We start from the raw sequence: 72089 nt of genomic DNA on the forward strand, positions 1-72089 counted from the left end.
GGATTAAGAGAGCTGTATGAGGGGATCAGCTCCCATATATACTGTTTGAATATTATTGGGTGTGTGAGTACTCCAAATTACCTTTTACTGTTATGATGTGATTTGTATAAAAATTATGATAGTGATGCATTCCACTCTTTAGGATGCATTAACTTTAGATAGCTATAGAAAGTGTAATTAAAATCAGTATTTAACTCTCTGAGTAAAACGTTCACTCCTGTTCACTTTATTTTTTCCACGATATAAAAGATTTTTTGTTGAGTTCTAACCTGCTTCTCTCCTTCGCAGGCAATCTATTAATACTTGTTATGTTTTGTATAATTTTACTAACTTCTACAATTCCGCATGTGTTAAAAATATTTTATTTGAATCGGATCTGTAATATAATATCGTGTTGGATCTGTAAAATTATTAGATGCATGTATGATTGGATTGGATGAGGGAGCTGAGCTCCCATTTGATTTTATGATATTATGAGTATGTGGAGAGTGAACTGAACTCTCCAAATTATTATATATTATGCTTACAGGTCGGACGAGTCAAAAACTCTCCATTGTATGGTTCATGTTATGGCGAGACTCTGTCTGGTTGTTTTCTTGAAATTGGAATTAAAATAAGCATTAGGATTGGGTTAAGGAATAGTTAAGTTTATTATGAGCCTCGGAGGCTTTAGCTGACCTATGTCCTAGTATCGGTTCGGCCCATAGATTGGATCGTGATAAATATAAATAATTTTTAAATATTATATTTAATCATAAAAACTTTTAATTTTTAAAAATTAAATTTTAAAAAAATAATAATTTAAATCATAAATTTTAAAGTAGTTGCTTTTGAACTCCAGACCGTAGTATCTTCCAACTAGTTCATGCTTTCTTCCGCCGGTCTATACTTCTTTTGCTTTTTTTCCCCTTTGTCTGGATGTTTTGTTATTATTTACCTCATATTATTTGAGTTTTTATGTAATTAACGTTTATTATGCAAAAAGATATAAAATTTTGCCCATTTTATCAACTTCTGACTTGCTATTTTAATCTTTTTTATCGTAAAAAACTAAAAATTATATAAATTTTTTTTGTTCATTGTTTTATTAATATATAAAATTTAATTTTTATTGATATAAATAAATGTATTATTTTTAATATTAGTGGGAAGATTTATGAAAGGGAAAAGATTTGTTGCGAGTAGAAAGGAAAAATGGTAACGAAGAAAATCAAACAAATTCTCATATATAAGTTTGAACTGTAAACTGTAAATCAGGACAAATAATAAAATACAGCACACACCACATGAACTCGTGCACTCGTGGGGTAATAACGCGTTTGGCAATTGCGTCGGTGGCTGACACTTTCTGAGTCCGTGGTACTGGAGGGCTATAGGGAAACAATGACCCACGCGCTTACTCTATCCTAGTGTCTGTCTGGGTCCACTTCTTGCAATCTGAACCGCTGGATGACATGTGTAAGCACATGATAAGCATGGGCCCAGACTTCAAGAATCAAAACAAACAAACTACTCTAGGTAACGGCTGAGATGGAAACCCACACCTGCATTTAATGGTCTATCGCTGCTATTTATAGTACGGTCCGCGTTTTTATACAAGGGTTTGCAGAAAACGTTTGAGACTCAGTGACATCGTTATTAGTAGATTGATGTTTAATTTAATTTATAAAAAATTATTTTAAATAAATTAAAATTATAATAAAGTATTTATTATTTATTATTTTTTAAATTACTCTTTAATTAAATAAAATATTATAATATTATAATATTTTTAAAAAAATTAATATTATTCTTATTTTAATAACTACAACACTTAATTTTATATATATATATATATATATATTTCATATTTTATTAAATTACAATTACACAAAACATAAAAATCAAAGCTACGCAAACATCATCTCTATTTGGATTCTTTGTTTGACATCTTTATTTTTATAGTAATTTGAAATTAAAAAAAAATTACAAATTTAAATTCTTAATCTCTTAGACTGTATTTAATATCATATAATAAAAATTATAATGTAATCACAATTATAATAAAAATTATAATGTAATCACAATTATATTATATATTTGATTATATTATTTAATAACATAAAAAAAATATAATAGAATGATAATCATGTTGTATTTAAAATAATATAATAATCATTACTTAAAAAATAAATATAATTATAATTATTTATTTTAATTTTGTTATTTATTGTTAATATTATTATCACTATCACTACTCAGTCATCACTGTTATCACTGCCAGTACTTCTAATATGTATATTAAATTAAATTGTAATAATAGGCAAACAACTTAATTTTAATTATTTAGTTTGATAGGACACTAAAAATACATTGTCATTACTGTTTGATTTCAATATAAATTAATTATAATTCAATTTGAAAAATCGCCATTAAATTATTCTGATCGATATAGAATTATAGAAAATTTTTATATATTATATGAAAATTATATATTAAATAAATTAATAATTACATCATATATAATTTAGTAAAATAAATTCAAATTCCAATATTTTTTAATATGACTTTCCAACACGATGAAGACACTTGAGGATCAGCAAATCATATAAATATTAGCCCCTTTTAGTAATAAAATGATATAAAACTATTTTTAAAATTCTCATTTACAAGCTTAAACTTATAAATTGAGTGAGTCCTTAAAATTATATCAAAATCTCTCATACAAAAAATATTTAAAATTCTAACTCTTAATCAGATAATAAAGTAATCCAATTGAACTAATGTGATCAGTGGCAGAGACAAGAGCTAGGGTGGCCTTGACCCCTAAACATTTTTTAAATTATTTTTATGTATAATAAAAATTATTTTTTCATTAATTAATCTCTAAAAACTTGCATTGACTTTAATAGTTATTTTGAGAAAATATTAAATAAATGCAATAAATTTTAATTCTTCATCAATGGGCCCCTCAAATTTTCTATTCGTATCTCATAATTTAATAAAGGTTGCAATTTTTATTTTAAATTATTAAAATTTAATTAATTAAATTTATTTATATTAATATATATTATATTTAATTAATTTTGATTAATCCACTAATTAAATCATTGATTCGTCGATCGAACCACTTATTCATCGGCTCAATCTCTTTACCGGGTGAACATCCAAACTAGATTTAATAAACGTAGTAGGTTGAGACCACGTGGTAAATTCAGTTTTTTTAATAATTTTTTAACTAAAAACTATAGAATTCATATAATTTGAGAGTTTTTATAATAATTTATTTTTTAACAATTATTTTATGAAATAAATTATTAAAATTTAATTTAATTATAAAATAGATAAAATAATGATAAAATAACTTATTTCAAAGTGTTTTTTAATATTTCCAATGAATCCGCAAACTCAGAAGCAGATATTAAGAGAATATATTCTTTGTAATATGGCCAAAAGAAATTATAACGTGTTTCATTGAACAGAACTGCAAACCGACTCTGAAACACCAAAGCAGAAAGCAAAGTGGGAATAAATTATTAATTAGTTTTTTTATATACCAAAAAAGGAATTTTTATATTTTATTTGAAATTATTAAAAAATTAATAATTTTTAATTAATATATTTAAAAAATATATATATTTTTTCTTATGGTTAGATATTTTGACTCTTATGAGTCCAAGTGGAGACTTGCCTTTCAATTTTGGGTCTATATAAAGCTCCTAACACTGCTCATATTTCTCACCGCTCAGTCTCCTCTCTCTCTTTCTCTCTCTCTCTCTCTGTCTGTCCGTCTGCAAAACCATTGAACAGAAATGAATTCTATTGAATAATCCTCTTGACATTATTAGTAGTGACAAGTACCAAGAAACCCAAATCTCCAACTCCAAAATATTCACAAAGGCAAATTCTTCACGGCCCTTAAGTTGCATTCCTCAATTCTCTTCTTCAAGATCTGCATTTCCCAATTTAAAGGTACTATTTTTTTATTTTTTATTTTTTTTCAGCATTTCTTTTCTTTTTATTTTGAAACTCTGTTGTTCTGTATCATCATCTGTTTATCTCATGATGATCTGTTCTGTTACTCAAAAGGACGTTTTGTTATTTTGATCCAATGCAATGTAAAACAAGTTTGTATTTGTTATTCCTTTTCTCTTCTTTCAAGAATTATTATGGGTTTGATCTTTAGAATTCTGTTCAGTCTGATGTATATGTTGCATTTGACTCTTTGATTATTTATAACATGAGCTGTTAGATTTCTCATTGATTAATGAACCCTTGCAAATGCCAAAATTTCATGACTGGGCATTGATCAATTCGTTTCTTTTTGTGTTTTTTTAGCATTATTTTTATACAAAGATCATTATACTTCGAAGAGTGTTTTTTTTTCCTTTTCTTTTCTTTTTGGGAGAGAGAAGGTGGTTAAAACACCAAATCGTTTTGCATATCCAATGCCAAACTAAAATGAAAAATAACATAAATTACTTTACTTTGGATGTATTTAATCTAAGCAGTTAACACAACAAATCTGAGATGCTGATACGTATAATATCGATGGCTGCAATGCAGCTTCTATTTTATGTATATTTAACCTAGTGTAATCAAGTATTTTGTAGCTAATCCTATGAATGTTTTTTTTTCTTTTTCTTAAGAAAACTGCTTAAACACCAATCCTGTGATCCTGATTCGTGATTAGCAATTAACGCAATGACCATAACCAATGGTGAGATTCACAAAGTGAACACAAAAGGAGGCATAACAAGTGACAAACCCTTCAAGATCCTTGTGGGTTATGATCCTCGTGAAGATATTGCATATGAGGTATGTCGCCATTCCATCATGAAGCGATCTTCAATTCCTGTTGACATCAACCCCATCATTCAATCAGAACTTAGAAAGAAAAATCTGTATTGGCGTGAGAGGGGCCAATTTGAAAGCACAGAGTTCTCTTTTAGCCGTTTCTTGACCCCATACTTGGCCAACTATGAAGGTTGGGCAATGTTTGTTGATTGTGACTTTCTCTACTTGGCTGACATTAGGGAACTGAGTAATTTGATTGATGATAAATATGCTATTATGTGTGTGCAACATGACTACACCCCTAAAGAGACCACAAAAATGGATGGGGCAGTGCAAACTGTGTATCCAAGGAAGAATTGGTCTTCTATGGTGTTGTACAATTGTGCCCATCCAAAGAACAAGGTGCTGACACCCGAGGTTGTAAATAGGCAAACAGGTGCTTTTCTTCATAGGTTTCAGTGGCTTGAGGATGAAGAAATTGGGTCAATCCCATTTGTGTGGAATTTTCTTGAGGGCCATAACAGGGTTTTGGAGGGTGACACCACAACATTTCCTAAAGCAATACATTATACTCGTGGAGGGCCATGGTTTGATGCATGGAAGAATTGTGAGTTTGCAGACTTGTGGTTAAAGGAGATGGAAGAATACATTAATGAGAATAAGAAGGTTGCTGAAAATTAGATTGAATCAGGCATCAACTCTGGTAGAATGTTGTTCTTAAATTCATAGTTTTATTAGTAAAGCTTATTTGCTTATGTTTTATTCATGTATTCTATTATGATGAATTTGTCATGTGTATCCTAGTATGAAGCTTCTCTGGAGAGCTAGCTATGTATTTGGTTGCTAGAGTTACCACATTGGCATTTCTAGCATATGAAAGTCTTGAATATGTTTATTTATTTATCACCTCACTGGGGGTGTAAACCACTGGTTTACTACGCAATAGTATTAGACAGTGCCTGAAAGCTATGTATTTGCCTTGTCCTTGCCCCATCCCTCCTTTCACCTTGTTAAAGGCATGATTTCTTTATAAAGCTGAATGCAAGAATTGGTCTGGAATGGTTTATGCTGCAGTTGTGCTAAAAGCCTTTGACCTATTGAACATGAGATGCCTGGATGTGAAAAGAAAGATAACTTGTCTATGGGCATATCATATCCACATAAAGAGCTGGTTGATGTATCTCTGGAAGCTGATGGTAAGTAGCCAGAGTTTCGGATATTGGGTCTAAGATAGTGAGAATTGGTGGACAGTTTTTACTCTTACCATGAGCAGAGTGACAGGTTGGAGAAGTTAAATCTTCACTGCATTGCTTCAATTGCAAGTTCATGTGATGCTACTGCCAGCGTTGCAGTTATGTTTGAAATGAAAATTTGAATTATTTTTAATTTAAAAATATTTATTTTTTAAAAAAATAGAAATAAAAATAATTATGTAATAATTCGATTAAATTTTTTTCTGACGACGTTAAAAGGTAGAGAAGGGAATAAAAACTTAAGAGAGCAACAATTGCATGAGAGAAAGGGGCTTATGTTTGGTGTTTTTCTGTTTTAATTTTTTGTTTTGGGCCAAAGTATCCACAATCTTGTGAATAATTTCATTGCATGACTTTAATAAATGGGCTTAAAAGGTAAGTACATGTTTTAGTGTTTTTATTAGGGTAAATTACAATGAAATCTCTTAGGTTTAACGAAATTTATATAATTAATCTCTAGTATAGGTTTGATATTAATTTGGTCCTTGAATTTTATTTCTGTGAATAATTTTGGTCTTTACATTTCACTTTTATTAATGTAACACCCTTAATTTTTAAATTAATTATTTTATGGATAGATATTGATATTTTATTTTGTTTAAATTTTAGGAAATTATTTGAAATTTTTCGAATTTTAGAAATCGGGTTCGATTTTTCGAAAATATAAAACTTTGATGATTTTTAAAAATTAATTTAAAGACTACGTGGCAAAATTAAAAATATATTTGCACTCTACGAATTTTTCTGAGTTTTCTAAAATTTTTTCAGAATTTTTAGGCTTCGTTTTCGATCCCAAGACAAAGTAAAAATTTAAAATTTTATATTCTGAATCGGATCGGTCGAATCAAACCAGACTGGATAAGACCGGTCGAATCGGATCGACCTATTTCCTTTTCTTCTTCCCTTCGCACGTGCCCAACACTCTCTCTCTCTCTCTCTCTCTCTCTCTCTCTCTCTCGTTTTCTCTCTCCTCTCTCCTCCTCTCGCTGTAGGGGTGGCCACGGTTCGGATTTGAACCGGAACCGAACCGGAACCGGTTCGATCAAAACCAAATCGAAAACTGGTCAAAACCAGAACCGGCTTCAAACCGGACTGAAACCGTCATTCTACGGTTTGGTTCAAGTTCATAATTTTTAGAAACCGTGAACCGGTGGTTCCGAATCGGATTGAACCGGCGGTTCTAAACCGGACTAAACCGGTGATTTAAATATAAAAAAATTTAATAAATACTTCACTTTACTCCTAATTCATTTATATATATATATATATATATATCATTAAGTGGCTAACATGCTCTTCTTCTTCGTAGGTCCATTTATAGTATTTAATAAATTTTGTACAATTGAGTTGAATTTTAGACTCCACATGTGTTAGAAATACTTATTTTTATTTTGGGCCATGGGATTGGATGAGTAAGCTGAGCTCCCATTTGAGTTATGACATTTTGATTATGTAGAGGGTGAGCTGAGCTTCCCAATTTATTATATATTGTATTTATAGGTCAGGCGAGTTAAAAAATCCCCGTTAAATGGTCTATTTTATAGCCGAACTCTGTCTGGTTGAATTCTTGAAATTGGGCCCAAATAGGCTTTAGAGTTGGGTTGAAAAATAATTAGGTTTACTATGAGCCTCGAAGGCTTTAGGCTGGCTCAGGTCCTAGTGCCAGTCCAGCTCACAGGTTGGATCGTGACAATTAATAAATTGATTATTGTGATCAGTAAATTTTGAGGATTAATTTGTTAATATAAGTAAAATGTAATGATCAATTATTAATAAAAATAAAATTTAAAGACTAATCGTTATCAAACTTACACCATAAATTAACATATGAATTTTGTTAAATATCAAGAATTTCATTGTAATTTACACTTTTTATCATTGACTTGACTAAGGTCTTTGTGTGATATAATATCAAACCAAATAGAAGTGAGGTCTCAAGCTGCCTTGACCAAACTCATTGAATAAATTTCATTAATTCTATGGCTTCATTTGTGGAAAGTTTAATTTTTGAAAAGTATACTTTTATTTCTCAGAAAATATAATTTGAATGTGCTTTATTAGTATATTAAATTCACAAAAAATAAAAAGTATATTAATAACAATGAAAATGACATAAATATTCATATTTTAAAATATAATATATTATTTAAAATATCACGAGCCCAACTACTCAATCATCATATTCGGAGGTTGAAAAGTACTGCTAGGGCCTTGCTGTTGGACCATATTAAATTTCTTCAAAGGAGTAAAGAGAGGATCTTGTTAGAATCTCTTAAACTCGTTAAAAACGCACGCGCCCAACTATTCGCGTGTTTTTTTCCTCTTGAAATTTTAGTTTTTTTATAGCACAATAAATTAGTAAATAATTAAAATGATTAATAAAAAAATTAATAAAATATTTTTTTAACGCATTCTTCTTTAGAGTAATATAAATTCAAAAATTAAGTTTAATTAGAAAAAATAAATTATAAACAAATAAATTAAAAAAAAAGATAATGGATTTTCGCTAAAATTCAGTCAAAAACTTATCGTGAGTTTGGAATTAAAATATATATATTTTTAATATTATAAATCATGAAGTGAATATTTATTGTTTTATATTTTAATAATTTTAAATTTTAATAATACATAAACTACTTAAATAGACTTTTATGAGTTTGATTTGATGGAATATTAAAAATAAATAACTAATTTTGAATTAATTTCAATATAATATGGCTTTTGATTAAAAAAAATTTCAAGATAGATTTAAAAAATTACTCAAATTGTTCAAGCTTGAATACGAAGGCTAATTATTTGATATACGGATAACACTAAAAAATAATTTTTTCTTATATATAATTAATATATAAAAATATTTGTATTAAAAATATATTTAATTTTATTTTATTATACAATATCATATTTACATTTTATAAATATAATTATTATTTTAATAATTATTAAAATTATTTAGTCAATTCAAATGATAAAAAAAATAATTCTTTAAATATTGCATATTAGTTGTGTATATAGTTTAATTTAAGATCAATTAATATTAACAATATAATATTTAGTATTCACTTATTAGAATACACTAAATGAAATAAAATTTGGTAATAAAATTTTGTATTATTAGTTTTTATCATATAATTTTTCATTTTATATAGCATCAATAATAAGCTATTTTTGTGCTATTAGATAAATTCTATCTTTATTTATTGCAAAATAATAATTAAGATTTACTTATATTTAATTAAAGATATGCAATTTTATATTTCTAATTTTCAAATATAGAGTGAAAATGGTGGTTTTTTTATTAGTTTAAAAAAATTAAAAATAATGTAAGATGGTTGAGGGTTGACATCAGCAAAATATAAAGGTGTTAATAATATAAGTTCAAATAGAACATACTCTTATTTTAAAATATATGTAATTAAATGTAAACTAATTAATAGAGTACACTTTATTAAATTTTTTTAAGAAGGTGAGCGAATATTAGAGTTAAGCGTTTGGTTTAAATCGAATCAAATTATTATGTCACGACCCAACCTGTGGGCTGAACCGGCACTAGGACCTGGGCCAGCCTAAAGCACCTGAGGCCCGTAGTAAGCCTAACTATTCCTTAACCCAACTCTAAGGCCCACTTGGGCTCCATTTCAAGAAATCAACCGGACAGAGTCCGGCCATAAAATGAACCTTTCAACGGGGAGTTTTTGACTCACCCGACCTGTAAACACAATAAATACTCAATTGGGAAGCTCAGCTCACCCTCCACATACTCATATCATTATAAAAATAAATGGGAGCTCAGCTCCCTCATCCAGTCCATCCAACATGCATGTGACAATAATTTTACAGGTCCAAAATAAGAATTCATATTACAGACCCAATTTAAATAAATATTTCTAACACATGCAAAAATTCTAGGAGTTAATAAAATTACATAAACATGAATAGATGACCTGCGAAGGAGAAAAGCAGGTTAACCTCAAAAATATCCTCCTGTGGCCTGGAAAAATATTGAACAGGAGTGAGCGTTCGACTCAGAGAGTAAAATATCAATTTTAACCATAATCTCTATAACTATCTAAAACTAATGCACCCTGTAGAGTGAAATGCAACAACAGCAATAATTTCAAGTCATAATAACAAAAAGGTAAATTTGGAGTACTCACACACCAAGTAATATCAATCATAATATATGGGAGCTGATCCCCTATACAGCTCTCTTAAATCCAACCTGTGCCAGCGAAGAACTCAGCTCGGACTTCTACTTAATAACCAAATCGGGGTCCCAGCAAAGAACTCAAGCCGTGTCTACCCCGAAGGACCGGGTCCTAGCGAAGATCTCAAGCCGTGTCTACCCGTCCTATCCATAGTCCACACCACATCACACGCATGCCAACGCACACACAGTGCTCCAAATTACCACAACAACATCCATGGCACTTTAACAGTTATAAATGCAACATAAAACGTACCTAGAGTTTAACTACATAGATACATACATATAAGTGATGCATGGGCATGTTAAACATATAATAATATTGAAATTATAATTAAAATTAATATTTTACTCACAGACTTGATTGGTCATCTGCGGTGGTGGCGGAGGAGGAAGAAGGTCTCACAGCTCACTGACAATTTTATTACAATCATTTAATAAATTTGACTCAATATAAGTTAAGAAAAAACCAAATACGTCCTAAGTCGTGCAGAAAATCCGGCAGAGTCTCCACTATACCTAGGACCTATCCAACCTGCAAAAGGGCTCAAAACACACTTCTAAATTCAACTCATATCTCATCATCATTAAATGGCCCCTCCTGGGCCCTCCAAACCAAGCAATACTCAAAACCTTAAAAATTACGTTTTAGTCCCTATAATTGATATTTTTTAAAAATCCACTCAAATAAGCTCTAAAAATTCTAAAATTTTGTCCCGTGGTCCTTAATAATATTATAAGGCTATTGTAAAATGAATTGAAATTTTCTAATCACCCATGAATATTTTATTCAAGAATATTACTCAATTCCATAAGTTTCCAATAGCTAACATATTCTTAATTCAACCCAATTCAATATTCACATATTTAAACCTCCATCCTCAAGCTTCAACCAATTATATAAAATTGAAATATCTTAATTTCAAATAATTTTATATGCCCATATGCTAAAAATCTAACTAAAATCCATCTATATTTTTCAAAAATATTCTACAATCACTCAAAAATTCAACAAACACCATAGAACATCTCCAAATAATTTTACTTTCATCACATATTTTTCTCAGAATGTTTTCTCCAATTTTTCTTGTTTAAGAAACACTGTATTTATGCTCCATAGATAGAGAAATAATAAAAATTGTCTTACCCGAAGTTTATCTGTGTCTCAAAAATTCCAAAAATTTATGAGGAAGCCTCTGGAAGTTGAATCATCTCCATAGCCCACCGGAGCCACCGCCGGAACCACAGTGCACGGTGGCCGCCCGCCGGTCACTGGTGACATTTGCCGGATCTGATCATACCATCATGTTCCTCTCCTCTTCCTCAGTCCATAGGTGGTCTCGGATCGTCGATCCAACGGTCGGATTGTCCTAGATCTGACGAAAAAGCTTGAAAAATCCGAAACTTCTCTCCTCCATATCTTACTCATCTGACCTCCATTTGCTGCAAAATTGGTATCAAAAGAAAGCTCTCGGAACAAGCTTTCCAACGCCACCTGAATTGCCTCGATCGGACGTCGGATGAAGCCGGAATCGCGCCGGAAAGCCGCTGCCCACTGTGTGCGCATTTTCTCTCTCTTCTCCCTCTCTTGTCGCCATTTCTGGTGGTCTGGCCATCGCCGGAGGGTCGCCGGCCGGGTGGGGAGCCGCTTGGGAGGTCGCCGGCCAGTCACCGGAGAAGGAAAGAAGAAGAAGAGAGGGGAGGAGAGGAGAGGAGAGAAGAGAAAATAGGGGGGGTCCTCCTCTCGATTTTTTTTAAACTCTTTTTTTTTTCTTTTTTTTTTATAAAGTTGGCAGTGACAGTGGAAACCCACTGTCACACGCCAAAGTCCCTTTTTTTTTTTTGTTATATTCTTCCCCCCTTAAGAAAAATTCGTCCTCGAATTTTCAAATAAACAAAGAAATAAGGAAAAGAAGATTATTAGAACAAGTGCAATCATTACTCCTCCAACTATGCAGAGATTGGTAAAACATTTATTCTTCAAACTCCGCATATATTATATATGACATTCTACCGCTCTCTGATTCTACTATAGTGTCCTATTTGTCATCATTTCTTTCTAGAGGGCTTTTATCTTGTAACTATTCATTGACCATTTTTTCTGACATTTCAAGTATTCGTTATACCTCACTGTTCTTGACTTAATGTCTCATAACTTCAATCAACTTTGGTGCTTACCTCACTTTTATTACGCCCCAACATGTCTTTTGGTGACTTCAGTCCTCATTCCTTTGTTTCAATAATCTCTGTTTCCCCAATGACATAACTTATGTTCCTTATTCCATGGTATCCTATGAGTAGCTTTCTTGTAGCACCTAACTAGGCATCTTGTTCGAGATCTTCACTCTTCTTATGACCTCAGTGGTTAATACTTATAAATCTTCTCACTCCCATGATACTTCAAATTTTTAATCTCTTTTGTGTCATTACTAAGGTACTTAGACCAACCTCTATCCATCTTATGTAACTAGTCAGGTAGAGTCTCCTCTAAAGGCCAAGTGTATCATTTATCAATATTGGAAAGTAAACTGGGTCTCTCCTTCTAGGTAACAAAAGTGTTTATATTCCCTGACAATTCAATCCATGCGACTTTATCAATTCTCACTCCTTCTCTGGAATGGAAATATCTAGACTTCTTCCTTTAGCTTCTTAGTATGTGGCCTACTTCTGACACATTAGCACTCAGATCGAGGCTCTACTACTCCTTTAATCTATCATTTCATAATAACTTGTTTTAAGCATCTCTTAGTGTGTTCCTAGCATACCTATTCCTCCTTATCCTCATCATTATGACTAGCTTCACCAAGCTTTCTTCCTGTCCTTTGAATCTTAACCACTTCCTTTTCCTATTTCTACTATTGTTGATATCTTTTCAACCTGCTGCACTTATTCCTTAATCTTAATCCTATTTCACCCTTACACCTTTTCCTTCAAGGATGTCCATCCCATCATCAACTTTAACTTTCTTTTTATTTCTTAGTCCTATCTTGATTACTAGTTCCATTATTTCGAGAATTTTAATCTTACGATTTACTCCTACCAATACATTCTTCACCTTATGTAACATTTATAATTACCCATAGAAATTTCTTTTTGTATCTCCTTTTCCCAACTTACCTATCAAAACATTATCATTCCCTACCAGCCTTAGTAGGAAATTGCTCATCTTGGATGGATAGGAGCCCCTGAAACTAAGTTTCATCTGAACTAACACGGCTGTGGGAAATATGTGTCATGCCTTAATTCCAAACAAGATACTTCACGTGTTCATTCTCCTTAATATAATCACATATACTGCCCATAGCTTTCTAAACTTCAACCTCAAATTACCCATTAGCAACAATTTCATCTATTGAAACTCATCCATAAAAGTACTTCATCTAGCTCATAGTTTAAAATAGTCGCAAGCCTTAGTAGCTAACTCAATTTAACTCCTGTCATTACTCTGATCGTCCTTTCATACTTACCACTAGGTATGCACCTACTGTCATTCTCATATCAAGAAATTGTGTATAAATTAGTGCCTACCAAACTCTCAAATAACTAGGTCTCCTTGACTCAGTCTCTGTTCCTTATATAACCTTCTAGAACCAGAAGCACAAGCTAAACTTGAGAAGAAAGAAAAATATCCTCTTATATTCAACTACGCCCGATCGTCATATTATAACGTTTCACCTATATTTCTTAGTCTTTCTCTCCAAATTTCATCATCTTCTAGCACAATTGTGCTCTACCTATAAGGTATCATTTGCAAGAACTATTTACCGTACCATTGTCCTTCCTGACATAATATTTTATAATTTATTAACTCTACTTATACTCGACCTATGATGCATATCTATCATCGTTTATATTATGCCCTTAACTTTTGTTGAATCCTGAAAATTTCTCTTACTAATAGATTCTTCCAGCACTAATTCCACCCTTATCTATTGTCATCAATTTGATTCTTGAACTTTCTAGTGATTTATAACCACCCAGACTTGTCACTTTTCGTTCTAACCCTACTGTTGTTCTGTCGTTATTGCTTCACTGCAAAGAGATTCTGTTGATCACACTAAAAATGTTTGCCTGACATTCATAACGAACCTCTAACTACCTTCTCACTATCTCAAAGGTCTAACCTAAAGCCTATGTGTCATTGTTTATCATTCTTTTCCTCCCATCATACCTATTTGGTCCCTTAGATTGACTTTTATTCAACTTACTACTTACTAACTTCTTTTGTCTCTGCCTAATTAGATAGTTCGCAATACCACTGCATGAAGGAACGGAAGTGTGAAAAATACAAGTTTATACCATTGAATTCAAAAATTTTCACCTAGGGTCACATGCATCATACAAGATTTATTTTTATCTATTTGATTTCAATGATAAACAACATATTAAAACTCTTTTAATATGTTTTTGGATCTGTATTTTCCATTTAAGATTTTAAAATTAATCAGATTAATTTTAGAACCCTAGATTAAATCAAGAACGATTACACTAACCTCTTGATGCAATCGCAGCGTGTCCGCTCCTTTGAGATTCGTCTTGGGACACCGGATGTTGTCCCTCTAGCTAGTCCACACCAAGAACACCTATGGCAGCCCTTGAAGAGCTTCTAAAGCGTTTTCTATTAATTAGAAAATCAAGTTACGCCTTTTAAGAGATTAAAGATAAAGCAGGACACTAGAAACAATTTCTAGTGTTCTTGATTCAAGAGATTGATGGCTAATCTCTTTGAATTGATGAGAGATGAAGAAGAATAGATGAAAACCCTCAAAGTGGCGTGACAAAGGAGAGGAGTGGCTGCTGGTTGCTTTTTCTTTTCATAACAACACTTAAATAGCTAGGTTAACACATTAAACCCTTGCCACATGTCACCCTTTGATTAGCTCTAGGTTTAAGTGACCCAATCACATTGTGCCAAGTGTCAAACCTATATTTAATCTTGATTTTAATCATCTTACATGATTAAAAAACATTTGGCAAGCTTATGTGTTATGCCATGTGTCACCATCTCATGGTGCCACGTGTCACACTGCAAAATGACCAAAATGCCTCGTGTCTTAATTTTGAGTTCTTAACCCAAAATAATTATTTTCTTCTTCTAATTAATTTATATCAAATATAAATTAATTAATTAATCTCTATTAATTAATTTCTCATTAATTAAATTCATATTTAAACACTTTAAATATAAATTTAACTTATATTATACATCCAATAATCTAGATTTGGTTTCAAGTCATGCTAGGGACTTTGCAATCTAATTGCAAACCAAACCTATTTAATTAATCAATTAAACTCTTTAATTAATTAATTAAATCATATTTAAATAGGTGATAACTTGTGTATGTGTGTGACTTACTAGGCTCATCACTAATTGGCAATGAGACATGATATCGCCTCTTAATATCATCGTAACTCTTTCTTACCATAAATAATTTCTCTAAATCATTTTATGAACCTCATAGACCATGGTTAACACCTAGCATAGCATGCCATGGCCACCCAATTAGTAATAAGGTTTACCTTAAATGAACCTATAATCATATGTTACCATGCACTAAAATCTCTCTGTTACAAAATCCCAACTCAAGCCGAGTCATGGTTTATGTCAAACTCCATTTGCTATGAATATTATGTTCTCTTTTAATTCCAGTTCTTGATTAAAAGATTTTCTCATCGAAACTCTTTTCTCAATAAATCTATCTGTCTGGCCAGAACTTGAAACATCAAGAACAATTAAATGAACATAGGATTTTATCTCTATTTACTTAGAGGCAGATTCCATCTTGATCAACACCTACCTCCATATATAACTACTAGGAGCCAACACATGCCCATATACCCATACATAGTACAAGTATGAAAGCAGTATCAAACTCAAACTACCTATATACAAGATAATTGTGCTACCTCAGGTCTAAAGATTATATGCACTGATATGATTTATGACAAAACATTGACAAGAGTAAACTCCATGTGCTTGTCATAAGTGTCACTGGTTCGGCCTACTTATCATTTATAAGTGCCTATCATGTTTGTTATATGGCATGAGACTCACCATTCCATCTTATTTATATCTCATATAAATAACTTGGGAACAAACATGAATACAATCTTTCTGGATAAGTCATGTCCTTATTATGAAGTATCCTCGATTGTGAACCTATTTATGATACTTCGTGTTAGAAATATTGTCACTCATATTCTTAACAACTTAAGAATAATATTTCTAACAAAATATCAATGGACCTTTTCTATTACACATAAATATATTATGTAAACGGAAAAGTGGAAATGCCTTTTATTAATAAAAATATGTACAAGATACATACTAAATGATATGCTCTAGGGCATACTACTAACACTGCACACCTTCTAGCTTTTGCTCATTATTATTGTATTCCTCGCCTAATCTTCTTGATACTGTTAACAAGTTAAAAGAATCTTGCCCCATTGCTATCCACTTCACTTTAGGAATAGGGAATAGATAAAGTATGATCCGATCATGTAACTCCAAGCTCTATATTTTAGCCCCTGGCACTACCTCAACTACATCATGCTATGAGTATCACATTACTAGATTCCATATCTCCATCACTATTCTCACTAATGTGGTCACATTTTAGGTTCTTCGTCCTTGTCATTTACCTTGCCAAGAATAACACTTAGCCTACCCTATATCTTAACTTTGTTCCTTTTATTATGCGCTCTTTAGGTTGTCTTTTCATTTATTTCCTTTGTCTTACCCAAAATAGAACTTGACTATTCAATCCCTGGTTCCATTCTTCTTCCTAACATGACAGCTGTACTTGCTAACTATATCTTTCAGAGTCTCTATCGCGTTATCATATGTCTGTGCTACTCAGATTTGGTCCTTTGACCACTCTAGCTAGTACTTCCACTGGCATTTAGATTATATTGCATCTGCAACCAATTGTCCAAACCTTCATTCTGCACTTTCTCTATCCATTGGCCTTCTATAATTTATCTTCGCTAATTTATTTCTCTTAACACTATTATAATTAGATTATACTATTGTTTTAAACAATATGAAGTTAGAAAGGAACTCAGGAAATTACAGTCATACCTTTATCGTATGATTTCTATTCTTATCCTTTAGCTTACATAATACCCTTACTACCTCGAGAACTGATTCTGCAGTAATTTTTTTTTTGTTATTATTATTATTTTCTATGTTTACTTAATTAGCCAAAACTTAAGATTCCGGGCACCCAAACCCGTCATCCAATTCAAAGGATTTACATCCATCGTGATCTGATTATATATGATTCCTATAATAGAACTTGTATCCTCTGTAGGATACCCGAGCCAACTACTCTCTACCACACTCTACAGTCCCATCTGGGACACTATTTTATTGGTCACCATTATTAGTAATAACCTTCGATCCCTTCTGAAAAGATAGGACTATACCCTAACTTGCTGCAATAAAGGTACTACATTTACTACATTGCCAAAACCATGTCAAGTTAATGACTCTTTTATCATATCATAACTCTATAAATGATCAATTCATAGTTTCGACCTTCTCTAGGTAGTAGGGTTGTACTTTACACCTTATTGATACACACAAGGTATACTATTCTCACTAAACTCTAAGCAAAACATCTGTCGTACTACAAAAATGATCCAAAATTCCATACTGAAGACTAGATGATCTCACTCTATTAGTGTCACGTTTACTTTGCAACTAATCTGAAACCTCTGGTCTGATGGCAACTCTTAATGTAACTCTAGCTCATGCTAGGGTAACTGAGTCACTGACTCTAGTTATCACCCAACTGTGACCTTTCAATATTCTAACTCTAGACCCTTAAGTAGGAGTTCCCAACTCCTCTGCAGATATAGAACTCTGTTCTGGCATAACTATACCAAAACAAAAGCCATCCGCAAACACCCTCATTATGGAGCACCACAGGGATGCACGCAGCTCTACACAATAATCTCATGTCGATACTATAATCTGCAGCTTACAGAGCAGACATCGAGTACATTGTATAGTTACTATGATACGTCCTGACAGACAAGGTCTCCTAATCTCTTATCTCTCTTGAATCTACTATTATCATAAACTTACTCTGACTGGGTCATCCATTGATGACTGCCAGCAGTGGTATCCTCATCCTTATCTAGGGCAACAGTACTTTCAAGACTCACTTTTATGTACTCGTGCCTTGCACGAAATGGGCACACCATTTAAACCCATATAGATCCTCATGACAGACCTCAACATGTTTGCTAACTCTGTTTTACATTTCTATGTACTCCACGAAATTCAAGATACTAATTGAGGCACTTTTATATTTCCCAAGGTATAACGCAGAATCTAGAAACAAAGAATTACAGAAAAGACAAAACAGAATCCTATACTCCGCATGTAACATCCTAACAAGACTCCTTTTTACACTCCCAATTATATTATTTCCCATGAATCTAGAGCCTAAGCTCTGATACCAACTTTGTCACGACCTAACCTATGGGCCGGACCGGCATTAGGACCTGGGCCAACCTAAAGTCCCCGAGGCCCGTAGTAAGCCTAACTATTCCTTAACCCAACTCTAAGGCCCATTTGGGCTCAATTTCAAGAAATCAACTGGACAGAGTCTAGCCATAAAATGGACCTTTCAACAGGGAGTTTTTGACTCACCCGACTTGTAAACACAATAAATACTCAATTGGGGAGCTCAACTCACCCTCCACATACTCATATCATCATAAAAATAAATGGGAGCTTAGCTCCCTCATCCAGTCCATCCAACATGCATGTGACAATAATTTTACAGGTCCAAAATAAGAATTCATATTACAGACCCAATTTAAATAAATATTTCTAACACATGCGAAAATTCTAGGAGTTAATAAAATTACATAAACATGAATAGACGACCTGCGAAGGAGAAAAGTAGGTTAACCTCAAAAATATCCTCCTGTGGCCTGGAAAAATATTGAACAGGAGTGAGCGTTCGACTCAGAGAGTAAAATATCAATTTTAACCATAATCTCTATAACTATCTAAAACTAATGCACCATGTAGAGTGAAATGCAACAACAGCAATAATTTCACGTCATAACATCAAAAAGGTAAATTTGGAGCACTCACACACCCAGTAATATCAATCATAATATATGGGAGCTGATCCCCTATACAGCTCTCTTAAATCCAACCTGTGCCAGCGAAGAACTCAGCTCGGACTTCCACTTAATAACCAAATCGGGGTCCCAGTGAAGAACTCAAGCCGTGTCTACCCCGAAGGACCGGGTCCCAGCAAAGATCTCAAGCCGTGTCTACCCGTCCTATCCATAGTCCACACCACATCACACGCACGCCAACGCACGCACACTGCTCCAAATTACCACAACAACATCCATGGCACTTTAACAGTTATGAATGCAACATAAAACGTGCCTAGAGTTTAACTACATAGATACATACATATAAGTGATGCATGGGCATGCTTAAACATATAATAATATCGAAATTATAATTAAAATTAATATTTTACTCACAGACTTGACAGCGGTCACTAAGGTGGCTGGGCGGAGGAAGAAGGCTGTCCCGGCTCACCTGACAATTTTATTACAATCATTTAATAAATTTGACTCAATATAAGTTAAGAAAAAACCAAATACGTCCTAAATCGTGCCGAAAATCCGGCAGAGTCTCCCCTATACCTAGGACCTACCCAACCTGCAAAAGGGCTCAAAACACACTTCTAAATTCAACTCATATCTGATCATCATTATATGGCCCCTCCTAGGCCCTCCAAACCAAGCAATACTCAAAACCTTAAAAATTACGTTTTAGTCTCTATAATTGACATTTTTTAAAAATTCACTCAAACAAGCTCTTAAAATTCTAAAATTTTGTCCGTGGTCCTTAATAATATTATAAGGCTATTGTAAAATGAATTGAAATTTTCTAATCACCCATGAATATTTTATTCAAGAATATTACTCAATTCCATAAGTTTCCAACAGCTAACATATTCTTAATTCAACCCAATTCAATATTCACATATTTAAACCTCCATCCTCAAGCTTCAACCAATTATATAAAATTTAAATATCTTAATTTCAAATAATTTTTATGCCCATATGCTAAAAATCTAACTAAAATCCATCTATATTTTTCAAAAATATTCTACAATCACTAAAAAATTCAATAAACACCATAGAACATCTCTAAATAATTTTACTTTCATCATATATTTTTCTTAGAATTTTTTCTCCAATTTTTCCTGTTTAAGAAACACTGTATTTATACTCCACAGACAGAGAAATAATAAAAATTATCATACCCGAAGTTTATCTGTCTCAAAAATTCCAAAAATTTATGAGGAAGCCTCTGGAAGTTGAATAATCTCCATAGCCCACCGGAGCCACCGCCGGAACCATCATGCACGGTGGCCGGCCGCTGGTCGCCGGCGACATTTGCCTGATCTGATCATGCCATCATGTTCTTCTCCTCTTCCTCAGTCCATAGGTGGTCTCGGATCGTCGATCCAACGGTCTGATCGTCCTAGATCTGACGAAAAAAACTTGAAAAACCCAAAACTTCTCTCCTCCATATCTTACTCATCTGACCTCCATTTGCTGCAAAATTGGTATCAAAAGAAAGCTCTCGGAACAAGCTTTCCAACGCCACCTGAATCGCCTCGATCGGACGTCGGATGAAGTCGGAATCGCGCCGGAAAGCCGCTGCCCACTGTGTGGGCGTTTTCTCTCTCTTCTCCCTCTCTTGCAGCCGTTTCTGGTGGTTTGGCTGTCTCCGGAGGGTCACCAGCCGGGTGAGGAGCTGCTTGGGAGGTTGCCGGCCGGTCATCGAAGAACGAAAGAAGAAGAAGAGAGGGGAGGAGAGGAGAGGAGAGAAAATAGGGGGGGGGGGTCCTCCTCCTGATTTTTTTTTAACTCCTTTTTTTTTATAAAGTTGGCAGTGACAGTAGAAACCCACCGTCACACACCAAAGTCCCTTTTTTTTTTTGTTTTGGTTGTTACATATTAAAACTGAATCATCATATTTTAAAAATCGAATCGAGCTAAAATATATAAAATATCAAACCGAACTGCCCTAGTTTGGTTCAAAATGATCGATTTTTGAGCTTTGATTTTTTTTATTTATACTTGATTTTCAAATTATTTGATCTGATTTTGACCTTAATTTAAACATAATAACCATTAATCAATAAAATTATCTAATTTATATATGTAAAAATGCCCTATAACCTTGATTTATATATGTAAAATTAAACAATTTAATATATAAAAATAAAATAATTTAGTTCAATTCGATTTAACTAATTATTTTTCTCTCTAAAACCAATCTGAATTGAAATAATTAAAATTTTTAAAATAAAAAACCGAATAGAACTAAATTACCTTAAAAATCGAATTGAATTACCAAATTAGAATTGTTCGATTTAATTTATTATGTTTAAACTAAATAGTGCTCACTTCTAACGATCGTGTGGCAAGGGTCTAGCATATCATGTTAGTCGATGAACTAACATTTCAAAAAGCTATACCTTTATCTATATTTTCTGCTTCCAAGTCTTGAGATAATTGAACATGCATTACTACACCCTATGTATCATCTAAAGAGACATTAATTTTTGAATTATTCAAATTTAAATTAGAATAATATTTTTTCTCAATTTAGCATTTTTTAATACAGTCTTTACACTATATGTTTTATAATTTTATTTATTTATTTATAGTATGAGATTAAAATTTTCACATAAAATGATTTATTTAAAATAAAAAGATTAATTACATAATATTGTTTTTAAATTTATTATAGTATATATTTATTATTTTTTAAAATAACGATTTTTATTTTTATATTATCGTTAGGAAAAGCATAAAATTTTTAAAAATTATAATATTTTATCTTATTAATAAACTAATAAACTAAAATCTTTTAAAATTTCAAAAATAAAAAATGAAAATTTAGAATTTAGTGATAAAACAATAAAGGTTTGGATCATTCATAATTTATATATTATATAAAATATGAAGTGCTTTTAAATTTTTATAATTTATATATGCACAACAATCAATCCGAAAGAAATTTTGTTTTTAATTTCTAAATTTAATCACAATTTATGACTATTAGTTAAAGTAATTCTTAAGATTATTATTTTTTTTATAATAATTTATATTTATTTATTTTTTTAATATAATATATTGATAACGATTTAAATTTTTAATAAAAAAATAAAATATATTGATTTGCTAAGTGGACGATTTCAAAGATCGGCCTAAAAGTGGATGATGATTCTTTTTTTATTTTAAATAATAGTAAAATTATTGACTCTTTGAATGTATTCCTATAAATGTATATTTATAATTTTTTTTTAAATGAAAAAATGAGAGCTCTCCGAATATGACGGTTATAGCTCTCTTAAGTCTGAGGTTTGAGATCATCGATTGATATCCTTAATTTGGCTCAACCTAAAAAAAATAGACTTACATCGAACTCGAGATAGTACCATATGAGAAGAATCATTAGATAATCTATCATCGACTCTCACTTATACTCTTAAACAGATATAATATTTAATTATCATACTTGATATTGTAACAAAAAGTCAAAATTAAGATGAGATGAAATCATCCCATCAGATTAACTACCAAGGTAGATAAAATATATGCATTCATCTTAGCTGATGCATTACCGTTCTATCATATTTGCATCCGTTGCCATGATGTAAAATCATGTGGCCTCGAATCTATTTCTGTACCTCACACATTGACATAGCAACCAACTATTTCATCATTAATAAAATAGAATTAGTAGAAATGGCTAATAGTATTATGAGAGCTTATGACAGTGGGCCCACCATTCTCTACATCTCTACACTTAGATATAGAAGTAAATAAGTACAAAAGGACGACAACGTCGTACAGTAAATGTTCTTAAGAAAAGTAAAAATGTACAGTTCTTTATAAATAGTTGGCGTAACATTATGAGTTGCAGCTCACGATAATCAATATTTAGTTAATATTTAATTTTATTTATAAGAACTCCTCCCTTTATTTTTTTGTTATTAAATATAAAATTAATTAAAAATAATAAATATAAACTCTTTCGAAGATACAATATAATTAGAATAAGCATATTTGTATAAGAAAATTATTAAATGCTTATTTCTTTATAATTTTGTTGGAGTTTAATGACTATTTTTAAACTGTTAATTTTTTTTATCAACTATTTTGTGATTTATTTTGCATCATGATTTTTTTTTATCTTATAATTAGTCATATTTATTGTAACATTAATAATACAATTATTTTTGCTTACTATTATATAAATTTCATTTCTACTTATTGTAAAATGATAAATAAAGAGAATTAAAGGGTTATATGAATCACACTATGTTTCAAAAGCAATTTAAAAAAGAAAATAAGTGTAAATTGAGGTAACTATTTGTAAGACTTGTTAAAATTAGAAAATGGACTGACATTTACAATGGGCCGCAATGATGCTTTAAAGTTTCACTTTTTAATAATAATAATAATAATGAAGAAGAAGAATTGGGCAAAATTGAGAAGACATGGCTAAAGGGAGGTTTTTTACTAAATGGGTGTAATGAAAATAAAAATATATTAGAAAATGGGGAGTTTGAAGTTAATTATTAAAATAAAATGAATTATGTTGAAATAAAAGAAAAAAAAAGGAGATGCATTTTAAGCTCTAGATACCATTATAAATAACATTTAAATTTTAAAAATAAAAAGAAAGCTTATTTTAAATTTTTTTAATATTTTATTTTATATTTTTAATAAAATATAAATATTATTTTAATAAAATAATATTATAATAATTAATATTATATATTATAATATTTTTATTATAAGAATTTATTTTTAATTTAAAATTAAATTTTAATTAAATAAAAAATTAAAATATAAAATATTATTATAATAAAATAATTAAAAAATTAAATAAAAAGCTTGACGCCTAATTTATTTTCCTTCATTTATTTTCTTTTTACCCTTCCCATATCCAAACAGAGTGGTACACTCCACGGATTCCATCACCTCCACCAATGTCTTTGCTGCTGGAGTGCTGCACATTTCAGCCCTCAATCCTCTCCCATCAATATCCTCCATCCAAATTATTTTTCTATTCACGTCGTCGTACTTCTCACGCTCCGCCATTTTCCCGGCGCCGTTCGACAACCGTCAGGGCCGTACTCTCGACTGACATGGACGCTGACGCTGAAGCTCAAGTGGCCTTGCTAAAGAAAGGCATAGCTGAATTTTATGACGAGTCCTCTGGTGTATGGGAAGATATATGGGGAGACCACATGCACCATGGTTTCTACGACCCCAATGTCCAAGTTTCCGGTTCTCTGTCCGATCATAGAGCTGCTCAGATCCAAATGATCGAAGAAGCCCTCCGGTTCGGTGGCGTTCCCGGTTTGTTATTATTGTTGCGATCTCTGTCTTTTTTTCTCCTCGTATATACGACTATTATACACTTATGATCAATCACCATAATAACAAACCGGGGTAAAAAAAAAAAAAAAAAAAAAAAAAAAAAAGAAAGCCAACTCTGAACCGTCCAGTGGATCGATGATGGTAAGTGTGTGTTCTTGGTCAATTCACAGTCCACTAACAAAAGGATTGCCCATTTTTTCCCCTTTTCTTTAGTCATGTATGGATCAAGCCTGAAATGAGGAAATTCTGGTTGGAGTTGATTTATCATAGATTTACACAAGTTTTTCCTTTGAAATGGTAAATTTATAGTCCAGAATTGGTTATTAGTTTCTAGTTTACAATGTGGGGTTTGTGTTTGTTCGCTCAAAAAATTTTGGCTTGATTTTTGGTGAGTAGGGTGCTGGATAAAGTAACGATTTAAGTTGCTTGTAATCGATTTTTCAGTCTGTCAAATTCCATTTGGAAATCCAATTGATGTGCTTGTGTCCGCTTGGAATTTTTGCATGTCCAATTCCTTTTAGACTATGTTGTTTGCAGGGAAAAAAATATTATATATTATTATTATTTGGAATTTAAGGAATGTGATAGGGACATGCTATCATAAACTTTAACCTTGTATCATTAAATGAGCAGAAATTGAAAATGATAAATAAAAAGTTAAAAAAAAATTAATTTCTTTTCAACTGTTTGAATATTTTATTAAAATTGAGAAGAAAAAAAAATTTCTTTTAATAAAACTACTTAATTGCAATGGTTATAATTAATTTTGTTATTATACAAAGTTAAGAATATATAAGTAATTTTAATATAAATAATATTTAATTCTATTCATTTCATTCTAATATTTTGGATTAATGAAGGAAAATTGAGAAATATATAATTTTTTTTATTTTTCTTCATTTTCTTTTATCTATTTATTATATAAACAAAAGAAATTTGAGAAATCGCATTTGCACTCTTTTCTATCCATTCCTCTCAAAACAAACAAAGGGTAAAAGTAGAAACTTTAGAAGCAGTGATGCTCTCTCTCACAATTTGTATACTTCACATTCTACTCCTTGGCAGCCGGTGAATGTTCTCCTTTCCGATTAATTTCAGCACAGTGACAGTGGCAGTAGACTTTGTTTCTATCTCACAAAGGGACTATAATCGATGCTTTGTGGCATTTCCAACTTACAAGATCTCTGTATGTTAGAGTTCAAGTGTAATTAGAATTAAGAAGTATAATTAATTTAGAAAATATAATTAGTTTAGAAAGTTTAGTAGAATTTAAATTATAAAATTTAATAATTAAAGTCTTAAAAAGGCTAAATTTTAGTAGTCCATATATATAAATAGTTAGTTGGTCATTATATGAAATGTATTGCAGAGAACCCACAAAGTAGAGAGGTATGTTGAATTTCATGAGTTTTGTTTGAGTAATTTTGAAGGTGGAAAAAATAATTAGTGGTTGTAATTATTTTTTCTTGATAGTGGATTTGAAGTAGGCTTACGTCAAACTATGTTAAATTTTGTGTTCTTTATTTTGTGTGGGTATGATTTTTTCACAACAAGTGGTATCAGAGCTGTGGTTTGAGATGTCAAAGATGGTGAGCACAAAATTTGAGGTGGAGCCGTTCGATAGAAAAAATAATTTTAATTTGTGGTAAAGCACCGTGAAGGATGTCCTTGTACAATAAGGATTAATTAAAGCATTGAACAAGAAGCAACTGGTGACCATGAAAGATGATGATTGGGAAGAGCTTCAATTAAGGGATGTGAGTACGATTAGATTGACGTTAGCCCCAGATGTGAAGTACAAAGTTTTGGAGGAGACTTCGCCAGTTGTTTTGCAAAAAAAATTGAAGAGCCTGTACATATCAAAGTCACTCACAATTCACTTGTACTTAAAGAAGAAGTTATACCAACTCAGAATGGATGAAGTACTGATGTGAGAGATCACCTTAATATTTTAATAAATTAATTATCCAATTTGCTAGTGTTGGTGAGAAGGTTGATGAATAAGATAAAGCCCTCTTACTTTTAACCTCTCCCCCACACGTGGAAATAATTGGAGAAGGAATAGTAGATCGAGCTCAAGACCACGAGTAGACCATGAAGATAAAGAATGCTACTACTATCATGAAAAGGGTCACATTTAATACCGTTGTATGAAGATGAAGGAAGATTTTGTAGAATTTAAACAATTCAAGAAGAGTCGCGGAAAAGAAAAATAAGAAACTGCTGCAATTGTAACGGATGATGGTGTTGGTGGGGAATGTTTAAATATGGATAATGATAAGAAAAAGGCAAAAGATCCATTATAAGATGAGTGGTTAATGGATTCTGCTTGCCCATTCCACATTTACTCAAAGAAGGAGTGGTTTGATGTGATTGAAGAAAAGCAAGGAGAAAAAGTGAAGCTAGCCAATGGGAACAAGATGGAAGTTGAAGGTATTGAAAGAGTAAAGATCAAGCTGCATAGTGATCAAGTAAAAGTGTTCAATGAAGTAAGATATGTTCCTAAATTTGAAAGGAACTTAATTTCCTTGGATAAATTAAATTCTTTGGGTTATGGGTGTTCAATTTATGGTGGAGTCATGAGAGTTAATCGAGGTGCTCTTGTGATCACAAAGAGTGAGAAGATTGGTACAAAGAATCTTTACAAATTAGAAGGAAGCACATTGATTGGAAGAATGCAAGTGGAAGCAAGAGGCAACATCAACAACCAAGATTGCAAGGAAGTGCCCAAAAGAAAATTGACTTTTACAGAAATTGTGAAGACTAATTCTATTTGACTTGGAGGTAGAGATTGTTAGAGTCCAAGTCCAATTGGACTTAGGAAGTATAATTAATTTAGGAAGTATAATTAGTTTAGAAAATTTAAATTATGAAGTTTAGTAATTAGAGTTCTAAAAGGACTAGATTTTAGTGACCTATATATATAAATAGTTGGTTAACCATTATATGGAATGTATTGCAGAGAGCTCACAAAATAAAGAGGTATGTTGAATTTTATGAGTTTTGTTTGAGTGATTTTGAGGGTGAGAAAAATAATTAGTGGTTGTAATTATTTTTTCTTGATAGTGGATTTGTTTGATGGAGTAGGCTTATGCCAAATCACGTTAAATTTTGTATTCTTTATTTCGTGTGGAAGTGATTTTTTCATAGCACTATACTTGACTACCTCTCCACTTTCCCATTTATATAAGTAGAATGTATATTTAATGCACCCAGTTGTGTAGAGATTTTAGGGTGATGATTATATAAAAATAGTTCGAATCGCCATTTTTAATCTCTAGTCACCTTATTTTTTGTGCTTTAGTTATTATATGTGAACAAAAACAAGCTTCTATTCATTTTCTTCCCCTTTTGACTGAATATCAGAGGACCCAAAAAGGTGGCCTAAGAAAGTGGTTGATGTTGGCTGTGGGATTGGAGACAACTCTAGGTACTTGGCAAAGAAATTTGGGGCTCATTGCCAAGGCATCTCTCTCAGTCCTGTCCAAGTCCTGAGGGCCAATTCTCCAGCAGCTACTAAAAGACTGGCTGACAAGGTGTGTAACTGCGTATGTTTTCAAATATTTGATTTGATAATTGGGTGACAGAATTAGGTTTATTTTCCGACAATTTGTTGGATTTTTTATTTAAAATTTAAAATAAAAAAAATAAAAAAAAACTTTTTGGCCCAGTAAAGTTTGTTCCCTATTTTTTGGGAACTAATTTTATTTTATTTTTTAATGTTACTTGCTTGCTACTTTAAGGATTAGTGGCATAATATCTCTGATTTGTGGATTAAAACTAGGGATTTTTTAGTCGTTTAAAAATAAATATTTTTTCTGTTCATGAACCACCTATTATCGTCATGTACTCTCTACTAAATCCCATTTAACCTTTAATATTATTTTTTTCTATCTATCACGAATTGATTGTTATACATTCGTTCTATATTTATTTATTTATTACATCTTTTAGCAATCTTTTTTACTTTATCAAAGGAAGCAATTTTTCTGTCTGATATTTTTGGGTATATCGATCCATAAATTCTGAGCATTGAGAATAATCGGTTTGGGAAACTCTTAGCTGCACACAAGAGCTCCAACAGATTGATGTATCTTGTGAAAGGGATGTGGTTGATTGATTACTCAGTGCAGGCGTGCCGTTTCCTCTCAAAGGATAGTGCCAAAATTCACCGTGCTTCAATCTACAAATTCACAGGCTACTCTAATCCTTTTTTCTCTTGATTTTATATTGTTATCATTTGAATTTTATTATTTGTTTGTAGTCCATATTTACTGTTTTTTATTTAATCTGATTATTGATTTGGTATTAAGTTTTTCTATCAATCTTTGAGAGGAAAACGTTCGTGCTTGATTGTTGAAATGGATGTGTTGAAATTTTTGTCTAGCAAACCAGAAAAATTTACTGGACAAAATTTCCTTTGTTGGCAACAACAAATGAAATTTTGGCTTACTGAATTAGGACTGTTTTCTGTAATTTTAATTGGATTTAAGGATAGAGAGTCGGTTTTTCCCACTAAAAAAACTGTTGCAGTTGTTTCATCCCTTTGTTGGCAACAACAAATGAAATTTTGGCTTACTGAATTAGGACTGTTTTCTGTAATTTTAATTGGATTTAAGGATAGAGAGTCGGTTTTTACCACTAAAAAAACTGTTGCAGTTGTTTCATCCACTAGTCAGTCTACTACTGCTAATGATGATTTAACTGATAAAGATATTTTATGTCATGGAAAACTCTTAAGTGTCTTGTCTAATAATATTTATCATATTTTCTGTCATATCAAAACTGCTCTTAAATTGTGGGAAGCTTTAGATTATAAATATGGCACTGAAGAAAAGGTTTGAAAAGATGTTCAATTGAAAAATTGCTTGATTTTCAAATGGTTGATGGAAAAAGTGTTTCTGACCAAATTCATGATTTTGAAAACATTATTTTTGACATTAAAATAAAAGATGTTTCAATTGATGATTCTATTTTGGTTACATCTCTTATTAAAAAATTACCACTTTCATGGTCCGATTTTGCTAGAAGTTTGAAACAGAAACCTAAAAATTTTTCTTTTGATGAATTGCTTGTCTCCTTGAGAATTGAAGATAGGCATCGTCTTACACAACCCCAAAACCAAAAAATTGAATTTCAAGCCAAGGCACATGTTGTTGAAAATTTTCACAAACCAAAATCTAAGAATTTTAAGAAGGTTGCATCCAAAAAGAATTTTAATGGGAACAACAACAACAAAATGAAAGGTAACAATTTTAATCAGAAAAATGGTATAGAATGTTGAGTTTGTGGAAAGACCAATCATGTTGCCAAAAATTACTTCAAGCGTCATGGTCAACACAATAAGGCACCTTCTAGTAAAAAATCACAAGCTAATGTAGTGACCATTGGAGATACTCCCAATCCCCATCTCACAGGTACTTTGTCTCTAACATGATTCTAGTATAATTTTCTCAAATGAGTGGTGGATAGACTCTGGGGCTAATGTTTATGTGTGCACTGATAGAAATTATTTTGCTTCATATCAGGTATCAGGCACAAGATCTGTGAGAATGGGAAATGGGAGTGAGGCTCAAGTCTTAGGAGAAGGCCAAATAAAACTAGAATTGTCTTCTGGAAACTTTCTTGTATTAGATAGAGTCTTTCATGTTCCTTCTATTAGGAAAAATTTAATTAGTGCATCTTTATTAGATCAGCATGGTTTTAAACTTGTTCTTAGTTCCAATAAAGTTGTTATTAGTAAACATGGTAATTTTATTGGTAAAGGTTATTTGGTTGATGGACTTTATAAGTTGAATGTAATGCCTTCTTCTATTAATGCAGTTTATTTTACTTCTGTTACTAATGTTGAATGTGATAATTTTTGGCATGGTAGACTTGGACATGTAAATTTTGATACCAAGAAAAGAATGATGAGTTTGGATTTAATTCCAAAACATGAAATTAATAAAAGAATAAATGTCAAATTTGTGTTCAAGCAAAACAACCCAAGAAACCTTTTAAATCTGTGAAAAGGGAAACATGCTTGTTAGAATTGATTTATTGTGATATTTGTGATAGTAATAATGTTTTGACCTGTGGTGGTAAGAGATATTTTATTACATTTATTGATGATTTTTCTAAATTTTACTATGTGTATTTAATTAATTCTAAAAGTGAATTATTTGATAAATTAAAAGTTTATAAAGCAGAAATTGAAAATCAACTAGAAAGGAAAATAAAAATTTTACGTTCTGATAGAGGTGGTGAGTATTCTTCTAATGAAATGAATGATTTTTGTGAATTACATGGTATTATCCATCAAGTTATTGCTCCATACTCACCTCAATCTAATGGAATAGTACAAAGAAAAAATAGGACCTTAATGGATATGGTTAATGTCGTGTTGCTTAGTTCTGGTTTACCTAATAATTTATGGAGTGAGGCTTTGTATTCTGCATGTCTTATTTTAAATAGAATTCCTTATAAAAATTCTAGTAAAACACCATATGAATTATGAAATAACAAAAAACCCTATTTGAAATATTTCAAAGTGTGGGGGTGTTTAGCTAAGGTTAATATTCCTATTACTAAAAAAAGAAAAATAGGTCCTAAAACTATTGATCGTGCTTTTGTTGGATATTCTTTGAATTCATATCGTTTTCTAGTATTACATTCTAATATTTCTGAAATTTCTAATAATATTATTATGGAATACAAAGATGCATGTTTCTTTGAAAATATATTTCCTATGAAAAATGTATTATCTAGACCTGTTAATGAGGGTCCTTCTAGTTCTAATCATAATAATGTGAGTTCATATGAACCTAGAAGAAGTAAGAGAAGTAGAAAAAATAAAGTTTTTGGTACTGATTTTTTCACCTTCTTGCTTGAAGATGAACCTAAAACATATAATGATGCTATGATTTCTATTGATGCTCCATTTTGGAAAAAAGCAATTAAGGGTGAGATGGATTCTCTTACTTCTAATAAAACTTGGGTTTTGTCTGATCTTCCACCTGGTTGCAAAACAATAGGGTGTAAATGGGTTTTTAAGAAAAAATTAAAGACTGATGGTTCCATAGAAAAATTTAAAGCTAGGTTAGTTGCTAAAGGTTTTAAACAAGAAGAAGGAGGAAATTTCTTTGACACTTACGCGCCTGTTTCTAAAATTACTACTATTAGACTTTTGATTGCTTTAGCTTCTATCCATAAGCTAGATATTCATCAAATGGATGTCAAGACAACTTCTTTAAATGGTGAATTAGAAGAAGAAATTTACATGAATCAACTAGAAGGTTTTGTAGTATCAGGACAAGAGAGAAAAATGTGTAAGCTTGTAAAATCCTTGTATGGTTTGAAACAAGCTCCTAAACAATGGCATGAAAAATTTGATAAGATTATGTTATCTGATGGTTTTAATATTAATATTGTTGATAAATTGTTAATGATTGAATTTTCGATATAAAAGTTGACTAAATTGAAGTATTTATGAAATTAAAATAATGACTTAATGGGTAATGGAGTATGAAATCTAAATGTGCAAATTTAATAATCTATTCAACTATGTAATGATTTAACTAAATTTGCATCAAATTAAAATAAAGCAAATTCAAATATGGCAATATTCAAAATGGCAAGTAATTAAATTCGATTAGAAATTAACAATGATAAAAAGGCGATTCCGGAGTTCGGGATTTCATATTCAAGCTATTTTGGGATTTTCCCTAGCTAGCCCAATCCATGAAATTTATGGGTTTAAAGGAGATTAATTCTAAAATCCTTTGAAAACTCTTTCGAGTGAGACAAAGAGTGCCTTAATTAACTTAATCCTACTTTCGTGGAGTTAAAATTAACCAAGACCCATTAGGTTCTTTAATCAATCTATTAAAACCCTCTTAACCCTTAGTCTATTTCTAGATCTAAGTTAATTAAGTCCAATTTCTTGATTAACTATCACTTGGTTTTCTTCAACCAAGGATTAAGAACATAACTTAATGGGGCCCTTCATTAAGCATGTGAATAAGCACACAAGAAATGGATTAAACCTCATAAATTCATTAAATTGGGACTAACCCAGTTCAAATCCACAAAAATAACTAAAATATTACATCCCTTACTCCAGAATCAAAAGTAAACTACTCACTATCCATAATGCTTACAAGATATGATGAGTTTAAATGGAAATAAAGCTTTAATCTAAGCTAAGAAGTAAGAAATTAAACACTAGAAATGTAGAAAAATGTAAAGGAAGGAAGAAATCTGCAAATCTTGGTTAAAAATGGTGTGGAAGGTGAAAATGACTCCTCAAATTCTGCCTCTCTTCTCCTCTTCTTCTTTTCTCCTTGCCTCCTCTCTAAAATGAGAAAATGGGACTATTTATAGCATTTTTCTGACATGGAGCCCTAAAATAGTATGTTCTAGGAGGAATTGATTGAGGGAATCTTCTGCCAGCTCATTAATGAACTCTTTATGGGATCAGATAAGTGGATCGCATAAGTTATGCACCCTTATGCGCTTACTGGTTCTGAGTCACTTATGCGAAACTGCATGACTTGGTGCATAGGTTATGCACAATTCCGTGAAGGTGCATAAGGGAGGCGAGAATGTGCATAAGCTATGCTGTCTCCTTATGCACATTTCAGCTGGTTCTGGAACAGTGATCTTTCTCCTTATGCAGATCTGCATAGCTTATGCGGCAAGTTATGCACAATTTGGTCAATGCATAATTCAGCTTGAAAACCTATTTTTGACATCTTTGGCTGTAAAAGACACTCCTCAATGGCAAAATTCTCTTCAGTCCTTCAAAAACACCATTTTTCCTACAAAACAAAGTAAAAATTACAAATTAATGCAAAATTGACAACTATGAAAAACTAACTAATTAACTAATGAAATTAGCTAAAAATGGCTAATAATCAAATAAAAATGGTTATAAAATTAAACCTAAATGACTATGCAAAATGTATGCATCAAATACCCCCAAACTCAAGCTTTTGCTTGTCCTCAAGCAAACTTTAGAATGTGATGCAAAGTTTTTAGGGGTGCCTTATCCAAAGAGCTATGAAAATTACCTATTAAAGTAACTAAACACACCTTTAGCCATACCAACAATCCATATACCCATCCTTCAAAATGCAAAGAATCTAATGCTTATCCAAGCTTTCACCGCTTAGCCATCAAGTCAATTATCATTCAAAATCCCCAAACCAACCAATCAAAAGAGAGAGTTATACTCAAAAGGAATTCTAGAACAATCAATAGTCAAAGTGTCTCTATATAGAATGATGGAATTAAATGAATGAATGGATGATTTTCCAATCCCATAGGCAAATTCCCTACTCCTATCTCCACTAATGTAGCAAGTACTATCAAGAGATCAAAGGTCTTTTTAGGGATGTAATGGGGCCATGGGGTTCAAAATGAGGCTAAGAAGAAAGATGGGTAAAAAGTATTCAAAGCATGAGAATATTTTCAATTTTTAAACATAAGGTACACTTCTTATTATATATTTTTTTGTTTTTCTCTTTTTTTTTATATATGGGAGAGAGAAATACACAATGAGGATTGTCAAGTGCTAGCATAGTTTACAAAACAGATAAAAATGGAGGGACATTTTGATACTTTAACTTGTATTTTGCATTTTCTTTTGATGATTGCCCCTAAAATTGCCACCCCCAAACTCATTTCTTTTAATACTTTGGGTGGATTTCTTTCAATTTGAATGACAATAGTGAAAAGCACATATACTAGCACTTTTAAAAGATGACAAGCACTTCTTCTCCCTTTTATTGTATATTTTTTTTCTTTTTTTTTTTTTTTTTTTTTTATAGAGTGTACCTAATATTCAATATTATTCTCATGAAAATGGTTGGAGTGTTTGGTTCATTGGCTAGGTAGCAATAAGGATTTCAAGAAAAATTAGGGATAAAAAGGCTCAAAGGGGTTTTCAAAGGTCAATTTTAATTAGGAAAAAAAGGGCCAAAGGTTTAAAATGAGAAGGTTTAAATCAAAGAATGCCTAATCATCTCTCTTTTCAAGTATAAGTCGATATTTCACTTGAAAGGTTTAGAAAATTTGTTCTAGGATTGGTGAGACATCATTTGACTACCTTATATCCAATAACTCCCTCTAAACACTCCAATCTCTAAAGGACTAGTTGGGTGGCTTTTTGGCTAAGAAGATATAGGCAAGGGATAGACACTTCAAAACTTTGCACCTCTTAGGAAACTTTCAATCCACAAACCCAACTAAAGGTAAGTCAAATCACTCTCATAGGCAACTTTTCAATACTCAAGGGATTTGGCAAAAGATTTTAATGCATGATGCATGATCCCTAAAAATGAGCAATGCATTAACTAAATGGAAGAAGTCTATTTGTGTGCAAAGTGTATAATTTCTAAGTGATGTATAATGTGTGTGTAAATGTGTTATGTATATGTGTGTATGGATGTATATGTAAAATATTTACAATATATGTAAATGGAATGGAATGAGATGCTCCTATACTCAAAATGTGAAAAGTAAAGCCAAAAATCAAAATGTGCACCCCCAAACTCAAAATTGGACATTGTCCTCAATGTCTCAAGCAGCAGATAACCAAAACTCAAAGCAACTAATATTGACCAGGAATTGTAAAAAATGAAGAGCAAAAAGAAAGAGTTACCTGGTATGAGAATTCAAGATAAAGGAATGCATAAGAAGCTGCACAGGTTATGCAGAGTTAAGTGCTGTCCAGAGCATGTGCATAGGTAAGGTGCATAAGCCATGCGGTGCTGCATAAGTGGCAATAAGGGTTGCATAGGCTATGTAAAATATTTGCAAAATTTTTTTTTTTTTTTTTTTTTTTTTTTTTTTTTTTTTTTGTGCATAAGTAGGGTGCATAAGCCATGCGGTGCTGCATAAGTGGCAATAAGGGTTGCATAGGCTATGTAAAATATTTGCAAAATTTTTTTTTTTTTTTTTTTGGTCATGCGGAAGTGCATAAGTTATGCACTCTCCTTATGCAAGTCTCGGCTGGTCTTGAAATTTTGAGGAGCGAAGTCATGCGGGAGTGCATAAGTTATGCACTTCTTATGCACCTCTCGGCATTGGTTTTTCGAAATTTGGGTCATGCGTATGCATAGGTCATGCACTCGCTTATGCGCTTTCGCAATTTTTGGAACTTTGGTTGGTGGTCATTCTGATGTGCATAAGCTATGCACTCTGCTTATGCACTGTGCGGTGGGTTTTGAAATTCATAATCTTTTGTTATGCGTATGCATAGGCTATGCACATTGCTTATGCAGTCTCGCAACTTTGGTTTTTCTGTTGTTGGTCATGCGTATGCATAGGTTATGCACTCGCTTATGCACCCTCGCAAGTTTGAATTTTTGAGTTTTCGTCATGCGGAAGTGCATAACTTATGCACCTTCCTTATGCACCCTTCGGCAGGTTTGATTTTTCTGGGTTTCTAGTCATGCAGAAGTGCATAGGTTATGCACTCTGCTTATGCACCCTTCAGCAGAATTGGAGTTTTGGATTTTTGGTTATGCGTATGCATAAGTCATGCACTCTCCTTATGCAAACTTCGGCAGAGAGAGAAAATGAAGGATTTGAAGTTATGCAAATGTGCATAAGTCATGCACTCACCTTATGCAAGGTTTGACAGATATGAAATTTGACAAAATGAGGTTATGCAGAGTTGCATAAGCTATGCACTCTCCTTATGCACTTGCAATAAAGGTGAAAAATGGCAAGAATTGTGGTTATGCAGGATTGCATAAGCTATGCAGTTGCTTATGCACAATTCAACAAAATTAAGATTGCAAAGGAACATGATTTGCAAGTGTGAAAAATACCCTAAAATGAAGAAATATAATTCCATGAAGCATAAACCATGAGAAATTTTCACAAAAAACACATCAATATATACAAAGTTCATCAAAAATGCATCACACAAGCTTGTAGAAGATGGATCCTGCATAAAAAGCATTTGTGACCCATGCCATTTTGACTCAAATTCTGCAAATCAACATTTAGCACATTAAAACTCAATAAAATCTGCATAAAGTTGCATCTATTCACAAATGATGAACTCCCCAAGTCATGCCAAGAAAATGCAGCATTTTTACCTTGAATCCTACAACCCAAAGAAGCTCAAAACCAAAAATGACTCACTTACCACCATATTAAGATTAAAATCACACATACTTAAAAGTCTCACACCCAACCTCACCAAAAACACAAGCCATCTGCAAACACCCTCTTTGTCAGAATTTCTTTTCCTCTCTGCATAAAACCAGATTGCACTTCAGATGTAATCTATCTCACGCAGACTTTTCCTTTTCGCAGATTGCATTTTTCCTCCGCATAACTAGATTGCAGCTCCCAATAGTTCACCAAATTTCTTCATTGATATACATCTACAAGGGACAAGATTTAATAATGTCAAAAATTGAATTTGAGGAAATTTAAGATAAAAACAAAATTAATGAAAATGAAAGTAAATCAACAAAAGCAAAATAAAAGGACTTGGGATGCCTCCCAAGAGCGCTAATTTATAGTCCTTAGCTAGACTCTTTTCATGTTTCATGGTGGCTGAAATTGGAATTTGTTGCCTCTGTTTCCAATAGGTGCTTCAATGAATCTATACTTCATTTTCTTTCCATCACATGAGAAGATCCTTGTTGCTTTGTCTAAAAATCCCACCATTTCTTTCTTGACAACCTTTGGTGCATCTTTTTCTTTGAGAGATGGTTGTTTTACTTCACTTTTCTCCACTTGCTCAACTTGAAAGATTGGTGCCATAGGACAAGATGGATTACCCTTTAAATGTTGTGCAAATGCAGCCTCTTTTGGATTTTCATCATTGATACTCCCTTCATGGATAAGACAACTTTCAAGAGAAGCCTTCGGATAGCTCTTTCTAAAGTGCTCTTTTACTAACTCATCAACTATATCAATTCTCAAACAAGAGTCTACATCTTCATGTTGCTTCTTCTTATCATTGCCAATATTGAAGACTAACTGATCCTCTCCGATTCTAAGAGTAAGCTTTTCACCTTTCACGTCAATCAAAGCACCAGCTGTAGCTAGGAAAGGCCTCCCCAAAATGATTGGGATATTAGAATCCTCTTCCATGTCCAAGATGACAAAGTCAACAGGTATATAGAATTTCCCAACCTTCAGAGGCACATTCTCCAAAATCCCGTCAGATACTTAATTGATCCACAACCAATCAAGAGAAATGTGGGTTGGCTTAAGATCTCCCATATTGAGCTTCTCATAAATGGAGAGGGCATAAGGCTAACACTAGCCCCTAAATCACATAAAGCTTTTACAGAACATGATTCCCCAATGTGGCATGGAATTGAAAAACTCCCTGGATCCTTGAGCTTTGGAGGAAGTTTCCTTTGGAGGATAGCACTGCATTCCTCAGTTAAGGCTACAGTCTCATCATCTTTAAGTCTCCTCTTATTTGAGAGAATTTCTTTTAGAAACTTAGCATAAGAAGGCATTTGGGAAAGAGCATCAATAAAAGGCACATTTATATATAGCTTCTTCAAAACCTCTAAGAACTTCCCAAATTGCTTATCAAGCTTGGCTTTTTGAAATCTCTGTGGAAAGGGAAGCTGTGGCTTGTAAGGCTCTGGAGGTATATATTTCTCTTCTTTCTCTCCAACCTCCTCTTTACCTTTTCTTGCACTCCCTTTTTCACTCTTTTGTTTTTCATCTCCCTCAAAATCTTCCTCATTTTCTCTCTTTCCACTTTTTCACTCTTCTCATTATGCACTATTTTACCACTCCTCGGTGTGATGGCATGACATTGCTCCTTGGATTTTCTGTTTGACTAGGAAGTTTCCCATAGAATTGGTACTTGATGAGCATGCTTGTTGTGCAATCTGATTTTCCAAAGATCCTATTGTGTGTTTGCATTTGTTCCAGCCTTGCTTTCATCTCTCTCAACTCTTCATCACGCTTAATTTGATTAGCAAGAATTTGTTGTAATAAAGCCTCTGTGGTGGAACTTTGTTCTTGCTGTCTTGGTAAAGGTGCAGTATTTGCATTCTTTTGCTGAAAACTAGGTGGTGGTTGCCTAGGTTGTTGGTATTGATGCTCTTGTTGTTGTGATGGAAAGTTCTGAGTTGAAGCTTGATTTTGCTGATTCTCCCATGAAAAATTGGGATGATTCCTCCAAGCATATGAAGGATAATCTACTCCACAGCTCATTGTTCCTTCTGCATAAGTAACTTGTTGAGAACTTCCAGAGCATGATGATGAACTGACTAGCATACTTAAATCCTCCATTTTCTTAGCAAGGACATTAGTGAGTGCATCAAATTTGGCATTGATCATGTTGAATGGATCAAGCTCATACATTCCAGCAACTTGCCTTTTTTGAGTTGGAGTTGACCCTCTTGGACTACTCCATAGATGACTGTTCTTTGCTATTTTCTCTAATAACTCATAAGCTTCATCTTCATGCTTAATGATGAATTCCCCTCCAGTTTGAGCATCAATGATTCCTCTGATAGCAGGAGTGACATTTGTGTAAAAATTCTGGTTTATCATCCATTTAGGAATGGCATGATGTGGACATTGTCTCTCCAACTCCTTCCATCTCATCCATGACTCATAAAGAGTCTCATCTTCTCTTGGTCTAAAAGCAATCATTTGATTCCTCAACTCTTGAGTTTTTCCAGGTGGAAAGTATTGGGCAAGAAATACATCAGTGAGCTGCTCCCAATTTGTAATTGAGTTGTGAGGTAAAGAATCAAGCCAATCCAATGCTCTATCTTTCAAAGAGAATGGAAACAATTTTAGCCTTGCTGCATCATCAGACACTCCAGGTTGTTTTTGCATGTCGCAAATCATAGCAAATTTCTTCAAATGTGTGTGTGGATTTTCAGAAGGATGTCCTCCAAATTGAGAGTTTTGGATCATTTGAAGAACTCCAAAATCCATCTTGTAACTATTTGCATCAATTCTTGGTCTTGCTATACTCTCTCTCAAGTCATCAAAACGAGGAAAAGCATGATCCATCATACTTCCCCTAGGCAGATTAGCATTTACTACCTCTTCACCATGGGCTGCATTTTCATTATTTTGACCATTTCCAGCATTACCAACACCAATTCTAATTCTTTCATCAGCCATGTCTGCTTCTAATTCAGTTTCTATCAAGGCTTCTTTTCTTTTTCTGGTTTCTTTCTTGTTGGCTCTACAAAACTTCTCAATTTCAGGATTAAACAACAAGGATGTGTCATTTGTGCTTTTAGCTCTTCTCATAAAAGATTAAGAGTACCTGAAAAAGAACAAACAAACACATAATGAAAAGATAACAGAGATAAAACTAAAAAAACAACTAAAATAGTCAAGAATTCAATCTTAAACAAACAACTCCCCGGCAACGGCGCCAAAAACTTGATGCGTCCCAACCGCAAGTGCACGGGTCGTACAAGTAGTATAGAAAAATATCGATCCCACGAGGAGTTGTGTTAATGATTGAATTTTCGATATAAAAGTTGACTAAATTGAAGTATTTATGAAATTAAAATAATGACTTAATGGGTAATGGAGTATGAAATCTAAATGTGCAAATTTAATAATCTATTCAACTATGTAATGATTTAACTAAATTTGCATCAAATTAAAATAAAGCAAATTCAAATATGGCAATATTCAAAATGGCAAGTAATTAAATTCGATTAGAAATTAACAATGATAAAAAGGCGATTCCGGAGTTCGGGATTTCATATTCAAGCTATTTTGGGATTTTCCCTAGCTAGCCCAATCCATGAAATTTATGGGTTTAAAGGAGATTAATTCTAAAATCCTTTGAAAACTCTTTCGAGTGAGACAAAGAGTGCCTTAATTAACTTAATCCTACTTTCGTGGAGTTAAAATTAACCAAGACCCATTAGGTTCTTTAATCAATCTATTAAAACCCTCTTAACCCTTAGTCTATTTCTAGATCTAAGTTAATTAAGTCCAATTTCTTGATTAACTATCACTTGGTTTTCTCCTTTCGGTGCTTCAACCAAGGATTAAGAACATAACTTAATGGGGCCCTTCATTAAGCATGTGAATAAGCACACAAGAAATGGATTAAACCTCATAAATTCATTAAATTGGGACTAACCTACTCAAATCCACAAAAATAACTAAAATATTACATCCGTTAATCAGAATCAAAAGTAAACTACTCACTATCCATAATGCTTACAAGATATGATGAGTTTAAATGGAAATAAAGCTTTAATCTAAGCTAAGAAGTAAGAAATTAAACACTAGAAATGTAGAAAAATGTAAAAGAAGGAAGAAATGCAAATCTTGGTTAAAAATGGTGTGGAAGGTGAAAATGACTCCTCAAATTCTCGCTCTCTTCTCCTCTTCTTCTTTTCTCCTTGCCTCCTCTCTAAAATGAGAAAATGGGACTATTTATAGCATTTTTCCGACATGGAGCCCTAAAATAGTATGTTCTAGGAGGAATTGATTGAGGGAATCTTCTCACTCATTAATGAACTTTATGGGATCAGATAAGTGGATCGCATAAGTTATGCAGTCCCTTATGCGCTACGTTCTGAGTCACTTATGCGAAATCGCATGACTTGGTGCATAGGTTATGCACAATTCCGTGAAGGTGCATAAGGGAGGCGAGAATGTGCATAAGCTATCTTTGTCTCCTTATGCACATTTCACCGGTTCTGAACAGTTGATCTTTCTCCTTATGCAGACCGCATAGCTTATGCAAGTTATGCACAATTTGGTCAATGCATAATTCAGCTTGAAAACCTATTTTTGACATCTTTGGCTGTAAAAGACACTCCTCAATGGCAAAATTCTCTTCAGTCCTTCAAAAACACCATTTTTCCTACAAAACAAAGTAAAAATTACAAATTAATGCAAAATTGACAACTATGAAAAACTAACTAATTAACTAATGAAATTAGCTAAAAATGGCTAATAATCAAATAAAAATGGTTATAAAATTAAACCTAAATGACTATGCAAAATGTATGGATCATAAATGTGTTTACTGTAAGAAATTTGGTGATGCTTATGTTATTCCTTGCTTGCATGTAGATGATATTTTAATTTTTGGTAGTAATATCCATGTTATCAATACAACCAAATATTTTTTATCTAGTAATTTTGATATGAAGGATCTAGGTCAAGTTGATGTAATTTTAGGTATTAAATTATTAAGAAATGGTAACAACATTGCTTTAACTCAATCTCACTATATTGAAAAAATATTGAAAAGGTTTGATTATGCTAATGTGTCACCTGTATCTAGTCCTTTTGATCCTGCAGTTAAATTGAGAAAAAATACTGGAGAAAGTGTTTCACAATATAAATACTCTCAAATAATAGGAGCATTATTGCATTTAGCTAATCATACCAGGCTTGATATTGCATACGCAATTGGTAGATCAGGTAGATATACTCATAATCCAGACTCTTTACATTGGCATACATTGGAAAGAGTATTTAAATATCTTAAAGGAACAGTTGATTATGCTATTCATTATTGTAGTTTTCCTATAGTAATGGAAGGTTATAGTGATGCTAATTGGATTTCTAATTCAGAAGAAACTAAATCAACTAGTGGTTATGTTTTTACCATGAGTGGTGGTGCAGTCTCATGGAAGTCTGCAAAACAAACAATAATCTCTCACTCTACTATGGAAGCAGAATTAGTGGCTTTAGATGCTACTAGTACTGAAGTAGAGTGGCTTCAGAATTTTATGAATGACTTGCGTTTCATTGTTAAACCTTTAGCTCCAATTTAAATACATTGTGACAGTCAAGCTACTATAGCTAGAGCTAAAAGTAAAAATTTTAATGAAAAAAGGAGGCACCTAATAGTTAGACATAAATCGATACGTCATTTGATTTCTCATGGTGTGATTTCTTTAGATTTTGTCTGGTCTGAAACTAATATTGTGGATCTGCTCACCAAAGGACTGGCACATCAGCAAATTCTTCAAACATCGAGGGGAATGGGATTGAAGCCTATAGAGTAGTTGCCACAGTGGACACCCGTCTTTAGAGGTATGGTGATCCCATGAATAAAGTTCAATGGGTAAAAATGAAACTGTATGGTAACGAGGGAGAGCACATAATAATTTTATTATTGCGGAAAAATTTTGAGTTCCATTCTTACGATGTAGTGCTCTCTACTGTGATGTATAGGATGAATTAAATTCTAAATGAACCCAATGGCATATTTTTTTGCTCGCTAATGATAACAGATTGCTCTTGAAGGGTTCACCTAGTGAGTGTGGTGGTGGGGTCGTCACTGTGAAAATTTGGGCAATTTTCTAAAGACGCTCATGAAATAGATACTTGTGCATGACCGTAAAACACAACACTGATAGAACCTAGATGATTTCTTATACTGTGTGTGTGATGAATTTTAATCTGGTTCAAAAAGGACTAGTTTAAAATATTTATGTTACTATATTCTTTCATATTAAAACTCACTAACACTAAGGGTAGGTTCAAACCCTGAAGGTACCTAACGCCTATTACACAGTATTATATACTCAGAATTAATTAAATTTTAAATCATGTGGGGGAATGTTGGATTTTTTATTTAAAATTTAAAATAAAAAAAAAAACTTTTTGGCCCAGTAAAGTTTATTCCCTATTTTTTGGGAACTAATTTTATTTTTATTTTTTAACGTTACTTGGTTGCTACTTTTAAGTATTAGTAGCATAATATCTCTGATTAGTGGATTAAAACTATGAATTTTTTAGTCGTTGAAAAACACATATTTTTTCTGTTCATGAACCACCCATTATCGTCACGCACTCTCCACTAAATCCCATCTAACCTTTAATCTTGTTTTCTTCTATCTATCACGAATTGATTGTTATATATTCGTTCTATATTTATTTATTTATTACATCTTCCAGCAATCTTTTTTACACTACCAAAGGAAGCAATTTTTCTATCTGATATTTTTTGGTATATCGATCAATAAATTCTGAGCATTAAGAATAATCGGTTCGAGGAATTCTTAGCTGAATACAAGAGCTCCAACTAATTGAAGTATCTTGCGAGAGGGACGTGGTTGATTGATTATTCGGTGCAGACGGACCGTTTCCTCTCAAAGGGTAGCGCTAAAATTCAGCGTGCTTCAATCCACAAATTCACAGGCTACTCTAATCATTTTTTCTCTTGATTTTATATTGTTATCATTTGAATTTTATTGTTTGTTTGTGATCTATATTTACTATTTTTTATTTAATCTAATTGTTGATTTGGTATTAAGTTTTTTTATCATAATTAGCAGGTTTCCTTCCAAGTTGCAGATGCTTTAGACCAACCATTTCTAGATGGGCAGTTTGATCTGGTCTGGTCAGTGGAGAGTGGAGAACATATGCTTGACAAGCGAAAGGTTTCTATCCATTATTAATCCAAGTTTGATTCATCAAGGCTGAAATTAAAGACATGTATAGTTGAATTTCTTAAATCAAGGCATGACCCTTTTTCTCCTACTGGCAGTTTGTTAGTGAATTGGCTAGATTTGCAGCCCCAGGAGCCAAATTTATTATGGTAACATGGTGTCATAAGAATCTCAGCTCTTCTAAAGAATCTTTGCAGACATGGGAAAAAGAACATCTGAAGAAGATATGTGATGCTAATTATCTCCAGAATGGTGTTCTACTGCTGATTATGTTGAAATACTCGAGTCTCTTTCTCTTGAGGTAAACAATACTTCCTTTCAAACTAAGGATTAGATCATTATTGTTTAGATAATGATAAAATTTGCAACAATTAAATCATTTTACATGCATGCAACACAAACTAAATGAGCTAGCTGCTTTTACAGAATATTAAAACTGAAAGAGCGGAAGCATGAAAAACACAAGTTTATATCATTGAATTCAAAAATTTTTCACCTAGGGTCACATGCATCATGCAAGATTCATTTTTATCTATTTGATTTCAATGATAAATAGCGTATTAAAACTCTTTTAATATGCTTTTGGATCTACATTTGCCATTTAAGATTTTAGAATTAATCAGATTAATTATTAGAACCCTAGATTAGATCAAGAACAAGTACACTAACCTCTTGATACACTGCAGCGTATTTGTACCTTTGGGATGCTTCTTTAGGACACCAGATGTTGTCCCTCTAGCTTGTCCACACCAAGATCACAGCTTCTAAAGCTTTTTCTATGAATTAGAAAATCAAGTTTTACATTTTGAGAGATTACAGATGTAAACAAGACACTAGAAATAATTTCTAGTATTTTTAATTCAAGAAATTGTTTGCTAATCTCTTTGAATAGATGAGAGATGAAGAAGAAGAGAAGGGAGAAGCCTTTCAAGGTGGGGGCACAAAGAAGAGGCAGCAGCTTATGTTATTTGTTCTTTCATAACAACACTTATATAGTTAGATCATCACTTAAAACCCTTGCCACATGTCACCTTCTGATTGGTTCTAGGTTTAATTGACACAATCACATTGTGCTAAGTGTCAAACCTATATTTAATCTTAATTTTAATCATCTTACATGATTAAAAGACATTTGACAAGCTTATGTGTAGTGCCATGTATCACCATCTCTTGGTATCACATGTCACCATGTGAAATGACCAAAATACCCCTATGTCTTAATTTTGAGTTCCCAACCCAAAATAATTATTTCTCTTATTCTAATCAATTTATATCAAATATAAATTAATTAATTAATCTCTATTAATTAATTTCTCATTAATTAAATTCATATTTAAACAGTTTAAATATAAATTTAACTTATACTATACATCAAATAACCTAGATTTGGTTTTAAGCCATGCTAGGGACTTTACAATCTAATTGCAAACCAAACCTATTTAATTAATCAATTAAACTCTTTAATTAATTAATTAAATCATATTTAATTTGGTGATTACTTATGTATGTGTGTGACTTACTAGACTCATCACTAATTGGCAATGAGACATGATATCAACTCTTAATATCATCAAAACTCTTTCTTACCATAAATGATTTCTCTAAATCATTTTATGTACCTCATAAACCATGGTTAACAACTAGCATAGCATGCCATGGCCACCCAATTAGTACTAAGGTTTACCTTAAATAAACTTATAATCATATGTTACCATGCACTAGAATCTCTATGTTACAAAATCCCAACTCAAGCTGGAGTCATGGTTTATGTCAAACCCCATTTGCTATGAATATTATGTTCTCTTTTAATTCCAGTTCTTGATTAAAAGATTTTCTCATCAGAAACTCTTTTATGAATAAATCTATCTGTCCTGGCCAGGAACTTGAAATATCAAGAACAATTAAATGAACATAGAATTTTATCCCTATTTACTTAGAGGAACAGATTCCATCTTGATCAACACATACCTCCATATATAACTAGTAGGAGCCAACACATGTCCATATACCCATACATAGTACAAGTATAAAAGTAGTATCAAACTCAAACCAACTATAGACAAGATAACTGTGCTATCTCAGGTCTAAAGATTATATGCACTGATATGATTTATGACAATGCATTGACAAGAGTAAACTCCATGTGCTTGTTATAAGTGTCACTGGTTCGACCTATTTATCATGTATAAGTGCCTATCATGTTTGTTATATGGCATGAGACTCACTATTCCATCTTATTTACATCTCATATAAATAACTTGGGAACAAACATGAATATAATCTTTCTGGATAAGTCATGTCCTTATTGTGAAGTATCCTTGATTGTGAACCAATTTATGATACTTTGTGCTAGAAATACTATCACTCATATTCTTAACAACTTAAGAATAGAATTTCTAATAAAATATCAATGGACCTTTTATATTACATATAAATATATTATGTAAACGGAAAAGTGAAAATGCCTTTTATTAATAAAAGATGTACAAGATACATACTAAATGATATACTTTAGGGCATACTACTAACAATAACAACAGATTGGTCAGAGAATGTGAGCCCTTTTTGGCCAGCGGTGATTCGCGCTGCATTGACTTGGAAGGGCTTGACATCACTACTGCGCAGGGGTAAGCTTACTTTCCTTCATTCATTTCATTTTCTTTTGATTTCACATTTAAAACAATTTCATTTTTTTTTTAAATGACTATATCAATTATTGACAAAATATTTTAGCAATCAAGCTCAGGAATCTAAAAATGCAAGAATCGCTTATATAATGTTATTAACCGATTTTATATAAACTTAGGCTTGTATGTATAAATGTGAGAGTCATTTCATCATTGGTATTATATGATCATTTTAATTTTATTCTTTTCATCATTACATTAAAATTTTTTCATTCATTTGACATTATTATATCCAAAATTTTTGATTTTATGTGAAATAGCAAAATCTTTAACATTAACTGCAATTCTATCCAACCTGAAAATTAATTTTGACTAAATGCCATTTATCTCTATTTTTTTTTAAAAAAAAAAAGCCTACATAAATTGAATCAAAACCCTAACACCTCTATGCTCTTTGTCCATCATGCCATCAACCTACTCTCTCTCCCCTTCTTCTTATGCTTCTTTTTCTTTCTGTCGACACCATATTTTGGCCGATCACCGAAGTCAATGAACTTTGAAAATCAACCCCCAACCAACATTCTTCGGTTACAAGTGACTTAATCAGGAAATAAACCGATCCCGCATCAAATCGAATGCTTGCCGATCTCTCGACAAAGGAGATCAAACCAATATCAGGTCTCCATGCCATCCAATCTCATTTCCGATCTCTCATCAAAGGAGATCAAACCAATATCATATCTCCATGCCATCCCGTCTTATTTCCGATCTCTCCCGTATAAATATTGTGGAAAATCGTTTAATAAAGTTAAGGTTTCAGTTCGAATTAATGGTGTTTCCAATCTTAAGTATTCAAATCAAGTTTCCAATTCTAATGATCTAAAGTTCTATCTAGTGTTTGGTCTCAGCTTAGGCCGATCTCATGGTTGCAACATTTTTTCGACCTCTTATACTTAGATTAATAATCACTTTTAAGTTTGATGTCCTAATACATTCAAACAATCAAGCACTCATACAATTTGGATACTTTCCGATCTCATCAACAAATTGAACAAAAGGGATTTCATTTCATCTCAAAATAAAAGTACAAGTCATTCGGCTGGAGGGTCACCCCCAGCCTGTTCTACATTAACATTTCGCTCATCCTCTCTCTCTCTCTCGGTTTCCTCCTCGCTCCCCTCTTCGTCTCTGGGAGCAAGATCCACCATCCAGGAGAAGTCTTCCCCAGGATAACACCTCTCGAGCTCGGCCAGAAGATCGCTGTGTGCATTCACATAAGCACCAGCTTCCCTCGTCACAGCCTCTTCTTCCTTCGCTTTGAGCTCCTCAGTAAGGCGGGCGACGTCGGCAGTTCGGAGCTACCGAGCTTCCCCAAGTTCATGAGCCTGTTCGGCCAGCTTATCCTCGTAGGATTTCATCCGACCTTCGATTTCAGTAATGTAGTCTTGGGCGGATGAAAGTTGGGCTCGGGCGGAAGCCGTATCTTGGATCGCTTTCAAAATCTCTTGCCTCATAAGATGAGCCTTTTCCCTGATTATGTGCTGATTCACCAGGCTCTCTACTCTCAAACTCATCGTCTGAGCCAGGAGATCGTCAATGCTACCCGAGGTTGACCTGTTCCGGTCCTCTTGGAGGCATATGGTAGCACCCAGAACCTTGGCTAAGCCCGGATTCTCCCGAACGGATCAGTTATTCTCCAGAGAATGAATGAGGACTTGGGCACCACGAGAAAGGGTCCTCACGGTAGGTTGGGAAGACCCCCCTTCAGCACTTGAAGGAACAGGTGGAGGTGGTGGCTCTTCTTGTCGAGGGGGAGAAGGAGCTACCTCTACTTCTGGGACCGGTTGTACCGAAGGTCGGGATGAGTCTCCCGGAACTTCTCCCGAATCTCACCTTGGCGTTTGTGATGCCGCGGCGATCTTCATTTCTCGTACCTTTCGGGAGACTTCTCTTTTCTGCTTGCGGCTCTCCTTTGCGCCTTTGCCTCCAACCATTTCTACATAGAAAAACAGTTAGTGAGATTACCTAAATCAGGAGACTAAAGATTTAGGTTCTACCGATCCCGGGTCTGAGGTCAGAGAGCTGCAGTTCATAGTCTTCATTGGCGATCATCCGCATTAGCCACCATCTCAGTTCGGCCATAAACAACGTATAAGTACGAATACTTGTGAGTGGCCGCCTGATCCTTCAATTCCATTATCATAGCACCCTCGTCCCTACTCAAGGCGACCTTCTTTGGAATTGATGAGCCCAGATACTACCAGCTACGTGGGAAACCTTCAAAATTGTTTAGAATCTTGCTCCTCAACATAAAGAAGCGATTTTTCCAATTCTTTAGTGAAGAGGGGAGATCGGTAAAAAGCCCACAGTGCAGTTTGGCTTGAAAGAACCAATACTCGTCGTCCTTTCGACGAGTAAGTCTATGCAGCTCGGCAAAAACCTTCGCTGTAGGCTCGAGCTTCTTGCCTCAGCATAAGCCTCTAAAAGCCACTAGAATTCGCAATGAGTTCGGATGTACTTGGGCTATACATACGTGGTGGAGCTTCAGAACGTCCATGTAGAAGTTATCAAGAGGAAACCGAAGCCTGACTTTTAATTGCTCTTCATATATCATGATCGCATCATTTTCTTCAAAGAAGTGATCGGCTCGGAGATCGCCATGGCATCTGATAAGCTCGTACGAGTCGGTCTGAAGATTGTATTCTTGACTAATCAATTGCAGATCGGTTTCTTGGAGGACTGACGGCAACTCATCCACGGGAAGATTTTCTCTCCCAGAGGAAGGTGTTCGTCTTGATTGTGCCGCTTGACCGTGGGCTGAAGCAGAGGTCGTAGGAGGCTCAGGTCGCCCACTTGGCCTGACCACCTCAACTTCATCCGACGTCCAAGAAATTTGGACGGAAGGAGGGCTCGCCGCTCTCTGACCCTCGGCGCTGCTCATTTTCAAAGAAATAAAAGAAGTTTAACTAAAAGAAGGATTAAAACCCTTACCGGAATGTGATCGGTGCCGGAAAAACTTGAAGAAACGAGAGAATTTTGAAGTTGCTAGCAAAGTGCTGAAAGTGACATAAGAGAGCAACTGACTGACCCTCCCCCTATTTATATCCGTCTGAGCATTTAATGCTCACGAAGTCCCAAACGGCGCTTCGGTTAGCGGAATCGACCCGCTTTCTTGACACGTCGTGAGAAGGTTCCAGAAACACAATAATAAAATTGAATAAAATGAGATCGGCTAGTTAGGTTTATCGAATTGTGCGAATCTTCAGGGCCTCAGATCGGCTAATGACGATTTAGTTAAAGATCATATCAGATATGCACATTAGAGATCAGAAAACAACCAATGCAATAATTAAATAATGACCTTCAAATAAAATTTCATTTCATTTCCAAAAGGTCAGATTATATCATTTGGGCAATCTCAAGGGATCGGATTACATCATTAAGAGAACCTTTAAAAGGTTAGATTACATCATTTGAGCGATCTCTAAAGATCGGCACTACATCCTACCTAGTAAGGACCTATGTCAAAGCCTAGTCTTGTGGATGAATCAAAAGATGTGTTTGATCAGAAAGCCAGCCACAGGCATTGGATAGATGTGCAGCTCAGATGGAGTGACTATGACTCTCATGATGGTGAGTGGAGTCATCGTTGATGTCATCGACTAGAACCGAGCTGCAGTCGGGACGCCCGATGTGGGGAGGAGCTAGATGAACTTCAAGAGGCGTTCACCGACATTAAGATGGAAATTAGCAGTACTTTTGCTCGAGATCGGTACGCCAATTATACTGGTGGATCGATTTGAGATCGGCATGATTACCGTTTTCGATCCTGATCGGTAAATTAGCCCGGTTCCTTCACTTTCATCAGATATTCTTCTCATGTTTCTCCGATCGCTGGGATCGTAAATTTTCAGTCGAGGAGCAAAGAAAAGAGTCAGAAAAAAATCAAAAGCAGTCACCATAATCGGAATTGTCACCGGAGAAGCTAGAACAGGAGAGATGGAGAAATGGAAGGAGGAGAAATGAAGTGTGGAGGAGTTTTCTCGCTGGTGCATATATATAGGGCCTGAGCATTTATTGTGTACAGAAACCGAAATGGATGCATCGGTAACCGAAGAATTAATTGCTTTGACTAAGGCTGATAGGATAAAGAGAAAGGTTCTGGAATGGGAGAGATCGGGAAGTGATGAGGGGCCTGATATGAGACAGATCAGAAAAGAAGAGGGTCATAATAGAGAGAGCGGAAGGAATAGAGATCGGAAAGCACGGAGAGGATGAGATGACTTCCAATAACTCTCTACATAATCAGAGCTGAGGTAGTTAAAGCGTTGCAGGCATGAGCAAATCTTCACCGCACGCCTCATTTGTAGAATCGCCCACATTGCTGACAGACGCCAAAAACAGTAATGCAGTTCTGTACATCTCAATCTCCACCCTTGATCATACTTATAAGGATGAACCCGGAGCCCTTGGATCAAAAGGCAGACGGCAAGTCCGGCGTCTTTTATTCCTAGCCTTTGGATTTGTCTTGACAGGCAAGACCCTGAACCGTAGGATTAAGAAGAGAAAGGACATAAATTCTGAATAGGATCCTAGCCGTCCGTTTTGATTCCCTTTAATTCTCAGACGTCGGATTATGTCCTTTTAAATCTAAACCTTCCGTCTCCCCAAGGGGAGATCCTGACCCTTCGTTAGTAGTACCCATTCCCTATAAATATCTACATGCAATACTGTAGAAGGGACGAACAAAAAAAGGGTGGTGGTGATTATAGTGGAAAGGCTCTTAAACTTAATTCAGTCTTGCTTCTTTGCCATTCTAAGCTTGCATAAAAATTGAGAAACTTCAGAAACTAGTTTTCTCGAGTATCTCCATTGACAAAGTTTTCAAACCCTGAAATCCTTCATTTTCAGTTTGTTCGTCACTCTACCACACCATTTCTGTTCAGTCTCGTCTTCATCACCCCAACATCAACACATTATTCTTTCAGCTTGATCCCATTCTAACTCAGTTTCTGTAGCTTCGGTTCAACTGCATTTTAACCTGGTTTTTGCAATCTCAAAGTAAGCATTGGTCTTTGTATCACCAGCTTTCAACTCCACAATACTTGTGATCTCCAGAGTCAGTTCGATAGCCTCAACCTCACACAGGTAAGTGCCTAGACTGTCATTTTGCTGAACGCTCGCGTTTTACTTTCTTTGCTTTTATTCTCGAAATTTTCATTAAATCCAGTCATACTAAAGATCCCAAGTAGATCCCTCCGGTCGATATTTATTCTGTTGAGTTTACTTTTTCCCTTCATAAGTTCACGTTATTTATTTGTCCTTAGTTTTTATTTCCTTCGAATATAGGTGTTCCAGTTGCGGGTAACTTATAGGTAATTTAGTAGCAATATCCTAACGTGATAGTTTCTTTTGAATAAGTAAAAATAATCAAAGAATGAATAGGGGATCAGGAGAAAAGTCATGAGGTCGGGCTACTAAGCGAGTCTAGGAAATAGCATAATAGAGCGGGAATTGAGATAAGACCCCAGACTAGTAACCTAGAGAGATCGGATGTAGCCAGCCAAAAAGTTCGGACAAGGTAGTCATATACAAGATCGGCAAAAAGTTCGGTCTTATGTCATGAACACTTTAAGAGGTCAGGGGAGAGTTCTTACCAGATTCTCATTCAAACAAAAACACGGAGATCGGAGGAGAGTTCTTATCCGAAATCCTTCATTAAAACTTTAAGCCGAACACTTTAAGAAGTCGGGGGAGAGTTCTTACCTGATCCTCATTCAAATAAAAACGCGGAGATCGGAGGAGAGTTCTTATCCGAGATCCTCCATTTAAATTTTTGAACCAAAGAGGTTGGGGGAGAGTTCTTACCTGATCCTCATTCAAATAAAAACGCGGAGATCGGAGGAGAGTTCTTATCTGAGATCATTCATCAAATATTAAACCAAACACCCTAAAAGATCGAAGGAGAGTTCTTACCTGATTCTCGCCTAAATTAAAACAGGGAGATCGGAGGAGAGTTCTTATCCGAAATCTCCCACTTAAAACTCTTAATAAAATATATCTAGAGATCGGGAGAAGTTCCCTGCCGGAGCTCTCTTAACAAAATTCAAACTAAATGACATGACCCCAATACACAAGATAACCTCACTCAAACACTTAATCACTAAAGGGCCATCTCACGAACTTGTGTTCCTGGGCAACCCAAGATAAGTGAAATATCAAACATCTCTTTATTTTGCAGAAAGGATTAACATCATCACTATCCCAACCCCCCTAATTACCCTTTTAATTTATAAAAGAGCATAACATTAAATCTGTTTACCCTCATTGAGGGACGAGGCGGGGTGCCTAACACCTTCTCCGCCCGTATATGGACCCCGAACCTAGAATCTTTGTTTTCGAAGTGGTTTCTTTTAAATTTATTTTTACAAATGATTTTCTTTAATTTCCCTCAAAATTAAAGTGGCGACTCCTCACTTTTCCCACTTCAGTGAAGAGCTTTCGTCCAGGCAACCGCAAAATACTTTGCAACACTTTCGTTTCTTTTGGTGCCTCTGCCTAGAGGCTCAAACTTTGCAGAATCTCAACTCAACTATATTTAATATTCTCATGTTGCGTTTATTTTTGTTATTAGTAGTACTTAATTAAGAGTTACACTTACCTAGCTTCATAAAATTGCTCTATTAATATTCTCAGTTCTTCCCTTCTATCACCATCTTCTTCTTGTTATTTCACAACTTCTTTGATGTAGCACTATAGCTCGCTGGCAACAAACAAGTTCTGTTTCTCTTTATGGAGTCCTTGGCTGTTGCATGTCCTCACCATTCCTTGGTCCTCATTTGATTGCTGCAAGTTGATTTTTTTTTTTTTCCCTAAACAAGCAATTGGTGATCCTTTCCTGCCTCGATTCATTATGGCAATTTGTTTGTAATCGGGTATTTGGCTATTTTACAAAAATTAGAAAGTTTTAGATATAATCGTAAATTAATCTAAATGTTTGATTTTTTTTTAGTTCAATTGGTCCTCAGTTTAAGATAAGATAAAGTAAAATAAAAAATCTTTATAATTTATTGTTTGAGAGGAAAAAAACATTGTATTTGCAAATTTTAAATAGAAAAATTTTTTAACCCATTAATTTAATAGTTAAGAAAAAAAATTTTCAAAGGTTTTTAAAAATTTTACTAAGTTCAAGATTTTGATCAAGATTTTGATCGAAAAATCTCTCGTTACTTTATAAAATGTTCTATCAAATAAAAATTAAAAATTATTATTAACAAAATAAAATTTACTTTAAAAAATTAATGTTATGGCTGAAAATAATTTTAATTTACTTTGACATTTTAATAAATTTATTATTTTATGTTGTTAGAATTAGGGCTGTGCAGTTTTCGATAAGAATCGAAAAATTAAGCCGAACCGAGTCATTTCGGTTCAATTTTTTAGTTTTATCAGTTCGGTTTGGTTTGAAAATTTGAATATATTTGGTTTTTGGTTCGATTCGATTTTTTATCGGTTAAAACCGATAAAACCGATTAAATCGAATAGTAAAATGACCCAAATAATTTTTCAGCCCAAGATGCATAAGTCTCAAGGTCCAAGATGCATAACCCGGCCCAAGATGCATAACCCAGACAAAAAAAAAATAATATTTTCGGTTTAATGCAACGGAACCGAACCAAACTGATATTTTTTGATTTAGTTCGGTTCGTTTCTCCTTATGTGATCGGTTTGGTTCGGTTTATATTTTTAAGCAATTCAATTTTTCGATTTTTGGTATTCGGTTTGATTCGAAACCGAACCGACCGAATGCTCTCCCCTAATTAGAATATTTTAATACCCATTAAATTTAACAAAAATAAGCTAATAACCTTAACTATATTTTCAAACTGAAACAATATAGTCATCGAAGCTTTGTTTTATTAATAATTTAGTTCTTATATTTTTAAAATGTTAGTTCATTAAATTAAAAAAATTTAAATTTAAATTTTAATTATCAAATATATGAATTAATTACTTTAAGATCATTAAAAAATTTGATTAATTACAAAATTATTGATAATATTATAAATTGATTCTTAAATATTATAACTATTTACAAAAGAGCCCTCATAATTTTACAAAATTCTATTTATTTCATTGTTATTTAATAATATATAAGTAATTATATATTTTTTAATTTATTTGTATATATTTATTAATTTATAATATTTTCATATATTATATTATATTGTTATATATAAAAAAGAAAAAAAAATAAAATATGAATCTAAACTAAATTATAAGTTTAACCAAATCTCAAAAATTAAAATACTTTTTGATTGAAAATAAAATTAAGGACATTTTGATCATTTTTACTAAAATTAACGTAACTTAATTTGATTCTAATGATATAAATTAATTTATATGTTTATTAAAATATTAAAGATTAAATTGATTAATTTTAAAATTATAAAAATTAAATTTTAAATTTAATTAAATCTTAAGAATTAAATTATAGTTGACCTTAAAACTTAATGTTGATTTAGTGGAGGAGTTAAGAGTGTGTTTTTCAATTTTTAGACTGACCAATTTCCCAAGATTAGAGATATTTATTAAACATAATTTTTGCATCAACTTTTTAAAAGTCAATTATTATATTAATTGTTGTCTCTAACAACTAACCGAAATCGCTCTAAAAACCTGTTTAATGCGCCCAGTCAGCCCGTTGATTTTGCATTTCTCCTGTTATATATATATATATATATATATATATATATATATATATATATATATATATATATATATATATATATATATATTAAATTTTATCATTCATGTTTGAGATGAAGTAATTTTAATTTTAAAATAAGTTTATTTTCATTTTCTTTTCCAAAATTGTGATTTACCATGAATGATCATCAGGTCTAAAAACCATCAGAGGACCATAGGTGATGCCATTGATGATCCAAGATGCAAGAAAGGTGTTATTAAAATCCTGTTTGGCATTGAATTTCAAAGTTTAAAATTATTTTTTTGAATAAAAATATTATTTTTAATGCTGTTAAAAAAAATAGTTTAGAAAAAATTATTTTATTATTTTAGTGTTTTTATAACTAAAACTGATCAAATTTAATTTTTAATTATTTTTTAATACTCTCTAATTAGTATATCTAAAAAAGTAATTTTCTCAATAATAATTTTAACAATAATGCCAAATAGGTCATAAGTTTGCTATAATTACATGTCAAAAGCTTGAATAAAATTTCAGTTACATACTGTAAAGATGGCAAACATCAAAATATTTAAATAAAATTACTGAGAGTAAGGCATGCTAATATTGTATTGACAGTGTCTATTTCCACGATTAAAATAGCTAATGCCATAATATTTTTATTGTAATTTTAGTTATGTGATTTAATTGTCTTATAAAATGCCATCCATAAAAAATTAATATAATGTTTTATTATAATAAATGCAAAATATAAGCATCTTTCCATCTTTACTCTCAATAATTCTTTCAATAATAAATTAAACAACATTAATTTTCATCTTTCACAAATTAAAAAAGCTTCATCATATAGTGTGGATGTTTTTATATTTTTATATTGAAAAGAAAATTTGAATATTTAATTAATTAATTTATGAAGGAAAAAAAAACTATTTATGGCAATGATAGAAATGTCTTATACTTTACATCACTTGTTGGTTGCTTAATGCTTTATTACAATTTATCATCTTTTCTTTTTTGGTAAGTAAAAATGAGTGCACAAATCATGGTAAAATCATACAGATAAGTGATAATAATGAGTCATTATTAAAATTAATAATTTTAATAAAATCTTTATTGTTATATAATTTATACACACGTACACTCTATAGTCGATATGAGACGCATCTTATCATAAATTAGATAATAAATATTATACATTTCATATAGTAACAATAATGAATCATTATTAAAATTATGATAATTTTAATAAGATCCTTATTGTTATATAATTTATATGCACGTACACTTTATAATCGATATGAGACGTATCTGATCATAAATTATATAATAAATATTATACATTTCACATACACATTTAAAAATACCTTGATGCACTTATTTCGAGATTAATATTAAAAATACATATATGAATGAGATTAATTAAACTTAAACATATTACTATACCAAGAAACCAATAATCAAGTTAACCGTTTGAGGGTCAGATCATCATCTTTTCTCATGATTGATCTATTTTAATTTTTATTTTTCTTATAAATTAATAATTCATTGATTAAGGGCATATCTCATAATTAATATAGAAATTTAGAAGTACTTATAAAATTTTTCAATTTACCAACAAATAAGATTTACCATTGTTATATTTGCAAGTATTCAAACAAATGTTTGCTTTTGTCTTTAGATATAAAGGAAATCTTTCTTCCACAAATTGGTTATAAAGAGAAGAATGGATTCGTTCCTTGTCTAACACAAACGAAAGTGTTAAGAAGAGAAAGACAATAAAGGAAATGTTGTACAAAAGGAAATGTTAAAGCAACCATTCCCACTTTCATTTTCCTTCCAAATACTCGAGAAAAATAAAAAACAGGCGAAAAATAAATAAATAAATAAATAAAATCCTCCCAAACATGCGTTTAATAATTACACAACATAACAGGTTAGCTTCTTTCTCTTAAATTGTAGTCTACGTAATTTAATTAATAATTATAATTTAATTGTCAATGAATTTTAATTTAATAATATTAAAATATTTTTAAAATAATAAATTTTTAAAATTTAATTTCAATATAATTGAATAAAAAAATAGTAATCTTATCAATATCCATCACGGGTTTTTTTTTTTTTCATTCTAAATATTTTGAAATTGGAAAAATCAGAATCCAACAAAACATACTAAAAAAAGAAGATAGATGCAAGCCTAACTTAAAGGTGATTATTAATTATTAATTTATAAAATAGTACAAATTTTAATAATTATGGCCATATTAAAGCAAAATCAAACGTTTATATACTTTTTTAGAAATGAAATTAGTATGGCTATATTAATACTTGGACTAAATTTATGGGTAGAGGTTACAAATAAATTTAACTTGAATTTGACTTAATTTATGAAAATCAGTTATAGTTAATTTAAATTTATAAATATTTAAAATTATAAACAGTTATGTATTTGATTAAAGTGTTCATAAATAATTAAGAAGCACTTAATATATTTGATAAAAAATAACATATAAGTATATTTATTATTAAAATAATAAAAAATGATATTAAATGAATTTTATGATTAAATTTTAAAAATTAAATAAGGATAATATAATAAAATATTTGATCAAACTAATTTATAAATATTAAAATAAAAAGTTATATTATTTATTTATTTTTTTAGCTTATCAACTCAATTTATAAGTTTAAAAATTGTGTTAAACAAATTGATCACCTAATTTTTAGAGTTTATAAACTGATTTAATCAACTTATAACTGACAATAAATACTCTCTAAAAATTACATCAACTTAAAAACTATTTTAAATAAATAAATCAACATTTTTTTAAAATTTATAAACTGATTTGACCAGTTTATAAGTTAAGATAAATACTCTATAAAAATTATATTAATCACTTCATGCTTTATAATTATTGAAAATAAATTTTTAATATAAATTTTAATGAAATTCAAAATATAAAAATAAAAATTCAAATTTATAATTCAATTAACAAGAATATGAGTCTCAATTACTTCAGTGGAGAAATTATTTATCAAGTCAATATGAGAAAATATATTTTTAAAATTAGTCTTAGTTTTGATACATAAAAATTAATTTAATGATGCTTTGATAAAAATACTAAAAAAAATTTTAAAAATTGAGGACTTTAAAAATTTTTTACAAAATTTTCAAAACTTGCAATTAAAACCCCAGAAATTTCCTTTTTCCATCATCAGGCCCGTCTTCCAAAGAGAAATACAATGCCCAATGAAAAATAACATCCTCAGTTAGCCAAAAGAGGTCATTTCAAAACCCTCCCGTACTCTGCTTTGGCCCGGGTTTCTTTTGTTGCAGTAACTGTCTAGACGAGAGAGTGAGGTTTTAGAGTGGGAGACGACGGAAAATGATCGGAAAATGGTGAAAGGGGAAATAAGCGGCGGCCTTTCCGGAGTTTTCTAGCGGGAGAGAATCTAAACCCTAATTTGTTGGATGAGGTTTGTGCTTTTGAAAAAATATATTTTTATGATTTTCTCTTTATGTTGCGTTGTTTATATCGATGGTTGCTTATGCACTGTAAGACCTTTTTGATCCAATGCTTTCGCAATCTTCTTGCGCGTCAATGATGAATTTTGTTTTCATTTCGCCGGTTTTTGTATATACTGTTTGTTTTTTTCTGTTGGATGTGTCACAACTTTTTAGTTCTGTGTCCAATGTGCCATTTTACTGTATTGGGAGTTAAATGAGGTTTAGCACAGGTGTGAAATGCCTAGCTGATTGTTATTGGTAGGGTTCCTTAATGGGATTTTGCCTAAATGCGAACTTTATGTTCATTTTTCTTTACGATATTGTCTGGCAGTGACTGAAAAAATGTGGGAGTTAATCACCGATATATATAGTCTATCGTATCTGAAGTGGTTTTATTTTATTTTATTTTATTTTATTTTATTTTTATTGTTTTTTATCAAGTGAAAGTTAAGGGGGCATCCTCTTCAAGTTCTTAGTAATTCAAATCCGACTAAATGATGCTACAGACAAGTGAGAGAAGCGAGTGTAAAAATGATGATAGGGCCATGTGTGTTTTCACATAGAAACTTGGACGGCACATGGTAGTTTATGTTAGGGATTTTGAGGAAATCAGGACACATACTATTTGCAATTTCAAGGCATAATGTTAGACGCTGGATGATGCATTAATAATGATTTTTAGTGACTGAGAGCTAATGGGCAAGACACATGACAGTCAAAATAGTGGGGAAGCTCAGATGATTGATGTGGCTAAGAAGAATCATGAAGCAAAGCATCATTCAAGGTTTCTTATGATATTTTTCCCTTCTATTTTCCATTCCTCCCTTCTCGCATAGCCCCTCAGAGGTTTTTTTTTTTTTTTTTTTTTTTTTATTGTGGTCATTTCTTGGCATAGTGCAAGTTTGAGAATAGGTTTTCCATAGAACAGACCTATTTGTGGGAGGACTGCTCTTAGGCGGGTCTAACTATATCCTGAAACAATAAGCATGGCAGAGAATTCCTTTGGATTGGATTTGTGGAAGTGGAAGTTGTTGAAGGCATGAGGATGGCAAGAACTTGCTTAAAATGTTACTGTCTGTACATATGTTTCTTCAAAAAGGTTATATGTATATTTCCGCTCCATATCCTAGCTGTCTAGAATTACTAACGTCTTGGAGTGTCACAGGCATGTCAGTATAGGCTTTGTGGAATAGGCTGATGATATTGAATTTAGCTTGCTTAAAAAAATCTATTGATGATGGAATCTTATCACTAATAATTTGTGTATACAATCAATCTCAAGATTATTCAAGTGCTACTATTTGTTTATACAGCGATACATGTACATCTTCACATATTTATGCACTTATATATGCTTGCATGTGCTATAGAAGAAATTTGAAATGTGTGAGTTTGTCACGGATTTTCATTTGATGCCCTATAATAGCTTTCAAATTTTTCGCATATTGTTGATGTAGGTCATATTTGGATGATTCAACAAGTTCGACAACAGTTCTGCGGTTGCTGTTAAAATGAGATCAAGAAATAATGGGGTCCCTAGAGGTCAGACGGCAAAAAATTTTCAGGTTGAGGGACCAAATTGGATTCTGATTGCAGGTGGTGCCTTGTTAAGTACGTTGTCAATTCGTCTTGGTTTCAAGCTGAAGCAGACTCTTGATTCAAAGCAACAGGCAAATGCCAGTAATAGTCTGAAAGGTCTCATATAAAATTTAGTGTCAGGAAGTTGCCTCAGATATAAGCATGATATTAACTTTTGAAATTTATATAATTCAGAGAATGGGAACTCGTCTGACAGACGGAGGACAGGAGGCTGCCACTTGCATTCGAACGTGTATTCCTTTACACAAGATGATGATGGTTGCTTCAACTGCATGTCAGGTATGTTGATTATTTTTATTAAGCTGAGCATTAAGGACAAGTAAATGAAATTATGCCTCATTTTTATCACCTTGCTACTGGACATTATATGATAATGTTGCTCAGTCTGATAGTTGCCTATCTGTGCATGATTTTTTTATTTCAAGTGGGAAAAGGTCCCCTATGGATGAGGCAATTATGATGAGGTGTTAATATTATTAACAGATGAGGGAACATTAAAAATTAGTTTTTTACATCCTAGTAGACCAATCCTGCTTTTTGTGGATCAGCACTGGATTTACGTTGTGCATAATTTTGTTTGTTCCCAACACTCCCCTTCCTTCCTGTTTATTTTTCTCCTTCCTTTTCTCATTCATTTGGCGACGTGATATTAGTTGTCTGTGTCTGGATGAATGCTTGTTATTATGATTTGGCATTTATTCCTTTCCCCCTAATTTTAAAATGTTTATAGCATGATGTGTACTGTGAATGAAGTCTGTGTGTAGATAGATAATCACACAATTTTTTGAATAATTTTTAGAATCTGTTACTATATAATTATGCCAAGTTTTTTGCCCCTTTTGTTTTTGTATGTGAGCTTTGAGTTTGATAAAGGGAATAAAGACATTGCAGATTTGAAGCACCAGCCTAGTGACCAAATGCTGTCCGAATCTGGTGTTGCTCTTCCTTTGGTGACAGTTCCTGGTCCAGAATTTACCAAGGAGAATGGCATTATGTGGGTATCCTCTCCTGATCGTCTTGAGTTGCCTCCAAAGCCATTATACCATTCAAATTGCTCTGACTCACCATGCGTCTCAGATTCTGGTTCTGATATCTTCAGCAAGCGAGAAGTGATACAGAAGTTGAGGCAGCAATTGAAGAGAAGAGATGACATGATAATGGAGATGCAGGATCAGATTGTGGAGTTGCAGAATTCGCTCAATGCTCAGCTGGCACATTCTACAAATTTGCAGTCACAGCTTGATACAGCTAACAGAGATTTGTTTGATTCTGAGAGGGAAATTCAGAGGCTGAGGAAGGCAATTGCTGATCACTGTGTGAAACATGCAGCCATCAATGAAAAACCAACAGTCACTCTATGGCCATCTGAGGTGAGAAATGGTCATGCAAATGGGTATCTGGATGGGGACAGCTGTTTGGAGTTGTCAGAAAAGGGAAGGGGAGATGGGGAAAGGGTTGAGATGCTGAAGAGGGAAATAGGAGAGTTGAAGGAAGTAATAGAAGGGAAGGAGTACCTGTTGCAGAGCTACAAGGAGCAGAAGGCAGAGCTCTCCATGAAGATTAAAGAGTTACAACAGAGACTGGATTCTCATCTCCCCAATATTTTGTAGGGATTGTTAGGCTATGTGCATTCTTGCTTTTTTTTTTTTCTTGTTCTTTGATTTCAGGTTCCAAATATGGGAGAAGCTTCTTTTTCTCCATTCTTTCCTTATATATCTTTGGTTTAGCTTGGAACGTTTGATGTTTTCTATGCTTGCTCAAGTGCGCATGTTGGGGATTAAGGGGGGGCAAGCAGAAACAAAAGCAAAGTTGTGTAAGGTACTAACTAAATCTGGCTTGGCAATTATTTTCGCCCATGTAGAAATCGGAAAAGGTTTTCACTAAATGTTTGTTTTTCTATTCTTTGGCATTGTCATTCATATTCACTTTTCTTTTACGTCATCTTGAAGACTTGAACCTACCGATTTTAATTGTTCTTTGGACCGTTGAAATTGTTCCTTGAATCTCGCAAAGCGGGAAGTTGTTCATTTATCCATCGGTGTACTAGGAAATGGGGAAAATTTCATATGCCGTCTCTGAATTTAGAATGCTCTAAAATCTGTAATATGAAATTCGCTTAATTTAAATTTAATTAACAGTAAAATTCTTGTGATCTATTACAGGTAAAAAACTGACGTTGCAAGTTAAAAAAAAAAAAAAATTTCTCTCCCCTCCCCCCTAAATTCTTCTCCATGATCCTTGCCTCCTCATCTCTGTGTCTAATTCTCCCTCCTCGTCTCTCTCTCTCTCTCTCTCTCTCTCTCTCTCTCTCTTTCTCTTTCTACTTAATATCTCAAAGCCTAGCCTAATTATATCTAAAAAAGCATAAAAAAGCAAAAGCCAAAATCACACCGTAACAAATTAATGTAGTTTCTTGCTTTCCGTCTTTCTCAGAGTCCTATTGAAGGTTAGATGGTGGTGAGTGGTGGCGTAAATGGAGGCAGTCTTGCGCATGAAAAAACAAGTAATAATAATTTCTTGAGCCTACTCCTTATTCAATTGCTACACTTTTTGGCTCAATCACACGATCTCTCTAACAACTCATGAATTGGAGATAGGGCTTGAGAAGAATGAGGGTACAAGCTTCCTCCTTCTGAGCCAATTCTCTGTGCTAATGGCCGGGTGTCACTTTTTTGGGACGGCAGCCAACGTGAACCTTTGCTCCAAGTGATGCCACGACCTTCACGTTGAGGAAGTGCAAGCTGCCTGAGAAGATACATTATCAAATCGAAAAAAAAGAGGATGTTATTATATTAAAAATAACGTTGGACCGTCTCTTCAAAACATCAAAACAAGCAACCCTTATCATCAGCATCAATAATATGAAATATTTTCGAATTTACCAAAAATAAAATCACAGGAAAATGATATTCATTAATAATATAACACAAATCATATACCTTTTATTTAGGAATATTCTTAAAAATATTTTATATAATATGCCAAGAAAAATACTTATATTACTTTTTCCTATTATAAAAATAGAAAATGGTTCTTCCTCTACTATCTTTTCCCTCTACTTTTTTATTTCTTCATTCTTCTCATCTTCTCTCTCTACTCTACCTCTTTTCGCTTTACCATCTCTACCACAATGCTATCCCTCTAATTTGAGCATTGGAGGGTTCTTTTCAAACATCTCCCTAGTGGACCTATTGAATATATGATAAAAAAAAAAGATAAATTATATGATACAAAAAGATATGATAAAAAAAAGATAAAAAAAGATATATGATAAAAAAAGCATTGGAGTGTTTCCTATTGAATATCTGATAAAAAAAGATGAATTATAATTTAGTCTCTATAATTTGAAAAAACTTATAATTTAGTTCTCATATTTTTAAAATTAAATATTTTAATGCATAAAATTTGACAAAACTATAATTTAATCCCCTAATCTAATTTTTCATCTAATTAATGGTTAATTATAGCAAAAAAACTAAAATACCTATAACTTTATATTTTGTAATTAAAAAGATTTAATCCTTGAAATTTTATATTATAAACAAAATAGTTCATTATTCTAAACTTTATAAACAATATAGTTTCTCGATTTAAACTGTTTTTTTATAATACAAAAATTTAAAGGCTAAAGCCTTATTTAGTTAGAAGTAAATAGATTAAGAAAGTAAAATTTTATAGAAAGTAGCACTTTTTTAATTAAATACAATGAATTTACTAATTTATTTTTCAATTTATTTTATTTTAAATTATTTTATTGACATTATATTATTTCTTACTTATATATATAAAAACATATTTATATCATATTTTACCTTCCTAAAAGTAAAATATTTTGAACCAAATAAAATTTAAATTGACTAAGTTGAAATATATATAGAGTTAAGATATTTTGATATTTTTATTATTATTAATTATATGTTAGACTGATAATTAGATAAAAAAAATTAAATTATAGGTGTATTAAATTTTAGGGACTAAATTGTTTAATTTAAAAAATATAAGGGTTAAAATATAGTTTACAAAAAAAACCTGACGCCACGATAAAAACTAAAAAAAAAAAGGAAAATTGAACTATCGAATCTCAATTCACTTCTCTCCCAAGGCACAGGGTCATACATTGAATAGGCTTAAGCAAGGTTCCACAAGGAGAAAGCCAGAGAGACGGATAGAGGGGGAGAAATGGATCAACAGCAATTGCTCTTACAGCAGCAACAAGCGCAACAACAACAACAGCAACAGCAACAGCAACAGCAACAATTTCTCTTATTACAACAATTACAGAAGCAAGCGCAACAACAGCAGCACCACCACCAACAACAAGCGGCGGCCATTTCACGATTTCCTTCCAACATCGACGCCCACCTCCGTCCCCCTGGCCTCCATCGCCCTCTCAATATCCAGCAGCAAAACCCTAACCCTAATTCTAACCCCAATTTGCAGCAGCAAGGATCCAATTTGCCCCAAAATGCGCAGCAAGCTCAACATTCACAGCAGCAGCAGCAACAGCAGCAGCAGCAGCAGCAGCAGCAACAACAGCTCCAACAGCAGCAGCAACAGCAACAGCAGCAGAAGGGGATCCGGCCCCCACTCAACCAGGTGGAGCTCCAGATGGCTTACCAGGACGCTTGGCGGGTCTGCCACCCGGATGTCAAGAGGCCATTTTCTTCTCTTGAGGATGCCTGTGAAAGGTTTGTCCTTTATGGTTGATTTTTCTGCTTGTGCCTATGTCTGTTATTGCATGTGGCTATTTCGTTGTTTTTTAATTGGATATTTGAGATATTCTTTTATTTCTGACATTCTTGCCACGATAGAATTTTTCAAGTATATTTTTGTACGTGTTTTTACTTCAATATTTTTGGGGTGAAAAATAATTATAGGTTTGATGCAAAATGAGATTGAAATTGGAATCGGGATAATTTTGATATACAGTAATATTTTTGTTATATTGCAGTAGTTACTTTAGGAGCCAGTATGAGTATAAATTGACCTGGATTGCAGTTAGTTTTGTTGTTCTATTATTTATCAAGAGTTGCTAAAGGACCTCTTGATTTGGATTCACAAGAGGATATGTAGATGTCATGAGTGATAAATTGATTTCTTTTCCACTTCTATCTACATATTATATGTGCACATATGAGGTATGTATGTACGCATATAGTTTTTCATGTGTATTTGCTATTTCACCCAAGTCACAATAGCCATTTTTGGTTCTGCTGATTTCTCTGTTTAGATCTACTCCTTTGTTTTAGGTGTGTTTGTGTTTGGGGACTGGGGGAGTTATCCTGGAGAGGTCTTTGGAAATACATTTCAAAGTGAAAATAAAGTTTAATTGTACATGGGATTTCATGACTTGTACATGGTATGAAATTGATGTGCTTGTTAGCAATCTACCTTCTCACCATATTGAACACTGCAAAAATCATTTTTACCTCTTCTGTTAGGGAAAATCCTCTTTTAATTTGTACAGCTGGCATTCCACATTTTGTTTTCCTTTTTGTTCGTTGAATCCACTTAAATGGAAGGTAGTATCTTATTCCATTTTTGCAGTTGGTTGCTGATAGTATTTGGGAATGTACTTTAACATTTGGATATTTTCATTTTGGTGCCAAGTTGAGGCTGTTGAATATATGTATATTCATTTATTTATTTACCTTTATCATGGTATGAAGTAAATACCATTTGTTTTGATGAATTATGTCACAATTGGAATTCCTACTTTGCAATTTGTATATGAATTTGCAGTATTATGTATCTCCATGTAAATTGATGATGCTTGAGTTATTACCCCATAAGTCTTTGTAGCTTCTGTAGAAATTGAGCCTAACAACTGTTATAAATTGCTAAGTTTATTGAGAACTTTATTATCAGTGTGTTTCATTAGGATCGTATTTGTTGGCCCTTCCTAAGCAATGCTTCAAGTATTATCCATTTATTTTATGTTGGCACATTATCAAGTCTTGTATCAAATTTGACATGCATACAGTTGTTGTTTTCACTTTTCACTAGGCCCTCATTAATCTCTTTGAACTAACCTGTCAGTTAACTATATCCCAATGTTTTGTGGAGGAGATATAGAGCCTATCATTTAGCTAAACTTGTTTTCCCATTTGCTGTGTGGGCAGTAACAGTTGTATTTAAGTAAGGTGCATGATAACTTTTCTTTGTCGCAGAAAATTCAAATTGCAACATGTTATGAAAACTGAAGGATGTCTAATGTGGGTATTAACTCTTCCCTTATTCTAGAAAGCTATATATGGTTTCACCAAAGGCTAATACATGTCTTGAGAAGTTGAGTTTCTCAAAGAAGTGTCGAGGACAGAGAATGGTGATGGTGTATACCTTATTTCTCATGATACTTCCACCTCTTTGATGAAAGTCCTTAAAGAGGAAGGATATGTAACAATGTACATGACTTGTTAGGTCATTGGGCTTAAATTGCAACTCCCTAGATTCAACATGCTCAAATAACTTTCAAATCCTAAACCACTAGTCCAAAATGGTTAACCCAATTTATTTATTGTAGTTTGGCCTTGATGTATATAAACCATTTTCTTTTCCTTAACCCACTGATGTGGGACGTTACAATCTTGCTACTTAAAATTTGTTACGTCCTCCTCACAATCCATGCTCATTTTGATGTTGTGTTGGATACGATGGCCAAGTGAGTACCGAACTCTTAGATATTATGGTTTGTTGGTGTATTGGACGGCTTATCGTCGTCTCTAACCATGGGTAGCTCTTTCCTCACAAGCTCACCAGTTTTGCACAATGTTTTGACCCAGGGCGGCTTTGATACTAATTTTAACACCGAAGCCTAAATAGAGCAAATAACATTCAGGCCTTAAAATACCTGGCACAAAATGGTTAACCAAGGTTTGTTTAGTAGTTAGGTTTCGGTTTATGTAAGCCATTTACTTATCCCTTAACCCACCTATGTGCCTATTTGGGACATTACATAAATATTTCATTAGTTAGTCTTCTTATGCTTGTATGTGCATGTTTATGTGTATGCATACGCATACATGTGTATTTACGTATTTATTTATATTTTTGCTAACATAAACATTTTTTAGGTGTTAGTATTGTTGTGATCATCTTCTTGAGAAGTGAGGCATCTTTTGAGGTTTAAAAGTGTTTGCCATGGAGACTTATTGTCAACTTCTTAATGATAGTGCATCCTCATTCCTCAAGATGATTTGGGCCCGGTCTATCTTCTAGGCTCTGTTTGACTGGTCTCATTCCTCAAGATGGTTTGGGCCCCGTCTATCTTCTAGGCTCTGTTTGACTGGTGGGAATTGAAGACTAGGACTGGGAATGCCCTTTCCATGAGTATATGGCAACTTGGAATGTGGAGAATGAGATAAGAAGTCAGGAATGAAATGCTCTTCCCTGACTTTATCCCTACATGGGTGTTGGGTGTTAGAAACTAGGAATGGAAATGTGAGAACATTTTAGTTTGTTTATTCCTGGTAACATAACAGAGCCATAGGAATATTAAATAAGTAAATGAAATATATACAAAATTAGTGCAATTGAAACTTGAACACGCTTACCTTGCTAAGTTTCTGGAGCATCTAAAATTATCAATATTTGGATACAGTTCTTTTGTGTGTTTATGAACACATGAGTTTGGTTGTTAAAACTGAAATGGGGGGAAGGGTATTGTGAGAAGGCTTTTTCTTATAAGATCTAACAACTTTTGTTCATGCTATGTCAGCAACCCTTTTGAGTGTGAATCTCTTTAGTTTTTTCTGAACCCTTTCGTATTAACTAAAGATAAGAAAATACTAATTTGTTATCTTGTTAAGTAATATACACTGCAACCTTTAAGTCGTGTAATTTGATTCCGTTCTGTGACATCTAATATTTGTTTTTCTTGATTCACTCATGTGAACCTCGAGGTGTGATAGAATTTGGGGGATTGATGGGATATGGTTCTGGCAGTACTCGGCAAAGCAATGTTTTTTTTTTTCCCCTAAAAATAGTAATTCAGAAGTGGTATAGAAGAAGCTAGTAATTGCATTAATCTTCAGAGTGGCATTTTGAGAATTTTCTGCAGTCCTTGGGCAACAGTTCCACTGTTTTCTCTTGTAAATTGGTGCAGATTACTTCCTTATCATGTAGTAGCGGACTATGAAGCAGAGGAGGATGATAGAATCCTTGATTCTGACACAACAGGTCAGATGCCATCTCGTTCTCAGCAATGGGATTTCAATATTGCAGCCAAAGTTGCGGAATTCACAGGCACATTTGAGAAACAAGCCCTAGCTTTCAACATAATAACCCGCAAGCGGGCTTTGGGGGAATTCCGCTCTGAGGAGAGACTTATGATTGAGCAGATTCTCCTCCAGGAGGAGAAGCGGCTTCTGTTGGAGCTGAAAACTGAAATGGATGCCAGGGAGAAAGCTGGTCGTGAGGCTCAGTTGAGAATGGCTGCCATGGTTCAGGCAGAGCAAGCTCGTGCAGAATCACATGCCCATGCTGAAATGATGGCTCGAGCCCCAATAAGGGCAAGTGCCCTTGGATCACGAGGCAACAGTGTTTCAATTGGTCATGACATGGGAGAGCAGGAACACGGTGCAAACACTGATCAGATGATGAATGGCTGGGGAAACAATGCACAGAGAGATGAAAAGGAGCCATCTGAAGATTTCTTGAATGATGAGGAAACTGAAAATGGAGACACTGGTGCGCAGGGCGAATGGCGAGAAGTTGGCGAATTCGATCTGAACTCTAGGTGAATCATACAAATATATATCTAGAAGAAAAAAAAAAGTCCATGGAAGATCATGGAACTACCTTCATGGTATGAGAATGAGGGAATTGCATTCAGATACTGCTTCTCTCTCTGTGAAATGGATGAAGGACAAACTAAAAGGCGGCTTTGTAATATATTGCAGTAATTTCTGTACGATGGTAAATGCAGCACATAGCAGACCCATAGAAATCTCTTTTGTAGGTGGAAAACTTGGAAGTTCCTTTTGTACATTTATCAGTTGAAAACTTGGTTTGTTCCACTAATTTAACTATCATGCACAAGTTTTTCGAGAATTTCTGCATACCAAAAATGATGAAGGATGATGGGCCTGCTTGCCTTTCATCCTTTCTTTCCCTAACTTCTTCTCATACTGGAAACAAATTGCATCTCATGTGAAAGTGGTGATAGACAAGTGCTCTGAATTCTTGAAATATAAGGCTTAAGAATTACAAGTTATCTATGAGCTTGGTAGCCTTGCTCTTATTCTTACCCAAACTTGGTTGGTTAAGTCCATGTTACCTTTTTCTCATTGCTTTAGGTAGGGGGGTGATGTCAATAGATTGAGACTCCTCACCCTTACCCTAAGAACCAAAATGCTATATTTTACAACGTTCAAATTTTTCCTCCTACTATGGGTGTGTTTGGATTATTATTAAAAAAATTGTTATATTTAAAAATTATTTAAAAATTGACGTTTACGTATTTTAAATAATTTTTAAAAATATTTTTAATAACTTTTAAAATAATATTATATTCAAAAATAAATTTAAATCGAAATTCCAAACACGCTTCATAAAATTCAACATGTCACATCAATAATTCATGAATGAAATCAAACTTTAATTTTCTACTTTTCCAACTTGTGGCGATAGGAGAAAAGTCATTGAGAGGAAAGAGGGAAAATTTTTTTTAAAATATAATTTTCATTTTTATCATAAAAGACCTAATTATAAATTATTAAAATTTTTGAATTTTTCATAATTTATGTTTTTAATTTTATTATTTTAAAATTAATAATCTCAATTATTGTATTATCATAAGTGAAAAGTATAATATTTTACGAAATTAAATTTAAGTATATTTAAAAAAAATAAAATATAAAGCAATTTATGAAAAGCTGCTTTTGGAATTTCAATTACTCTCTGAATGCCATCATCTTGCTGATGCTAACAGTTTCACATCTCTGTCAAGATGACAGCAAATGGCAGCCAGCCAAGACTTTTTTATCTGTTTTCATTAATGGACCCAAAAAAAAATTCCAAATTTGTTTGGAATAAAGTTCAAATTCACTGATGAATTATTGGTATTAATAACTTTTTTAAACAAATGGTAAAAAATTAAATATTATATTTTGAAATTTGAAGTCCTTTAAATTAAAAAAAAAGGTGTAAATTATTGGTCAGATGTTCCATTATTGGTTAAATCTCAAACTCCGGAAGGCATGGCTGAGCAAGAGGTGAAGCTGTTGGGAGCAGGAACAAGCCCATTTGTTCACAGAGTGAAAGTGGCATTAGAACTGAAGGGAATCCCATATGAATATATACAAGAAGATGTGTTCAACAAAAGCTCTCTACTTCTCAAGTATAATCCAGTCTTCAAGAAAATTCCAGTGCTTGTGCATAATCAAAAACCCATTTCTGAATCCCTTGTCATCCTTGAATATATTGATGAGACTTGGAAACACAACCCTATGTTTCCTCAGGATGCTCACGAGAAGGCCATGGCTCGCTTCTGGGCAAAGTTCATAGATGACAAGGTATATATCCTGCATCTCCTCCATTACTATGCAAATAATAGCATATTTTAAGCATCATAAGATTCAGTGATTCTGCCAAAAATAGTTCTGAACTCTTTAGTTCTCCTTATAGGTTACTACAGCTATAAGAGGAGTTTTAACAACTGAAGGAGTGCAACAACAGGAGAATGAGAAGCACGCAATGGAAGCTTTGCAAGTAATCGAAGGAGAGCTCAAGGGTAAGAAATTTTTTGGAGGTGAATGCATTGGATTTGTTGATATAGTGATGGGTGGGATCACTTTATGGCTTGAAGCTTTAGAAGAAGCAGCTGGTGTTAAAATACATGACCCTGAAAAGTATCCTTCAATAGACAAATGGATGCAGAATTTTGCCCAGTTACCTGTCATCAAAGAATCCTTGCCTCAAAGGGACATTTTGCTCCAATACTTTAGAAAAGGTCGCCAGTTTTCACTTGCTTTAGCAGCTGGAAAATAATTTCACTCTCTCTCTATTGGGATATTATTGTTAGGTCTTTGAATATCAAATTAGTTACGTATTCAACTAATGATATAATAGTCAAGTGCCTCTTTCATAATGTCCCTGTTCACTACGCATTCGACATATAAAAAAATTCACTCTTCAATACGATTTTTCTTATCTATTGATTTAGACTCACCTATTAAATACACTCACACACGTAAATAATTTTCCTTCTTCAATTAATTTCCCATTATTACGTGTTTCTTTTCAATAACAGAAATACTAGAACAGAAAGAACAGAGAAGAGAAAGAAAGAATCAATAGAATTTAGAGGGAGAAACAAATCTTCATTGATCTATTATCCAAGACACGGAAACTACTCCTTCCTCTATTATTTATTTACATTCAACAGAGTAGGGCCTATTCCATGAATAACGCCAACTACTTAATAATAACTTCTTTAATAGATTCTCTTAATAGCCTTACAAAACTCCCAACGATACTCTGTATTCTCATAACAATACTCCCCCGCTCAAGCTTCCTTGTCCCTAAGGAAGGAACAAGTAAACCAGCTGTAATGTTGAAGCTAAGTGACCACT

General features: G+C 32.9%; 4 protein-coding genes, 1 non-coding gene and 1 pseudogene across 8 annotated transcripts; all 6 read left to right on the plus strand.

The window, feature by feature from the left end:
* The first annotated feature begins 3710 nt into the window (after positions 1–3710).
* LOC131177472 (protein CDI-like) lies at positions 3711–5675 on the plus strand. Its single transcript, XM_058142486.1, has 2 exons — positions 3711–3951; positions 4629–5675. The coding sequence occupies exon 2, from the start codon at positions 4684–4686 to the stop codon at positions 5455–5457; it is 774 nt and encodes a 257-aa protein (XP_057998469.1). The 5' UTR covers positions 3711–3951; positions 4629–4683; the 3' UTR covers positions 5458–5675.
* Positions 5676–24257: 18582 nt separating this feature from the next.
* On the plus strand, positions 24258–55704 carry LOC110638368 (tocopherol O-methyltransferase, chloroplastic-like; annotated as a pseudogene).
* On the plus strand, positions 39239–39346 carry LOC131177487 (small nucleolar RNA R71). Its single transcript, XR_009146952.1, has one exon. It is a non-coding gene; the product is annotated as a small nucleolar RNA R71 (small nucleolar RNA).
* Positions 55705–58647: 2943 nt separating the features above from the next.
* On the plus strand, positions 58648–62415 carry LOC131177471 (uncharacterized). Of its 4 annotated transcripts, none has more exons than XM_058142477.1 (4): positions 58648–58886; positions 60375–60597; positions 60691–60795; positions 61399–62415. In XM_058142477.1, the coding sequence occupies exons 2-4, from the start codon at positions 60429–60431 to the stop codon at positions 62124–62126; spliced, it is 1002 nt and encodes a 333-aa protein (XP_057998460.1). In that variant the 5' UTR covers positions 58648–58886; positions 60375–60428; the 3' UTR covers positions 62127–62415. The 4 variants fall into 4 exon arrangements, with proteins under 4 accessions (XP_057998460.1, XP_057998458.1, XP_057998461.1 ...); XM_058142475.1 differs by having other exon boundaries at positions 58649–58886; positions 60375–60612; XM_058142478.1 differs by having other exon boundaries at positions 58649–58886; positions 61408–62415.
* A 2155-nt stretch (positions 62416–64570) lies between these two features.
* Positions 64571–69567, plus strand: LOC110647434 (uncharacterized). The gene is made up of 2 exons (XM_021801246.2): positions 64571–65204; positions 68621–69567. The coding sequence occupies exons 1-2, from the start codon at positions 64696–64698 to the stop codon at positions 69255–69257; spliced, it is 1146 nt and encodes a 381-aa protein (XP_021656938.2). The 5' UTR covers positions 64571–64695; the 3' UTR covers positions 69258–69567.
* Positions 69568–70675: 1108 nt separating this feature from the next.
* On the plus strand, positions 70676–71655 carry LOC110647438 (probable glutathione S-transferase). The gene is made up of 2 exons (XM_021801255.2): positions 70676–71030; positions 71143–71655. The coding sequence occupies exons 1-2, from the start codon at positions 70716–70718 to the stop codon at positions 71503–71505; spliced, it is 678 nt and encodes a 225-aa protein (XP_021656947.2). The 5' UTR covers positions 70676–70715; the 3' UTR covers positions 71506–71655.
* Positions 71656–72089: the final 434 nt, after the last annotated feature.

This window comes from Hevea brasiliensis, unplaced genomic scaffold (genome assembly GCF_030052815.1).
Source record: "Hevea brasiliensis isolate MT/VB/25A 57/8 unplaced genomic scaffold, ASM3005281v1 Scaf5, whole genome shotgun sequence".
Lineage (NCBI taxonomy): Eukaryota > Viridiplantae > Streptophyta > Magnoliopsida > Malpighiales > Euphorbiaceae > Hevea > Hevea brasiliensis.

What these genes read in the sequence shown, in the direction of transcription:
- LOC131177472 (XM_058142486.1), top strand. Translation starts at nt 4,684, where the DNA reads ATGACCATAACCAATGGTGAGATTCACAAAGTGAACACAAAAGGAGGC.
- LOC131177471 (XM_058142475.1), top strand. Translation starts at nt 60,429, where the DNA reads ATGAGATCAAGAAATAATGGGGTCCCTAGAGGTCAGACGGCAAAAAAT. An exon ending in TGCCAGTAATAGTCTGAAAG is followed by an intron (nt 60,613 to 60,690) that starts GTCTCATATAAA and finishes TATATAATTCAG; the next exon opens with AGAATGGGAACTCGTCTGAC. An exon ending in TTGCTTCAACTGCATGTCAG is followed by an intron (nt 60,796 to 61,398) that starts GTATGTTGATTA and finishes AAGGGAATAAAG; the next exon opens with ACATTGCAGATTTGAAGCAC.
- LOC110647434 (XM_021801246.2), top strand. Translation starts at nt 64,696, where the DNA reads ATGGATCAACAGCAATTGCTCTTACAGCAGCAACAAGCGCAACAACAA. An exon ending in CTTGAGGATGCCTGTGAAAG is followed by an intron (nt 65,205 to 68,620) that starts GTTTGTCCTTTA and finishes AAATTGGTGCAG; the next exon opens with ATTACTTCCTTATCATGTAG.
- LOC110647438 (XM_021801255.2), top strand. Translation starts at nt 70,716, where the DNA reads ATGGCTGAGCAAGAGGTGAAGCTGTTGGGAGCAGGAACAAGCCCATTT. An exon ending in CAAAGTTCATAGATGACAAG is followed by an intron (nt 71,031 to 71,142) that starts GTATATATCCTG and finishes TTCTCCTTATAG; the next exon opens with GTTACTACAGCTATAAGAGG.